This window comes from Lonchura striata, chromosome 2 (genome assembly GCF_050655825.1).
Source record: "Lonchura striata isolate lonStrDom1 chromosome 2, ASM5065582v1, whole genome shotgun sequence".
In the NCBI taxonomy this organism is placed as follows: domain Eukaryota; kingdom Metazoa; phylum Chordata; class Aves; order Passeriformes; family Estrildidae; genus Lonchura; species Lonchura striata.
Window position 1 is genome coordinate 139,502,148 of NC_140704.1, and position 66,379 is coordinate 139,568,526.

The following is a 66,379-nucleotide window of genomic DNA, read 5'->3' on the forward strand; positions in this document are numbered from 1 at the left end:
CCTTCAGCCATTTTAAAAACCTTTGAGTTCTGCCACCTTCTGCTTGGGAGTCCTCTTGCATTGCTTTTCCCTCCTGCTGCATACTGCTTTGCTGTTCTTTGTTCCATCTACCTGCCAAACTTGAGCACAGCTGCTCTAGAGATTCCTCCCGTCTCTGCCCTGTTGACATGGTGCCAGTAGGGAGGACACTGCTCTTGGGGGAAGTCTCTTGAATGGTGATGACCATGCATGAGTATCAGTTTAATCTTTTTCCTATATCTTGATTCTTTATCCTTGATAAATATGAAAACACTTTCGCTAAACTTACTGAGGCTGCTGCTCTGATACTATCTTTTTCATTGGTTTGAGTTTCTTGAAGATCCTGTACACCCCTGTGTGTATTTCTTGTCTTTCCTTTCTGCTGCCATATGCTCCTCTTTTTCTCATTCATATTTTAGCTGTTGGCCATGTGATTTATTTTTTTTTTCTTTCTTGGCTGAAAGCTGGATTTGTTTGCTTTCACTGATATTCTTGATCTGTGGAGGATTGACCTACCAGGATGACTGAAAAATCCTTTCCTTGATTGTGCTGTAGTTGTTAATGCTTGCCAGGTCCTGTATTGATCAGTCTGAGGGGATTTGGAGCAAAATACTCACTTCTTATATAGGGCATATATAAAACAGTGCTAAATGTGTTTCAGGAGTTTGGGATTAAGAGGGAGTTGATTTGCAGGGAAAGGAACAAGAAATGAGTAATTACAAGTTGGGAACAACCTTGTGAAAAGGACATAAGGAAGGGTGAAAAGAGTCAACAGGCAGAAACTGATGCACAGCAAGTTCTACCTCAACATGATGAAGAACTTCTTACTGGAACAGATTGCCCAGAAAGGCTGTAGTGTCCCCCACTAAATATACTCAAGAAGTGCCTGGATGCTATCCTGTGCCATGTGCTCCCTGCTTGAGAAGGGAGGTTGGACCAGATGATCAGCTTCCAACCTGACACATTCTGTGAAGGATAGAGATGGATCTCTGGTGGGAAGGGGTCAAATGTCTGAGTCTCAGCATTTTCAGCAGGAGAGCATGTTGGGTACCTCAAAGTTGAATATGAAAGAAAGTCTTTTTTTGTCCCTGGATTAGAAATAAAATGTATAGTGGAATATGAACATGCATCCCTTCAGCCCAGGAAGAAGCTGATTTTGTTCTTGTGTGTTTAGGGTTTTACCCATGGTGTGTGAGCTGCATGTCTTCCTCACCTGCATGTTGGAGATGTGACTTTCCAGTGGGGTACAGGTGTGGGTATGAGCATTTTCTAAACTCACAAAAAAAGGATGGGAGTTTCTTTTGAACTGTTTGGAGGCTGTGAGATTCAGGTGAGACATAACTAAGACTTAAGTGTAATATTAGAAGGAAAAAAGCGGAGTTGATACGTTTGGAGCAACAACTGGCTTATTCTCTGCAGATCATGGAACAAAGACCAAAGTCTGGGACTTGTGCATTATAGTAATTCAGGTGTGTTCTAACAAAGAGCACCTTGAGCTGTCTTATGTCCTTGCAGTGCAGAGGAGGAAAGGTGGAGGCTTAGAAGTGAACTGAATTTTAGATAGAGATCAGAGCCAAGGCTTTATCAGGAATGTGATCAGGATGCTGTCACCTCTCTCTGAGCATAGGAGTTAAATGTCATGAAAGCTGAACTGGTGAAGAATCTTAAGGGCAGCAAGAAACTTTGACATTGTTCTGGTTATGAAATCGGCCTATGGCATCTTAAAACTTAAGTATAGTTTTTTGGGCTTTGTTGCCTCTTGCTGCAAAAACCCCCCACAAAGTCAACAGTGAATACATCTAGAACTGAAAATAATTTTTCTTCTAAATTATTGTGCAATTCACTGTCACTCAAAGATCACTTCGATAATGGCTGTGAAAGAAAAGTGCAACATGGTAATGAAGTTGGTAACATCAGTACTGCTGTTCTGGCCCTGCATGGATGTATTTTGATGTAGGAATAAATTTTTCTATAATGCATTTCAGTCCCAAGAAGAGATATTCAGCAATTATAAAAATCTAGGTTGTGTAAAATTTATATTAATATCTCCAACTGGTAATTTTGGCCCTAGTTTCCCTATGATGTAAAAGCTTTTGAAAGTGACATTTGAGTAATACACAGTGCAGCAGTGTCACAAGGCAAGCCAGATGGCTGCAGGCACCCAAGAAGGTGAAGAGCATGGAAGAAAAAGTTATGGCAATGTAAGCAAGATGCTCTCATGTCCATCTCTGTTAGATCAGGATTTTATTACTTCAACTGATCTGTTAAGAGTTCTCTTCCATAATGTAATGCTTAATGAAACCTCTAAAATCTCTATGGCAAACACAAAATAATTCATCACTCAGGCACCACAGGGACATGAAAGGTGTGCAAGTTACCTCTGTAAGCATCAGTATCAGCCTGTTGAGTGTTGCAAATGCTCCCCACACGTGGCCAGTTATACTCCTTTGTGGATTACTCATAACTTCCCAAAAGCTGCAGAGTAATACATGGTGCTGTCAGGCTTCCCTGGATCCCTTCTTCTCTGGGTCACACAAGGAAATACTACACTTGTTTTGCTGATGGGGAAAACAGGAGATTTGAATGGCCAGAGGTGGGGTTGAAAGCTTGGGTGGAGCCAAACCCCACTGTTTTGCCTGTTGGGTAGCATTGCTGTCCTCTGTGATCTATCCACAGATCTTAGGTTTTGGACATGGAGAATTAATGTTTTGATGGTCACAGTGTGCACACACTGACCCCACATGACGGTCAGATGGGTTAAATGCCAGAAAGACTGGTACTATTCTGGGATTGCAGCGCTGAGGAGTTACAGGCTTCTAGATTATTTCATTGGGTTAAAGACTAGGTCACTTGCATCTGTGAAGGCTGTGTGAGGCAGCAGAGTGGGTTGTGTGTGCAACTGCAGCCCAGCTGGAGCCTTTAATCAGCCTGGTGAGTGCTTACACTTGGAACTGTGTTCAGGTTTTCTCAGTCTGATTTCCTGGAACAGTACCTGATACAGTACCTCCCCTAGCTCAGCCTGTATCTGACAGCTCAGCTAGAATGGGGTATTTTTTTATACCTTTCTATAATAAAACACTCACACGTTTGATATATCTATCATGCTTTACTGAACTTGTGATTATAAAGCTAATTTACAATAAAGCAATTAAATAAACAATAAGTTAAAACACAATACATTTATACATAGTATTTCAAAGGGCTCAAAAGACTCTCAGGTTCCAATACATAAAGACTTTAAAACAACATTAAGAGTCAAAGTGTATCCACGCCTATACTTATCATTGTAACAAGTGTTAAGACTCCCAACGATGTAAATTTTTGGTTACAGTCCCTGTATACGCACAAGACCAGTGAAATGCTCAAGCAATTGCACAATTGAGAAGAGCACTACATGAGACAGGCACAAACGATGTGCTGGAAGCTGCCTGGGGAATACGGGGTTTACCTCTAAATTGAATTGACACTTGGGACAACAAACGGAAAGCGCTAGCATGCCTCTGGAGCACAGGTGTGATACCCTAAGGGAAGGTCAGTGCTGTCCAGAGAAATACCCCACCTTTCTCCAGCCACTTGTTCCCTCGTGCATCTCGCACTACCCTTGAGCCAGTGCAAAGTGCTTGTACATTTGCTCAGTGAACCATCAAGGGCAGTGACTGAGCTTAATCCTAGCTCAGCAATAGAACAGGAAAGAGCACTAGGCTCAAATTCCTGTTGTCCTTGTTGTGTTCACTGAGAAGATGTGCTGGCACCAGAAAGTCACCAGCACAGGGGAGGGACATGGTGCCTGGGAGCAGGAGGACTATTTTTGTAAGGAGCAGTACTGTTAAAAACCTCTTGTGGAAGTATGAGGTTCAGCTTATTTTTTTTTTTTTTTTTTTTTTTGAAACAAGGAACATGTTTCTGAACTGATTTATAGTGCAAATCAAATAGTCAAAAGCAAATGATAGACTCTGCCAGAATATACAGTAACCTTTTATGATCTATCTCATCCTTCTTTCTCTCTGCCTCAGCCAGCTGGTGCCCAGGGACAGAGTAGACTTTAGGTTTTGATATTGAAAGGTGTTCGGCGTAAAGAGTGCAGGGCCACCAGGCAGCAACCACGAAGCAATGCTCCAATATTGTAAATAGGATCTGTTCCCCCTCTCTGAGTACTCAAAGCCCACACAATAGTTGGTACAACAGGGGCTGCTACAGCCAGAAGATCCCCGAGGAGACTGCTGCTCCAGTATCTCCTCTTTATTCCTGTATTAACATACTCAAAGGCTTCATCATCATGAGTTTCTGTAAAATCGAGTTCTTTCATGAAACGGTTTTCATTAACTCTGTGCTCCACCCTCCTGCATGGAGACTCCATAGGAGACAAAAGGATGGCAGAATTGGGATCACTTGGAGTTAAGTCCACTATGATACCAGAATCACTGAAGCTTCCAAGAGAAAATTCACCCAATTCCTTCAGTGAAGAAGGTGGGCTTAGAGGACAGGTGTCTTGAGCTCTGAAGATATTTTGAATAAGCTGCTCCACATCTAAGCTATATGGCACCACATCAGTCTGGATGGCCTGTTCCACTGTCATATTTCTTTTTTCTTCCTCCTGGCAATAAGTTAGTTTTCCATCCAGAATGATTTCAAGCATCTCTTTATTTACAGCAGCACTGAAGGGAGCTGGATCACTCAACTCAGAGGTTGTGGTGGTCAAACTCTCTCCAGATGAGTCAGTCCCGTTAGCTCTGTCCTCACTAAGAAGCAGATCACTGTCTGCCACCTCCTCCAGACCTTGGTCCTCTGTGATGGGGCTGTCTGGCAGGGTGGCACACAATGATAGCAGCTTCCCCTCTGAGTCACTCGTGTACTCCAGGCACTGCTCATCCCTCACAGAGTGGTTCTGAGCCATCTCCATGCTCTGCAGCAAAGATTCCAGTTTCTTGTTTTGAATGTTTATGTCTGTGAAGTATTTCTGAATTTTTTTGTCTTTCTCAGCCAAGCTATTTCTCATGCTTTCAATAACCTGCTTGAGTTGTTTAATTTCACTTCTTGCTTCCTTTAAGGCCAGCTCTGCCTCCACACGATTGCACTCTTCTTCAATCCAGTCTTCCCTCATCCGTCCCAGCTGAGCTTTAAGCTCTTCTATTTCTGTTTCCCTGTAGCAAAATAAAAATGATGTAACACTTCTGCTGACTGCTCAGTTAAAGTCAACGTGAGGCCCCACCACACAGTGATGGCTCTGCTGCTGAGATGCTCCAAGAAGGAAGCAAATTTTTCCAGGTGCCATTTGTGGCCACCTCTGAGAGAGCCAAGATATGCCAGCTGATTGCTAATGGGAGTCACTGAGCTCTCCACAAAACCAGCAGCCTTGTGGGCTGTCATGATCCTGGACAATTTGAGGCAAGTGGTGACTTGAGGTCAGGTCTAACCATTGTAGTGCTTAAGATCTCTCCTACTGCCTCACCCTGGACCAAGGGGAAGCAGCTGCCTGGATGCATGCCCAGTGCCTGCCAGCAGCTTGTCACACGTGCCAGAGCCAGCGCTGGCCTCACCAGGGAGCTCAGCTCTGCGGGCACCAGGCTGGCCTCCCCAGCAGGGAGCCAGAGGCTGCTGCAAGCACATGGGAGCACGCAGGGGAGAGGGACTCCTGTGTCAGTTCCAGGCCTTGCTGATGCAGAGGAAGAGCACAGGGTCCCTGGAACTCTGTCTTGGGCTCCACTCAAGCAGCTCTTTGTGCCCCCCTGGGTTGTCTGTGCTGGAGAGCCAGCTCCCAGAGTGCAGTTTTAGTAAAAGAGACATCTGTTGCTGCATAATGCACGTTGTCACTTTGCTCAGCATCCATACAAAGGGCTATTGTGAAAAATTCAGTATATAAGCGACAAAACCACAAATAGGCACAGTGGTTTGGGTACAAGCTTTTCTTTCACTGGGGAAAAGGGGGACATTTGCAGTTCTACTGCACTAAGGTAGAACAGGGCCCTTAGGTAAGACATGCTGGCAGGGAAAAACTGTTCTATGTATAAAAGGTCTCAATCTAAATCAGACTTGTAAAAAGTTGTGTTTTTAAAGTATTTTATTGTGAATATTTCAAAAAGGAAAAAGAGGCAGCTATATTTATAAATAAACTCATTGTTTTGCATCCCCTTAGTACACTCTGAAATCTGGAATACTGAAAACAACCTAATCAGACTGATCAGTGTTGAAATTTTTTAATGGAAACTTGATCAAGAAATGAGTAAAACCACTCAGGATTCCCACCCTAAATGTTCCCAAATAAATCTTTCTGACTGATTTCTGAAGTGGGGTTTACCTTTCTTTAAGTTTGCTTTCAGATTCCTTCAGCTTGGTTTTCAAATGTCGTACTGCCACTTCTTTCTGCTGCAGAGGAGTCAAATACTGCTCTGGATTTTGTGGCTTAATGCTGTGATTGTCACCACAAGAATTGTATCTCCCTGATCGCCTGAAAAAAAAAAAAAAACAACAAAACAAACCATCACATAACATCACAAAAAACATGCCATTGACTGATAAATGCAAAGCTTGACTCATCAGGGGCTCTTCAGTGTCCACAGAAGTTACTTCACCTTGCAAATCAAAGTACATGAGGAAACAGCTGATTTGTAGCTACAGTGCAAGATTTTCTATTTATTACACTTGGTTTCAGTGTCATTACACCAAATGAGGCTTTTAACTTCATTTTAACTTTAAAATACCTGGCCATCCCCTCACCCCAAATGGGTGGTGTGCCCAAGAGCAGGCAGGGTAAGGGCACCCATCTACAGCCAAGCAGGCGAGGCAGCCCAAGGACTGAGTTCAGCTCCACAGAGGATTTATAAAGCTGAGCACACTGAAACCTACACTCATCCTGTCTAGCTTTGGGTGTGTATCTTACATGCTTGGCTGCTCAGCTGTCTGGGAGAGAGGGCAACAGCAGCAGCATGGTGGCTATTTCTCTGCAACATGTGTCACATGTTCTGGCAGGTATCTGTGTTCTTTCCTGTACAGGAAACTGCACTCCTTAGGGAGGTGCCTAAGGCTAGGCGGGATGAATTTTCACCCAAGTGTATCATGTTTCCTACACTACCCCACCCAATTCTCTTTGAAGTGAAAAGAACCCTACAACAAAGGAACCAGCAAATCCTCATGAGAACTGATAGCATGAAATAGCCTGCCTTGGAGTGAAAACCAACTGCAAAGGGCTTTGACTTGAAGTAAACTTGGCTTTTACAGTGCTGAAACAATAAAGCCTTTACATGGCATGGAGAACCTTGGTGACTGTTAAGTCACCTATATGAGACATCACCAGTATGGTAAAGGAGCAAGATGACCTGCATGGCAACTCCTACAGCTGATCCCATGCTACAGTGCAGAGAGTGTCAATGAACCCAACACCAGGAGGCTGAAACACTCAGAGGAGACTTGCCTCATCACTGGACTGCTGTCACTTCCTTTGTATGAGCCTGAGTTGCTGCTGCTGGCTGAAGAAGCCCTATAACTCTGATGGATGTTAGCAGGACTCAGATGGTTTTTGCACAGTGTTGATGAAGCGTCCTTTCCGTGTGAAGCAGGTGGACTGCCTCCAGACTTGTAGGATAAGGATCCATTATTTCGACCATAAGGACCACGACTGGAGAAGAACCAAAACAGTGAAAGCATTATTCTTATCACACAACCCATTATATGTCTTATTTTACACAGAAAGTTCTCTAAAGAATAAACCAGAGAGATAACTGTGAGTGGCTGCAAAGAAATAAAGTTCTGACATGATTAGCCACTGCATGTTCTCTCACTGGCAGGGTACTCTCAGTTTGAATTAAGTGTTCTAAGGAAATCTCAGCCATTTTACATCTCTCTGTGGACAGTGCAGTTCCCAGTGACTCTTTCAGATCATCCACATTCCCTGAATCTTTGACTCTGTTAAGTCATGAGAGGCCTGTGGTCTGGACTAATGCCAAAAGAACCACACTGCAGCTTTCCCTGGCCAGGCCTGCAGAGTGGTGCCTGTGCTTGGAGGGTTGCTGTAAGACAGCTTTCATGCTCCTCAGCAAGCAGCCTGAGGGATCACAGTGTGCAATGAAAACAGATTTTGTTTGGGCCACTGTTCTTTTCTGCCTTTGGCATACTAGGTGCTTCATCTGTCATGGTCAGCTATTCATTCACTTTGATATAGTCTGAACCCCATGGAGAGTGGGCTGAAACAGTATTAAAAGAGACAAAGAAAAGCACAGAATTTTCTTTTTTTTCTTCCAGTTTTTCTCATATATATTTACCTTTCTCTTCCCATTCTTTATTAAAGAATCTGTCAACTGTGTGTGTTTGAAAGCAATTGGTATCCCCGCTGCCTGACAGCTGCCCAAGGGCTGGAATGCTCTGAGACCAACTTCAGAGGGAAAGGGATGTGTCCCTTTCCTGCTCACTTGGTTTGTCACCCTACACTACTACACTGCTACCTTCACTCTCCCACTGAAGTTGTTCTTCAAAATGGTAAGGAAAGGGCAGGTTTAAAAAAAATAAACTTAAAAATCCAAACAAAAAATACCAGAAAAAGGCAAACTCAGCCAGCAAAAGAGAAGACTTGAATATAAAAAAATCAAATACCACAGAACTATGAAGCAACATCTCTTATTTAAATTGTTTCACTTGGTTTTTTCCCTTCTCAGCAAATGGAACAGTTTATAAGGAACAGATGGTTGAGTGGCTGCTGTGAACCTTCATCACACTGCTGCGGTTTGGGTGATTTTGTAATTATTTTACAATGAAGTACAGGACTGTGGTTTGTGACAACGCTGGAGTGTTTCATAGCAAGAACAGTTAAAAAAGAACATACTGCAAAGGAGATATCTCTTTCTACTTTATACAGTGCATCATCAAATCTCGTGTGTGGCAGAACTTGCAGAGACTGTGCTTAACATAGCAACACATCTGAAGGAGCCTTATTACAGAGGACTTCTGTCCAATGCAGGATGTCAGTATGCTCTACTTTAAAGTTATATTAAAATGCCCAGTATATGAAATGATACAGAATCTTATATTAAGGTGATTTTAGGGCTTCATATTATACTTAGTACCATTTTTTTCCCACAGCCAGTAACTTTACTTGTTGAATGTAATCTAGAGGGAACTTAAGTAATGTTTATTTTTCTAAGAGTCTCATGATACAGATAGGAAAGTGCTCTCAGAGCCTCACACTGCGACCTTCAGGACTGTGACTCAGGCACACGGGTATCCTGCTGCTGTCCCAGCCTGCCTGCCAGCTCTTCCACAACGGGCAGGAAACCAGCCCTGCCCTGTGAACTCCTTCCTCCTGCTCCACAGAAAGCAACCAGCAGGGATTGTGTGGGCAGGACTGCTCCATCCCAATGCCCCTGTGCTCTCAAGCTGTCTGAATTTGCAATTCAGATATGACAGGGAGAAATCTTACAGAATCTTCATGAAAGGTTCACTTAGACAGATGACTATGATACAATTTTTCTTAAAAAAACTGCCTATAGGCTTGTCAAGGGTATTTCAGGCAAACTATCTATTTCTTACAACAAAAAATAAGATCACCATCTGGAAAGGTGTAAGCTTAGCTGAAAATGAATGACATAGATAAAACAAATTGTTAAGACCAAAAGGTTTAGGTTAACTGGTTAGAAAAACTGCTGTTAACTAACACCCAGCTCTCTCCACTCCAGCCAATGCCTTTTCTGCCTTACCTGATTCTATTTTCCGTACTTGCCATGAATAAACAAAAAAAAACCCAACAAGATGGCTGATCTGGCAGACTGACAATTTTTGTGCACTGAACACAGCATTTTTTTTCTTTCTTATATTGCAGTTCTCACCAGTGTGCTACCAAAGAGACTTGTGTTAACCCCATCATTTTAAAATGCAAGACCTTACCCAGTAGTCTATCTCTGCACTAGCAATATTCAGGAAAAATTGCTTTGCTTACTTGCGAGAAAAAGAAGATCTCTTGCTTCCAGCAGCTGACATATGGACTTCAGGTGCTGAAATACTGCCCGTGCTGCTTGAAGAGCTAAAATCAGCTTCACTGCCTAGAAAGGAAAAGGAAAGAGTGAAGACATGATGGAAATTATAACTCAAAGATTGTTTTCAAAATAACAGTGAATCACAAGCATCCTTCCTTTGTCTGTTCTGGGTGAATTTCAGAAGTTGCATGGATTTTCAAACATCCCTGGGGACAAGAACTGGATCTGTTCCAGATTTTCAACATTTCTTCAGAACTGGCACTTCAACAAGAGCAGAAAAAAACATTTGGACACAAAACCTTCACACTACAGAAGCCATTTTAGGTCTCAGACAGGAACACTTGTTGTGACAACCTGTTTGCTCTCTCACAGACATCGACAGACGAATGCGGCTGCTCACGTGGCTCCTTCAGAAGCACAGTGATTAGAACACACCACTGTAACTGGGTATTTCTCATGCTTACAACCAGGCAGAAACACTGCTCACTGCTTCTGTTTTGTTTCCTCAGATAACATAAATGTACATATATATAGGTATAAACATCTACAGGCTAATATCTATGTATTCATCTACACGCATATGCAGGTTTTCACGTGTTACAGAAGCACAGTGAAGCAGTTCTAATAACCTTCAAATAATCCAGTAATCACATGTAGGTCTCAAGTGCTTCTCAGGTACCAAGTCATCTGATTACTGATTTTCTATGGATCACACCTTTTATTTTACAAGCTCTGGCATATCCAAAGAAAACTGCTCTCATTTTGCTAAGGCAGCTGGATATATTAAGAAAGTTTTGTCCTCTGGAACAAAAACACACCAAAGCTATATTTTTTTTCAATCTGTCAGTCTAACAGCAAATGTTCCATGCTATACCCAGGTGGTCTCATGCTGTTGAGCCACAATAATGAATGGTGTCTTTAGCTGAGGGGATGGAAATAACTCTCCACCATCCTTTAAGCAGCTGACCAAGGAGAGCATTTCCCACCTGGGACTTTCTGGGTGTCATCCCATCGATAGACATCCCCAAGCCAGCAGCTGCAAACTTGCAGTTTTTGCTATCTTTTCCACACAGGGGAGATGCAAGTGCAGCCACCAGCATCCCACAATTGCAGCTAGACCTTCTAGTCCTCAATCTCTCTTCAGTTCTACACAGAGCTGATGGTGAAGGGTGCATCATTCACCCTGAATGCCTGAGACTGAGAAAAGGCTTTGTCAGAGCCTGGCCTCACAGCCTTAAAGAGGCTGATTCAGCCAGCAACCATTCTTACCATCGGGCAACACTTAGCAACTGGCCTTAGGATAAGGTGAGATTAGATTTAACCCAATACTTTCCCTACTTCATGACATCTGAGACCAGCCTCCCTTTCTCTGTGCCTCTGCATCAGCATACCCCAGGATATTCCTCAGTCCAATTTCAAAGTGCTCAGATACAAAGCCTAGGTATTCAAAAGGAGATCCCAGGGACCCAGCTCTAGCACCTCTAACCAGCTCCATACCCAGTACAACGCCCCTGATAATCAGACCCAAGCCACCACACCCATACCCAGATCAGAGCTGTGTGCAAATTTGCAAGGGAAGGGAAGGAAAGCAGCAAAACCACTTGTCTTCACAGAGTATTTGTATCATGATTACAGATGTAAATAAGAGTGACCTTCTCCTTGGGGAAGCAAAATTATCATGGGACATGACGTTCCAAGATGCAACAGAGTTTTCCTGATAAACAAAACATCCCATCTACAAGACTAACATACACTCCAAATAATTTCTTGAAGTACCATAATACATACCAAAATACTTTTCTAACCAAGACCCAAACAGGTAAAAATGTCACACAGATGTCATACCTCTGGTGTTTGGGTCCCCAAAACATTCTTGCTCTTGCAAGACACCAGCAGCTTTCCCAAGGCAAGTCCTGGCTGCGGCACAGAGAGCAGGAGCCCCAGCCAAGGTTCATCTCTGGGTAAGTAGATCACATCATAATCAGATCTCACTATTGAAAGCATGGCCGAGTAGCAAGGCTTAACAATCGCCTCTCCCTGACCTGCCTGGCTTGGAGCACCAAGAGCTGCAGGACTGGGCATGGCTGGTAAGAGCCAGCGGAGCCTGAAAACACAACCACACCATCAGCAGAGCTTTCTGAAAGACTGAACTGCATCTGAGACAGGAACAGTGTCTGCAAAGCATGAAATAACCTTCCTGGCCCTGATTCCAATAACAGCTACACACAAGCTTAACACTTAGCACAGGAGACTACTTATGTTTAAAATTAGCCATGTGGCTATTTATAGGATCTTTGAGAACATTTTATAAGTTAAAGGGGTCACTGCTAGTAATTGTTCCAAGTGTACAAATTATGTTCAAGCCAGTATTGTGTGTAGCAGAGCTTGACAGCAGTGTTATTAGGAGACTTTAAAAAACATCTTTTCCCATTTGGTAGACATCTCTGAGCAAAATAACATGGCATCTATCCATAAAATATCTATTGCAACATATTCTCATGACTTCTATCTTACAAATAACAAAACATGAAACTCTGTTTAGCAGCAGTGCAGGCAGGAGTTGAACATGGCTTCTCGTTCTCCTAATGCCATTCTCCAGGCTGACAGCTTCCTAAGGATGACTGTTGATTGTTGTCACTGTGACTTTGTCATTGCAAAATCTCACACATGTAAGCTCCAGAACAGCCCATTAATTTAGTGCTAACTATGAAAGAGACTGACATTTTTCAACCCCGCATTCCTTTGTCTTAACTGGCCGTAACACTCGTTTAGCACCGATGAGAGACTTTCCTCTTGAAAGGACTGTCTTACCCCTTCCTGCACCAGATGCTGCGCCAGCTTCAGCAGTCTGTCATTTGGAGCTGAGTGATTCTTGCAGGCTGCAGCACCAGTGCGGCAGCCCGTGGGGCCAGGCTGGTGTCCGTGCAGGGCAGCCCGTCCTCGCCCCGGCAGCGGGCTGCGAGCAGCACGCCCACGCCGTGGAGCAGAGCTCTGCCCGGCTCCGTGCATCGGGACGAACAGCGCACGGACGGCCAGCGAAGCACCGGCACATTTTCCAGCCTTGCTCTTCGCCGGGAACGGGGATGTGAGAACACGAGCGCAATGCTGCAGAGCCCAGTGCTCTTCACCGCTCGGCGGGCTGCGGCACCGAGCCCAGAGCGCTCTGCAGGCAGCACCGCGCTCTGCGCTGCCATTTCGCCTCCTCGCTGCCCTGACAGCATCGCGACAGCCGCTGGGCTGGGCTGAGCCCGAGGGAGGAGAAGGGAGCCCGTGCCAGCTGCGGCGCTGCCCGAGCCGTGCCGAGCCGAGCCGTGCGGGCAGCGCCGCCCGGGCGGAGCTGAGACCGCCCGGCACGGGGCGAACCCCGCCCGGCGCGGGGCGAACCCCGCCCGGCGCGGGGCGAACCCCGCCCGGCGCGGGGCGAACCCCGCCCGGCACGGGGCGAACCCCGCCCGGCCGGCGCCCGTGCCTCTGCTCGGGCTGCTCACTCTCCCGCCGCAGCCCGGGGATCAACCGGGACACTCTTAGGAACATCTCAAGGGCAGGCTTCCCGTCCTGCAGCTGACGCAGTTACAGCCCCGGGGCCGGGATGGAGGCGGGAGAAGGAGCCGCCGGCCGGCACCGCCGCGGCCCCGCTCCGGGCGCGGGCACACCTCACCCCCAGCGGCAGCCACGCCCGGGCCCGCACAGCGCAGGACAGCGGCCGCACAGCTCCTCTTGCAAGGACTCTTACCGCTTCCTGCAAAAGGGGCTACACGCTGGGCCACCAGCTTCAGCCGTATGATACTGGAGTTCACTAACATACATATACATATACATATACATATACATATACATATACATATACATATACATATACATATACATATACATATACATATACATATACATATACATATACATATACATACACATACACATATACATATACACACACATATACATATACATACACACACATATACACACACATATACACACACATATACACACACATATACATATACATATACATATACATATACACATACACATACACACACACACACACATACACATATACACATACGTCATGTTTATGGAATCAAACAATAGATTTTTGTACACCAGAAACGACCTAGGAAAACCAAACTGCTAAATTGCCCACATGCACAGAAAAATGTAAGAAAAAAAAAGTGCCGCAAAGAAGCAATGAAATGTTGCTTTAACATTTCAGGCTTTTCTTCAGATAACACTCTTAAAAATGACATATCCTTATATGTATATCGATCTTGAAGTAGGTTTTGCATATAGCCAGTAAAACAGAGCTGTAAATAAAACAGTGCTGACAGAAACAGCTTGTCCTCAAAATGTAAAGCATTTAAATTTACTGAGCTTTCTTGCCTTCAAAAGCACTCCGTGATACAGCAAAGTGACCAAAATATGCATACATATTAACCTCTTTGGTGTAGCTACTTGATGAGAAAGTGGCATGCTGTCTCTCTAGATAGCCTGATTTAGAGACTCCCAGAGCTTGGGCCTGACTGTGTGAAAAAATATCCAGCAAAGTCATTAGAAGCAGCTGGAAAAGTAGAGAGAATTCAGTTGTAATGAATTCAGAATTCCACTAATGAAAGGACCTGCATTTTGAAGAGATTTACTTTAATTCATCATGAGAGCTTTAAGTCACAGCTACATCTCTAGCTCCAATACTTAACAGCATAAGCAGTATATTTCCAGGAAGCACTAATACCCCTTTCATTTTTCTATTTAATATAGGGTTGCTCCTGCAAGATAGATTTTGTACACTAAAAATGACCTAGGAAAGAAAACCACACTGCTCACATGCATGGACAGATGTAAAAAAAAAAAAAAAAAAAAAAAAAAAAGCTGCAAAGAAGCAATGAAATCTTGCGTTAACACGTTAACACTTCAGGCTTTTCTCTAGATAACACCCTTAAAAATGACCCATTTTGAAGTCTCCTAGTGGGAGATGTGCTGATGTGATGAATTCAAAGTGTCAAGACCTTAGATGACAGTGAGTTTTGGTTTCAGTCCCTGGCCTTTGGCTTTTTACTTACTTGACTTAGGATTATTGTATGGGAGACTCCTATTTTGGACTTAACTATTAAATTTCTCATTGAACAGTACCTGGGTAATGGCAGATAGAACCCTGAGAGCAAGGAACAGGTCACAGCTCTCCTCCATATGGACTGCTGTAACCTTTGGATGACAAAAGCTGCTCCCATATGCTCTGCCTGTGTCACTCTCTCCACTATAATGAGGTCTAACATCAGGGAGGAAGCTGAAGACAGGTTGCACTGGTTCAGGAACTCTTAGGAGAAGTGTAGATTTGGGCTCCTTTGGTCTAAAAAGGAGAATGGACTCAGACTCTTTCCTCAAGGTCTAACTGCTCAGGTGTGACACAGCACTAGGACTGCCCATATTTCAGAGGAATTAAACCTGCTGAATTTCTGCACTCACAGAGATGGTCTGGCCCTGGTATGGAGGTTCACAGTGAATCCAAGGCATGCACGTGGGCACACCCAAGACTACAGGCAGGTGACTAAGTCTGCGAGATGGGCACTTCTCCCTGGCATCTCCTGTGGACATGTCTGGTGTGGTCTCTGCTGTGAATCTTGGATTTTAGTACCTAATCACCCCTCTGGTTTTATACAGGGTTTAGTCATCAAACTCACATTTGTGAGCTGTGCTCCACATATAACACCAAGAAACTGGGTACAGCAATGTCTGGAGTCCTCAATCCAGGGTACAACAGGCATCTCTTCCCTATCCCACTGCACTGGCCAATGAATGAAGCCACACTCCCCACTCCTGGGTGGACATCCACCCAACTGCTCGGCAGTGCTCCCTCAGCAGACAGGGCTGTGGTCACATTTCAGCTGAGTGCTTGGCCCAGCAGCAGCTGGGAACTTGGGCAGCTGGCAGAGACACAGTCAGAGAGGGTGTGGAGAAAAACTTTGGGTGTGGGTCTCCATAAATTGTTCAAACGTGTTGGGCAAGAAGACTTCCAGCTCAAAACCAGACAGATTTTTGGGAAGGACTGCCACACAGATCCTGCTCCCCTGTGTTTGGATCGAAATGCAATTTTACAAATGATTATTTATCTTGATTTTTTCTCACTTTTCTTGCTAATTCTTTTTACTTTGAAAGAAGGATTGTTATCAAATAATTAATCTAATTAAGCAGTTTTCTGATCTAAGTACTATAGTTTCAGTAGTAATCTGAACCACACTAATGCAAATTATAAGCATTGCAGATCTCAACATGAATACATAATATGACTTATGTATTCTGTGAAACCACAATCAATCAAGCTCTTCTCTCAAAACACTACAAAATAATTACTGACATTGGCTGAGAGCCATCATGCATATTCTGCATATAACTATGATCTGGGCTTGTGTTTTTCTTAATTGTTTCTAATTCACTGATTTGTAGAGAAGCCAAAAGCAGATGCTGGAACAGACAAAGAGCATTGCAAGTTGGAGTTTTTTGCTGCTTTATGTATTTTTAAGGATATTTTTCATACAGAAGTCAGCATGACCTAGTTATTTTTTGTGCTTCTTTATGGAGCTTGAGCCATTCTAACAACACCTTAAAAATGACTCCCATAATTACACTCTTCTCAGCCTGAAGTGACCTTTGTCAGGGGGAACATATGCTCATGGAGCAGAAGGGAACAGTCTAGGGAACTTATCTTCTTGTTCAAACAAAAAGGCTTTTTGTTATCAGAGACAGAAGGATGCTGCTTTCCTATACCAACCTCAATACAAACATTGAAATTGGAGGTTCAAAAAATACACTGGGAGTTGTACAACACAATGCTAACTTGCATTTGACAGTTTAGAAATTATATCTTTAATCCACCTATGGACAAGTATATTTAATAAGCAACCATGCAGTATCACCTCAGAGGATTTTTTTAATGTACTGGGCAGTACTATTTGGTCTGTTTGAAGGGAAATGCATAGGCTGGTCAGAAGTATTTTTAGGAACTGGAAAATGTCATCTTTGGCAGGGATAACTTAGCAGTACACAGAGAGGCAGCAAACTTCATCACAGACTGGGAAAAGATCCCAGCCCTCCTGTCACGTTGGTGGCAGAAGTTTAACAAAGGGTTTTCAGAGGCCCCTTCAACACATCTCCCAAATTTGGTTCCCGTGTGCAAGGAGGAGGGCACAGTGTATCTGCAAGTGCACAAAACTGCATGCAAAACCTGATTCAAGTGAAAGCTTATGCATAGTCACCCTTAATACAAGACATATGGTTTTCATTTCAATGTGCATAAAACATTTTAAATCAGTTTGACATGTTTTCAACAGGCAAGGGAAAAACATTGGAAAGAGAAATATATCTGGGGGGTAACTGGTGAAACAACCCTGCAATTCAGGATGAGAAGCAAAATTTGTCGTAAGCTAATCAAATATTTACTGTAACACACATGTTGAAATTATTACAAAAAACTAATGAAGTTCAAGTGCCATCTGTTGAAAAGAACAGCAAAACCTTATGCCATTGGTTGCATAAACAGTATTTTTTACAGGAAGAAGTCCAAGGTGGGTCTGAGGCCAATGCATTTCAAGTTATGACTGCCATCATTTGCTGCTTTTTTTCATTCTTACTGTTAAGAAGCAAAAATGACAGACAAGAAGCCTGTGCTTTTTCAGCTTATTAATCCTTGCAGGTTTGTGGTCAAGCTGTACTCCACCAGCTCTAGCAAACAGACACAGCCTGCCCAGATTTCAAAAGCCAACAGCTTCCTATTATTTACAGAATCTAAGAAAGGTGGAACACAGACCTGTAATTAAGTGCCTCAGCATGGAAGCAAGACAATGTAATACTAATAAAATATTAAACAAACCTCACAGAATTTTAATTTCTTTTAAATATATTTAATGTAATGGTGTATATAAAATACATTATTATAAAGCAGACTTGCTATTTTTTATGCCACATTAAAGGCAGTACATTTCAGAGTCCTTGGGGAAGCCATGTTCATTTTGCAGTGTCTGGAGGCTGAATGCACAAGAAGAGGCCAGGTCTCCAGCTCCTGGGGGAGTTATGGCAGCTTTGGAGCTGGTGCTCTCCCTGACTGCCATCTCTACTGGGAACCACCTCCCACCAGTCCCACTCAGCAAAGCTTCTCAGCTCTGTCAAACTTGTTTCTGTGCATGCCTAGAAGCAGGTCAGCTTAAAAAGTGGTGAACAGTTTGGTGCCTCTTTCGAAAAACCTGGGTGGGTGTTTCACACTAGACCACATAAATCAGGATCCACACAAAGCAAACCCAATGACATCTCTTTTATGCTGTCTGCTTTACTGGGGAAAGAAAGGTACCACCTGGGATTTTTAGGGCCAAGCTTAGCTTTGAACTGGGAGGATGCTGCACATGATCTCCCCATCACACCCCCAGGAACACAGCATCCAGCAATAAGAACTTGACAAAGAGATGAGGCCCCATCCTTGCAGCTTGTCATGCCCTTCTCCAGCTCCTCCAAAAAAACACCTAGTAGTTTGGAATGCCTGTCTTCATTAAGCCCTGCTACATGAGTGAAATCCATACAGGCCAGAATTTCCCACCATCCCACCTCCATCAGGAGATTCCACCCTGCACGTAACACAGCTGAGAAAACTGTTCTCTGCAACCTAAAATTTTAGCAAAGTTGGGCAACTTCTATCTAGTTGTTCTGGCTGCTGGGTTTTGTTTTATGAGTATTGTGGTTTATTTACTGCAACAAGGACTGGGCATGCATTTTTCCCTTCTGCTAGGCTATTTCCAAGCTCAGAATTCTTAACTTCAAGGGAGAACCAAAACAGAGTAAAGACATCTAAAGCATCAGGATTTAGATATCTATGTACATAAAAGCAAGTAAAATACCACTGCTTAAATAGGCCAGATGTTTAAAATGATACCACTGTCTGCAAAGATCCAATAAGTTGTTTATGCTTGACCTTCCCCTTCTGAGGCCAGTCACCACCCAGTCACCAATGCCTTTATATGACAGTGAAATCAAGTGAGATTTCCATTACTAAAATAAAGACATTCCCATGGATTTCTATTTCTATGCATAAATACAGATATATAAACACATATTGACTTATCCACTCAATACGGTGCAGAAGTACTTGAGGACTCTGAGGGAAACAAAAAAAAAAAATAGATCAGAGAGCACTGAAAATATTTATGATTTGAAGTCAAATATGGCCAGAAAAAGGTAAAATCAGATTCTTCTACTTTCTGTTCTAAATGATGCTTTAATTATGAAAACTAATAAATGCCTTTCTTCTTTTAACAATGGGATAAAACATAAAAATAAATCCCCCAAAATTCAAAATATTTTAGATTGAATATGGCCTTTGTTCAGTTTGAAACAAAGATTTTGTTTAATGTTTTGATTTGGCAGCAACCCCCAAATCAATTGTTTGCATAGCTCTGCTTTGAACATAGTAAGATGTCAGACAAAAAAGCAATAGAGGATGAAAAGAAAAATACAAAAGGAAATAATCTATCAATTCCTGAGTAAACACTGCTCAGAAAACACTTTAAATCCCATGATTCTCATTTAAAAAAGCATTAATAACCTGGAGAAATTCCAAAAAAGGTCAACAATAATAATAACAGCATGACAGGACACTGTTTATGAGAGGAGATTAAGGGAATGCAATTTGTTTACTCTAAGATAAAAATGCATACTGACAATACAGTTTATCATGGGAGGGGGAATACAGCTGGAAAACTGTAAAGAAAACTATGTAAAACAGCAACAGGGTTCTGGCTGTGATGCATGTTATTTCATGAAAAATTACTTGAAATAAAAACTAATGGTGAGTGGGAGTTGTGCATAGTAAAATGTGTCTGGAGTAGGTTCAGAATACTTTAACCAGGGAAAGTTAGGAAGCTATTTTAAACATTGGCATAAATAATACAGATTGTAATTTAAAAGCAGAGGACAAAAAAAATTTCCTAAGGGAAGATTCATAATGGACTCTTTCTCATGCACAGCATTTCATTCTTTCAAGTGGGCTGAAATCCACAGGAAGCAAACTCAAGGCACAGAAAACTCACTGCAGTAAATAAACAAATTTCAAGGCATGTTCTATGTTGACCTCACACATATTTTAAACCAAATACTTAAGAGTGTGCAGTGTGTTTAGCATTGGTTTCTCCTTTCTGGCTCAAATTCCACTCTGGATTAACAGAGGAGAAAAAACCCAAACAAACCTCCTTAAATATACAAAAAGAATCGTATTGTTTTTACTAAAGATCACAGCTATTGCCATCTTCGATACCTACCTCTAAACCCCAGGGCCCTTCTTGTGCCAGGCCCTCGGCTGCCTTTTCCCGATGCAGGAGTACATCCCTGCAAACCCTAGGAGACCGGAATTTCTATCAAAAGGCACTCGGGTCTAACAGATGTGGTGTGTGGCAGGGATGCCATGCTGTGCAGCATCCCAGGCAGTCCCTGCAGAAGCCCCAGCCAGGTCCCTGCTCCCTGCAGTACAGCAGCGGCTCTCTCGCGCACCAAGAGCAAGGTTGAGCTGGAGGCCATCCACGGGCATCCTCGGCCACCATCTCCCTGTGACAGTGGCTGTCCCATTTCTGTGTGTCTGCAGCAGCAGTACAATTAATGGGTCAGGGAGAGAGGGACGGAGGAGTTTCCGTGTGCCTGCTGGGAGCTCAGCTCCGAACCCCCGTACAGGAGTAGCGGAGTTAAAGTGGAGCAGCTGCCCTGGGAGCAGACACCCGCATCCCCTCGGCCTGCCTGGGCTCTGTATCAGGGCACTCCTCTGTTTGTGCTGAACTCCTTCCCCCAAAAGGCACACAAAGACATCTAAATCTAAGTTTCTTTTCCATTTCCTGAACTAAGCAACAAGGATATCCTTTTATTTATTCATTTATTGTAAGGAAGGAGGTATGTAATTGTAGAGTTTTGCCCAAGGCCCTGAACTGCAGGTGCTCTGTGCCACCAGCCCAGAGCAGGTCCCTATGCAGGACAGTGGGACTCAGGCTTTCAGCTTTTACTTGCCGATTTCTCCTTCACAATTTGCTGGCTTCTTTTTTGGATCCTCCATTTTTGCGGTGACATCTGGGCACTTGCTGCAGCCTAAGAGTCTTCTGAACAAAGAAATATATTTTGAGAGGCCACAGCCTACCCGCTAATTGCCTATGTCTCTACTAAGCAACATCCAAAATCGTGTTTTAGAAAAGGCTGGATTATAAAATTTGTGACACAGATTTAAAAGATGGTTTTTCTAAGACACTTTAACAGGAATTTGTAGATCTGTGTTAAATACTATGAAACACTTTGAAGCTGAAGAACTATTTGTAGCTTCTATTTTGCTTATTCATGTTTATAAGAAATTTTTGGGTATTTGAAAATGTCTTGCCCAGCAATTCAAGCAAATTTGTTTAAATTAAAAGTTTAATACAAAATACATATAAATCTGAACTAAAAACCTACTGCTATGCTAATAATTTTTACCTATCATTCTAAGCATCTTTTGCTTAAAATATTTAGATTCTGGTTATATTCCAGTATTATTTTTCAGAAGCTACAGAGCACTTATTTCACTTCAGTGTATTTAGTTAGCTTTAGGACTTTACTTAGTCCTAAAAACATTTAATTTCTGTGAATCCATAGCACAAAATGGGATTCAGAATCTCCCTTTGCTAGGCAGCTTGGGCAGCAGTCCTCACAAAATGGAAAACAGAGTGCCTAAGCTTATCAGGTATGAACACAAGAGGAAGAAGCTATAATTAAAACTAGCTGAAGGTCCATGCTTGCTCTTCAAGCACAAACTTTCTTCCACAACTGAATGTCTAAGAGCTTCCCTTTCCATTAAAAAAAGAAAGAGGCCAATAAAGAGAAAGAAAAGTCACAGAGCCTGTGGTTGACTTTAGTAAGAACCAACAGCAGATGAGTCAGAGGCCTGATGAGGACACAGGCAAGGCAGGTAGGATTCATCTGACTAAACATGGAAGTCTTCCATGTCTGAGCCAACCTCGGTCCTATTCTCAATCAACATAACCAGTGAATCCTAAAGTAAATGATTTAATATTTAGTTAGAAAGATCACACACCAGATACAGTGGATTCATTCATTCTACTTCCTTTAAAACGAAATAGAACCTTAGTGCACTCATGCAAAGATCTGCACTACAGGATTGGGAGTTAATAATTAATCCCTACACTACAGATAGGGAATGGAGGTCAGATAAATTAGGGGCTGTATCTGCTCTATTCATGTTGGATGAAGACTATGAATTCACACATCCCTGACCTCCAAAATAGCTCCTTGTAAGTCCTAGAGGGGAAATGGCAGGTTCACCTGTTAAAGTTGTTTTGTTTCCCTTGAGCAATAGAACCAGCCACTAGGACCAGCAACAGTCAGACCCCATCTGCTACTGAAGGTTGTCTAAGGAGTTAATTAGATTCCAATTTCACTTCCTCTAAATCACAAAGGATAAGGGATTTATGCCAGGCAGAGGAGCTCCAACCAATGAGATTTACTGGCTGTGCTGGGTCTAGAACTAGAAGGAAATATTCAAAGGGGCCATAAGAACCTGGATATCCTGGAATATGTGGGGGAGGCTGGGCTTTGCAAATGCTGGACCCTCAGCAGTATCGCCCCCTCCACCATCCCCCAGACCTCACAGGCTGGCCACCTTCCAGCCCTCACTGACTGCTACAACCACCAAACTGCTGCAGGGTGATGTCCTCTGGGCTCTGAGGATGGCATGGGCAGGAACCCAGACACGGTGTCCTCACTCCTGGAGGATGAGATGTGCATGTGCATCTCCCCAGAGCACACCCTGCTCCTCCAGGACCCCTGGAACCGAGGCCTTAATAACTCCCTGTGCTGGCAGGTGAGGCAAGCAAATCTGCACAGCTCCATAGCAACAGACATGAAATTAAAGCAGTAAAATAGGCAGGAGGACTAAGCACATACAGAAATATTATCCAGAAACATTTTTTTATTTAGAAAATCGGCAGTAGCTATTTTGTGTGGGTGCAGAATGAAAGGTGAAGGAAAAGAAGAAAAGCAAAAGCAACTGAGGAAAAAAAACTGCCACAACTGTATTTGTGAGATTCTGTACTAGAAGTCTCAGACACTTTAGTGTCACAAATGAAATTATGAAATACAAATAGCAGAAAGGGAGAAGAGTGTGACTGAAACTGTACAGGAAACAGATGTTGCATATGGTTGGATTTGAATGTCAGGATGCTTAAAATGGCTGCTATCAGGTATGGGATAGAAGTGAAGCATTCAAAGCATGTGCTTACAGCTGAGAAAGATGCTTTCTCCCTCTTTATTGCCAAGGTGATGTTTTAAAAAACAGATCAAAAGCCTTCCAGAAGCACAAGTACTTGACCACTGTGTATCTGCTCTTTGCCAAATATCAAGTAGCTTAAAGATATAATGCTCAAGTTAAAGCTCTCCTCATCTGGTTTAAGTTACTGATTGAACCTGGGTTTTTGCTCTTCCTCTTTTCACTTGCAACCTCCTCGGTACCTATCAAAGAATCTATGCTCTACACTTATCAATAAACATTGTCAGATCAAGAGATTACTTGTTGTTAATTCAAGTAATTTAAGGAAAGAACTAATGGTCAGTCAGAGGCAAGACATTCCATAATTTGGTATCAACTCAATTCACTTGGTCAATCTTCAGAACCTTTTTTTTGTTCTAGGACCAATTATATGAACCTAGAGTAGCTAATTTCCTAATTTCAGCATTTTTATGCATGTGACACCAGCCACATATCTAAGTAATTGAATATTCCTAGGAATGGAAGCATGAATTTCCCAATTTCACCACTCAAGTATGATTATCACTGGTTGCAGGATGGGAACATGGTGTTCACTGATTATATACTACATTTGTAACCAGGTTAAATGTTCTTTGCCATGCCCTTGTTCTAAATTATCCCTCCTGCAACAAAAGGGGCAGTCTTTGAATGTGGGTTATGAGGTGCTGTTAAGTAAGTTACAGCAAAAAGACAGATACCAGTCTTCCTATTGCTCTTACATATGTGGGATGGAATGAAGAATGACAGTTTGTTTTAAGGATCAGTCAAGGCACTTTGCTATCTCCAAATAGAGGTTTTCCATTGGCTTTGGTGTGTTTTTTTTTTTCAAACAACTAAACAATGTGACTTTGTGTTAGAATACACAGTACACCATCAGCATCTTAAGAAGTGTTTCAACACAATAGGTAAACGTCCTAGCAAGCAGTTAAAAAGATTCAAGAATTTCTTTGTGTGCCATAGGAATTATTCACGTTAGCACATTCTGTAACTCGGTTTTTGTATTCCGTACTGCTGCCCCTGAATAACAGGGACAACAGATCTATTATTTTCCAACTGCTTGCAGAAATTTCATACAGAGAATAAAGAGAAGTCATGCAAATACCAGATACAATGTTCTTGGATAAATGTACGGGTAAAGCATGTCTTTCTAATGTTTTATCAAACTTTCCAAGATAAAACAAAGTCCTATCCTTGCAAAATGATGCACTCATAAGGAAGTTCTTGACAGTGAAATAAATTTCCAGAATTACCTGTAAGACAATCCTCTCACAGAACTTACACACCAACTCATCTTTTTCAAGAGAAGCACATACACACACACACACACACATCTGAGTCAGCCACTGCTATTCCCCACAGTCAGACTCTAATGAGGGAATGAGTTGACAAAAGACCTGTAAAATAATACAGCCAGATGTCAGGAATAGAACCTAAATCAAAATTATGTTTTATTTTTTAAAATAACCAAAGTGACTGCCTTTAGAATACAGACAGATACAGAAGTAAAGTAGCAATATGGATTAATTTATTTGCTTGTTTTATACTAATGGATTAACTAGTCACTACTCCTTGCTTTCACAGGGGACCCTCAGAAATAAGTCCTTGGACATTTAGTGTCCTGGGAATCTAATCCTTATACACCAGATAATTAAAAAAAATAATAGAAAACCCCCAAACTTCAGGAAAAGCATTATGTTTTAATAGCTATACTAGATATTGTTAACAGATAAAACGTATTAAATGCTTGAATTTCTTCTCTGATCTGTTTTGCTTATTTAAGTTCTAGTCTTAATATTTCCAGTTGTCTAGGGTAATTTTCGTTGCCTCCTTTTTGATCACTGTCAGCTCCAACACTGACTAAAAAAGCACTTGCACCTATTGAGTCCTCACAACTAAGTAAGGGCAATACATTCTGTTCCACCTGTCTCTCCTAAAGCTCCTAATTGTCCTAAAGCCTTCAAAGATTAATCTGTTCAGACTGGGACACCCTATCACAAGGCTCATTTATGGTGCATTAAATAAATTCAGTGGGAAAAAGCAGGAAACACATGTTGAATACAAGATTATGTACTTTGCCTTGTACTTACTATTTGTTAAATAACATTTTTACTTGCGTAGTGATTGTTAAAATATGATTTTTTTTCAATACACCTTCATTTTTATGAATTTATGTGGCCAAGCAAGGGCAGGAAAACCACAAACTGTGCCTTGCAACTACTTAACTATAGATCTGGCTGATGCACTATTTAAAGGACAAAAAAGAGTCCAGCAACACAGGATTAGAGAATCTCTGGGAGTAAAAGGGACTTCTTGAACCCACCCAGCCCAATTCCCCACTCAAGCAAGTCTAGCTGGAACAGGCTGTCCAGGACCATATCCAGTTGAGTTTTGACTATATCTATGGATGGAGACTCCACAGCTTCTCCAGGCAATGTGTGCCAGTGTCTGACAAAAAAAAAAAAAAAAGTGTTCTCTTGTGTCCAGATGGAATTTCACGTTTTTCAGTTTGTGCTCATTGCCTATTGTCCAACAAATGTAGGTTCTGTGTGTGGTGGAAGCCTCTGAGATTTTCCCATTAATCTGAACAAAAAAAGTTTTAATGTCCAAACTTCCAGTGATGACCCTTCTTGAAATATAATCCATAGCAGTTCAATGACACTGAAATCCAAAATATTGGTATTTTAGCCAGATTCAGTAATAAATGGCCAGATGTTTTATTAGCAATGAAAAAAAACCCACAAAAACCCTTTTCGCATAGTCCTCTGCTACCTGGAATGTTTATTATTGTACCAAGATGTGAGTGACAGACAGGCAGTCCTTACAAGGTTTGGGAGCTTACCCTAATTGGGGCTCACCTAGGGCTCCTTTTGTGCCATGGTGTTTACACATCTATTATGTAGGATCCTGAAGGTGCTAAAAGGTCTGGGACAGCCTTGATTAATAATCTCATGTGAAACAATTCCATGGGCTCTAAGAAACAGTTCCAAGAGCAAACATTCAGTAAACTGCCCCAAGTGTGCCTGCAACACCAAAAGCAAGAAGACCTGAACTTTACAGAAATGCTGAACACAGCTGATCAGATGCCCTTCTCAGAGATTTAAATATGTCTGTGTTAGTTAAAACATGCAAGACTTTTAAAAGTTATGGACACAACTACTGCTAAAGATTCTTTTCTTTATCCATGTCTTTGAAAGAGGCAGATTTTGAATCCTCTCACTAAGTGTTCTAATGTAAGTCAAAAAAGCAGATGGGAAAGACTGTCAAAGGAAGCAAAACAATTCCCACAGCTCTCAACAGGATGTGGACATCAACTACAAGAATTCAGGAGGGATCTTTCTAGGAGGACTACACAAGAATGTGAGCATGTAGAAGTGCTTACAGTCCTGTTTATTCAATTACAAAAAGTGTAGGATCCAGTACAGCATCTTGATACAAAACTAAGACCAACATTAATTCAGTCTTTTTCTGCCGTTTTTTGAAGACATTTTCTGCAACACATTTTGTACTGCTTTTAATATTATGTAAATTAATCACATCTAAAAGAAGGACCAATTTCTAAAATTCAGAAATTCAAAGACTTGTAGCTATCTCTGAGAGTGGATGTTCTATTATTTTCCTTAATGTTCTAGTTCTCTCCATGCTTCCCTGGGAAAGCAGGTACAGGTTTTAAGCCAAATTCACTTCTACACTGCTGTGATTCGGATTTAATGCACAATATAAACCATTTCCATCTCTCTCAAATGAATAATTTCTCCATTGTTATAAATATTTTAGAGGTTTAGCAAGAGCACTCCAGGATTATGTATGGTTCTCTATGCAAACTACATAAAATATGAATGATAGCCTTATCTATTCTGTTAATACTTCAAGAGGTGAAGATGGCTTAGATTCATATAACGAGGCCTTAGGCTGTTTGAGAGGAAAAAAAGGCTGTGTGTATTTTGCATTTTGAAGTACAGAAAAGAAAGATGAAGTGATGTTACCAGAGAAGCAGAAAAGTATCAGAGCTTGGGAACAGCCCAAAAACATCCCAGGGCTCATTCTCAGACCTATCCCTTTCTGACATTTTCTGAATTATCTAAATATTTGTTTAAGTGTTTCTTTTGAGATTCAGCATGTCCCAAGAAAACAATACTGGAAACAGACAGATTTCAGCAAAATGACAGGAATTTTGAAGGCCCACAGTGATGGATGTACTTGTGTAAAAAATGTAGTGCAGGACATGGTAAAAAACAGTGGTAGGCTAGATTTTTGTCTCTTATATATGACTCCTGCTATGTGATCATTGTCACAAGCCATTTCAGATTAATATGAAGTAGATGTAATCTCTATAAATCAAGAAAGGCTTTTGGTAAGGAGAAAATTGCACACAATTTCTTTTATACATGACAAGGACATGTTGCTGTTATTCTCCTCCATATCCCACTTCCCTTCTACTGATCCCTTGTTATTCTCTGCATGTTTTGCTACATGGTGATGCCTCCTCCTTGCACAATAGCTATATCTTCTTAACTGAATCACCAGAAATTCATGTGCAAGTAGGTCATGAGGAAGAGACTGGGTCCACCTGAAGCTATGGAATGAGATAGCAATGGGAGAAAATCACATTAACCCCCCCCTGTGGCCAACACTGAAGAAAATGAACCCCAGCTGTCCCCTGGCATCCATGTCTGACATGTCCCTCACTTGTGTCAGCTCTCACACTACGACATGATTTTTAACAGCTTTTCACAAAAAAAAACAAACTGTGAGATATTTGTCAGGAGGAACTTAGAAGTACTCTGTAAAACAGACCTGGTTGCTGAATATTTCAAAAGGCTAATAACTTCATATTATAAGTCAATTAAAGTGTAAAACTGAAAACAAGTGAATTAATTTCTTGAAAAAGGTGCATAACTCTTCTCCATGAGTATAGGACTCTTCATTAGAAAAAAACTTTTGCATTAATTATTCACATTTTGCTAAGCGACATTCATATTCACAAACAAAATTGTTGTGGTAGCCACAGCTGTGGATTTGACTGTCATGTACCACATTCACTGCAAACCTTGTAAAGATTATTACCTATCACCCATTATGCACAGCAGTGGGAGACTGGGAACACTCAGGTAACGTGATACTATGAAATCAGCCAAAGAACTTGCAGGGATAATGGTAGAACAGATTTAATCAACCCTTCCAATGACCAAGCCAGTGAAGAGATTTTGTAACAGATTTTCATTGTTTCTGGATTAAAAATGGTGCTGGCAAATCTGAGCTGGTTTTTCAGGAAAGTATCTAAATTGCTTCCAGAGGTAAAGTGACTCTGGAAACTATATAGGCAGGAAGTACCTGAGCTCATAAACCATGTCAGTTCTGCAGCTGGCTATGTACAGGGCCAACTCTGTCTCCATGATTAATTAAACAGCAGCACAAATATCCTGACCATTTGTAATCAAGAGCTGCCTGTACATGAATCAAACGATATAAAGTATTTTATATCAACTCACTAAAATTACAGGAACCAATGGGACATCTGGGTATTTAGTCTCGGATGTGTGACAAGCAGGTGCTGATTTGGCTGATTGTCTGAGGTGGCCCATTAGCCCAAAGCACAGGGAGATACACTCTTGATTCAGCCAATGCAGTACAGATCCAAATCTGCCCAGCTCCCACACACAGGCTGCCTGCCAGACATCTTGTATCCCCAGAGCTGTCAGAGCCTGAGCACAAAAGTTTAGGCAGGATCCAACAAAAAATTTAAGGACATCACAAGACTTTTTCATATATTAAGAGTCATTTATCTTTGGGCACTGAAATATGTGTGCAATTACTATGAAGCAGAATAAAATCAATTTCAGCTATTTGATATTACCATTGAGCCTCCTAAAAAAAAGTGAAGATATCAGTTGATTATATTTCCATGAAAAGGACAATAACAATAGTGTTTTCATATCTTTCAGGTGGTTCCACAGAAAGAAGCCACCTATTTTATTTACTATCAGCATTAGTGGTACAACAGGTGGCACAACAGAGGTGTTCATATATGTAGACACCTGTAAATATACCAATCAATTAGAAAGTGTGATTAAGGAAATGAAAGGAATTATACTCACCGGGCTTTACAAGACTTGTCTTTGTCTCCTTCTTGTATCGAGCCAGCTGCGTATTCCCTTCACTCATTGACCCTGCACTGAGTTTCTTCCTGGCAAAGTCTCCATCACTACCAGTGCAAAAAGTGATTGGACTGTTTCCAGCATCAGAAGGAGTCTTAACTGGAGATACTGACTGGCTACTAGGACAGCCAGTGTCATCTGAAGAGAAAAGGGAAAGCATCAACATTTCTAACCAGTAAGTATATGAAAGTTAGCAGAATAAAAAAAAGTGTGTTTGAATTACAACTCTTTACAGTAAGTGATATGTACAACCTTGGCTCTGAAGAGGTGAGAAGCTATTTGTTTCACGCATTTTGTGAAGAAATCTTGAGTAGCTTATGGCAAGCTAAAAGGGCAAGTACTTGTTTTACCCAGTCTGACAAAATACAAACTCAAGGGCTACATAATGCAAATTCCTATCGAAGACAAATTCCTTTAGCAAGGTTAAGGAATATTGCAGCAGGAAAATACTCAAGACACAAATGTTGTGTAGTGCACACTGGCTGCAGAGCAAGCACAGGCGACATGCTCTCCTTTAAGAAATGTTCCCATATCTGAACAAGAAGACAACAGCCTACAGCCCACATGCATGAAGTAAGGAATTTCATGTAACTGGAACTAATACAAGTTCCTCAAAATTGTCTTTCCTTTAAAAGCAGCCATGATCATAGAACTCTTCTATACTTGACAAGTGGCTGTGAGGTACCTAGTTTAGAAAAGCGTGGGTTACACACAGATTGCTTTTGTTTAAAGCTGAATTCCTCTGAGGGCACACCAGCACTCCAGGGCATCAACAGCCACCCTGGGAACAGACCCAGGTTCCTGACCTCCAGGGATACAAACACACCAGCCCTTAACAACTGAATGCAAAGTAAGCAGTCTGATTTTGAATGAAATCCACATATCAAACTCCAAATCACGTTCCATGTTATCTGGAGTAATTGTAGTTCCCCTAGAAGTCATGGTGGTTTAACAAAACCAAAAATGCTACTCTGACCCTCCTGGAGAAATCTAATTGTTCTTTCCCAGGTTAAAATGAAAGCTGCCGTCTGAATTAAGCCATTGCACTCTTCTCCCGATGCATTATTGTTAGCTAACATGAAACCCAAAGTACCTGCAACAGAGCCAAATAATTTGCATGACTGTGTTGCACTTACCTCTTCCACCCTGTTCATAATGTAGGTCAAGAGTCATTTTGCACGGGCATATTGATTTAAAAGTCAGTGAATGACTGCAGGTTTATGAGATAGAAGGGACACCCATGTCTAACACCTTTCTACCCACCTCCCCTCAGCAGGGAAGAACAGCTTTTTCTTTTTTTAGCTATTGCTCCCTCAATACAGTAAAAAAACTTTACTCTTTCATGCGATCCAATTTTCCTTCATGCCGGGGCAACTGTTCTACCCTCACTCATCTGTTCCAAGGTTCTGCTTCTCGTTTCTCCATCTCCTGCCTTCAGTCCCGAGCAAGGTACCCCCAGCTGCTGACTGTGCAGAGCAAGCTGCATGCATTAGGCTGCAGGAGCAGCCAGCAGCCTGAAGTGCTGCATCCCAGGCCTCTGCCAAGTGCCAGGAATGAGCCAAGCCAAGGGGCAGCCCAGCCTACTGCCAGAAACACCCCCCAGGGCACGAACGGCAGTAACAGTGCAAAGCACCTAATCCATCTTAATCATATTTAATTCTTTCAAATAATCCCAATTAAGCCAAAAAGCATCTCTATTTGCCGTCTTGCTGCTGCCTTCTGTAACTTAGAATTAGTTCCTAGCAAAATAACAAAAGAGAAAACTGCTAGTAAGCTTTTCAGACTGCCCCTGCATACATCCTGACTAATGACAGATTGTTTCCCACATGACTGTAGTTTACTTTTTTATCCTTTCCCTTCCCACCAACATCACAATATAACTCAAAACAAAGAAGAGAGAAGGTGGCAATTTCCTCCCAGATCAGCATCTGTTTTTCTTTCTCCAACATTTGGAGTTTCATCTGCAGGCTGAGTGAATATTACCTGCAGTACAGTGGATCAGCACCACTGAGTGAGCTCCTGAATTGCATTTAAGTAGCTGCTTCAGCTGTGTCCGAAGCATCCTCTCTTTGGAAGCACACAAACATTTATAATCAAATATATTCAGAAATAAGTGACAGCTTGTGCAGTTTGTTTTTAATTATGACTTTTCCACTTAGATGTTTCTGTATGTGGTATTAGTTTCCAAACTTTCTGTTAGAACAAAAACAACAAAGAATCCCCACACAAACAAAAACCCCCTCAAAACATAAAAACCAAAACCCAAAGTTAAGTCCCCTCTCAAAGCCTTCCACCCAAACTCACAAGAAACTATTTATCTCATTTTTCACCAATACAGTTACTGCAATACCTGCACAGGAGGTTCTGCAGACCTGACAGACCTGTTTTATATGGGAGAATTTATGTATAAATAACTCCAAAAGCTATAGAGAAGCAGCGTGGAAGAACTACAGGAGTTGGTAAAACTTTGCACAATGAAAGAAATCAACTACAGTGCTAAAAATTGGGGCACTAAAGCCCCCAAATGTACAAAACTAAATACAATGGGGAAAAAGGTAGCTGAAGAATACATACTAAAATAGCACCAAAATGTTTTACTTACCACCTCCAACACTGCCTGTGATATCACACTGGTGACACTGTACCATCAGATTATGTCATATCTACATATCCTTGTTTTACTGTTAAGAACTTCAGCTTTCAGTGCAACAGGGCATTTTTTAAAAGAACAAATTAGCCTGGCACAAAGAAGAATAACTCTACTCATACACCTTGTAACCTTTAGATACACCAATAACCAAGTGAGCACTTCCACTCCAGCTACAGAAAATAAATGATTTTATTGTATTCCCTCTCCTCTGATAGTTTATTTTTTATGCAATGTAAAACTTATCATCTTTCTACTACTATTACCAGAAACATGAACAAAATTATAAATTTTCCAGAACTAGGGCAAGCTGTACAGAAAGATTTTTCTGTGCCAGCCTTTTGAGTAATCAAGATGTTTGCTACTACAGAATGGAAGAGCTGCCTATGAAACCCTCATGCTCACTGTCAAAGCTCTGCTGTACATTGGGGGGATCCACCCAATGCACAGCTCACCCTCCTGTCACAAGGAAAAATCCTGGTGAGGAGTGAGATGCTCTCTAGCTGCTTAGTGCCAGCCAGTTGCCTGCCTACCTTCATCTTTCCTGCAATTGAAACGTTAACAGGCACTGTATTTGTATTTAATACTGCAGGTGAACCCCCACAGAGGAGCAGCAGCCCTCCCTGTGGAGCCTGATGTGGAGCTGATTCCCCCTCCATCTCCAGACAGCCTGGCCACCCTCCCTGCTCACTGCAGCAGTGACTGCTCCTCACCCACAACGTGACTGCAGCACGGTGCGTCCAGGATTTCCCCCAGACCTGCGGGCTCCTCCTAAACCCTGCTGGAAGCTCTGCTGGAAGAAAGTGAAGACCTCCACCTGCCCAGAAATGGTAGGATAAAGAATCTCTCTTAAAAAAGTGGGTAAGGAGAAGATGAGCCCACAATGGGATTCACTCTATGATATGATGTGCATATAGTGTCCAGCAAGGTCAGTTAAGGATTCACCCCTGTAACTCAACTGGAATTTTGCCCCAGTAAGGACTTCAGACCTTAGACTCCTCAGGATCAGAGGCAGACCTGATTTACCTTCTCAGGCACATCAGCATCAGGAAGACAAAAAAGAGAAAACTGGTAAATACTGCTATGAAAGCCTGCATTTCTGCTCTTGCCTGAATTTACTTGCACAAGAGGTAAAACCACACGAATTCATAACACACGACTTCCATTGCTTTCTTTCACAGTGTCTTTTTTTTTTTCCACAGGGGCCTCCTAGGAGCATTCTGGGAGTAGACTTTTCCTTTGAACATCAGCTGGATTTCATCACTTGAAATTGTACGTCCAAGCCCTCTCCCAGATCAGACATGCCTGCCAAATTTCAAAGCCAAGCACGGGATAGTGTCTCCTCAAACAAACCATCAGGAAAGTTGCTCAGAGCACTCTGACATTTGCATGCCCTGAGTAACCTTTAAACAATAAAGTCAAAATATAAACAGCAATATTAAAGATAATAATACTCTGAACAATTGACAAAAATATTGTTCTTGTAGACTTTTAGGCTATATGTTAGGATGTGATGATTTTTTCAGTGCAGATATCTTAGAAGGTTCACTAGAATATGCCTTAGAACCTTCTTTAAAAAAATACTGCCTTTCCCAAAAGGCTTCAAGAAGCTTTGAATATACAACCTCCTTATAGAACACATGTAAATAATTAATGATGTTCTCACTGAGGAAGCACTGACTTCTTTTTACTTTTATTCCTAGCTGCCAGATTGAGTTAGGCACTCCTGTGACACTGAATGGTCCAGTTCCTGCCTGATTCCTATTTCACTGTCCAAAATTTGTGTCCTCGTAAGAGTCCCCAGACTCAGGCTGTACATAGTCTGAATTTCCATCAAGAAATGTGCATTCTGGAATTAAACACATGTCTGTTAACAGAATTTTGAATGTTCAGTGTACCAAGACAAAAACAATTTCGTGGCTTTTACCTGATGGTTATGTTTGTATTCATCCCAGGATCTGTTAGTCTGGGTAGCCACAGTTCTGCCAGGAAGGTGCACTGCAAGATGGCTATTGGCAGTGAGGGTATCACAAAGGGTAATTTTTCAGGGTTTGCTTGTTTGCCTCACCTTTTTTGACCATCAGTTTTTGAAACTGTTTTGGTCTTCTCTTCATGGCCAGCCTTATAGCACAGGGGTGTTTATTCAATTATGAAAGTTGCTGACAGACACCAAAGGAAATACAGCACCTATCTTCCACCTGCAAGTCTCTTTCTGTATTAAACAGAGAGAAAGAGGCTTCTCTGGAGGGCGAGTCCCCATTCAGGCTAAGACATCCCAGTACTCTGACTCACTGCCTGCAGGGCTGCAGCTCTCTCCAACTAACACAGCCACTGCTCTGACCTGGGCAGCTGAACCAGGGATGTGAGGGCTCAGTGCCCAGCAGAGAAAACAGCTGATGGCAGAGTCACAATGTCATTCTGGAACAACTGGGAAACACAGTAAAAGCAGCAGATGAAGCATCAGAGTATAAAATTAGTAGTACACATCGAAAAGCAGAGGTAGGAGCATATTCAGCTTCACACCAGGAGGATCTCAACACCTCACACCTACCTCACACCTCTGGAGGCACCCTCCCCTTTCCAGCAACCACTGAGGGTGCACAGCCTAGGGTAAATAGTGGGAATATTCTCCTCAGCTCCTGATTGTACTAAAACCTTTCATTTGTACTGAGGTGTAGTGGCCATTCCAGTATGTGATTGTATGTACTCTGTAAGTTTAATAATTTGCTACTAACAATTTGTCACTTACATAATCACACAGACTTCAGAAAAATATATTTATTAACTTCACTAAAGGTAGAGTCCTAAAAATGCTACTGGTTTTGGTTCTGATCAATTTAAAAGTAATTTCTTAGCTATTCTGAAGACCTGTTTGGCTTGGTATTTAAGAAGATTTCTCAGAATATGACGTACTTGTGAGGCAAGTCTCTTACCAAAAGTCAAACACAGTAAAGCAGAGCTGAAGCACAAGGACAACTACAGCAGTGTCAGGAAAAGAGAGGAGGCCTACTTATGCACAATCCTGCCATGCAAGTAATTCCACATTTAATCTCGGTGTCTCTGCAGGCAAAACCAGAATTAACTATGCTCCATTTTGCTTGTGAACAAAAGCTGGCTAGCAGCTCCACCACTCCCTGAGGTCACCTACAGAGGCTGTGCAAAGTCTTGTCCTTGAAGGGTTTCTAGACTCTTGACAGACAAATACATGGCTGCTGGGATGTGCTGGGAACAGTCCAGCTTTAAATAAGAGGCTGGATGAAATGATCTCTACAGGTCCCTCCAACCTACATGATCTTCTTTTTATCAGATATTCCAGATCTGGAAAACAACCTGCTATTCACGGTACATCTTTCAAGCTAGAACTTTTGACTGTAACGTTCTAGTCATGGAATCTACCATGTAACCCAGTAAAATCACAACTAAACATCTTCAACTGGTTGCTGAGGATCATCAATGTACAGCCAACTTTTATACCTGCTGCGCACCAGCCCCTTTGAGCTGGCTTCTGTCACACCCACTGGCTGCCCACTAAGTGCTGAAAACTTAGCATGAGAGCTGCTCACTGACTTTGGTAAGAGGCCCTCCCTACTCAGTCACAGCATGGCAGGAGTGCTGACAGGCTGAGATAATACAGAATAGGAGAGAGGAAGGTGAAAAAAGATGGACTGACCTGCTCCTAAGCTTGGGCATCTTTTGCAATGCAGGATTTCATATAAATATGTCTTTAAAGCAATCTGCTCTTGATGTTTGACTATGCAACTGCTAAGTCATACTGAAGTAGCTAATTTTAATTGATTTTGACAGCAAATCTACTAATGTTCCTTCTACTTGAACATTTCACTAACAAACAGGACTGAAGCAAGCTCTGTCAAAACATATGAAAAGAAAGAGGGCTATGTAATTGTGGTTTACTGGCTTTGTCATTACATTTATAGCCCTACTAATGGTGTATTACAGATGAGAAGCATAAGGGCTTACTAGTAAAAATATCAATAAAAATAGTACTGTTACTAGGAGAACTGTAGTCAGGAATAGCACAGCTCCCCGAGTTTCATTATCACATCACAGAAAACATCTGGATAAGGAGTTTAAGGTGATAAAGGACTGAACAACATATTTGAAAATTTTATAGAAATTTTAAACTAAATGTAAGGACAGGAAAGAATCTAAAAAAAAAAAAAAAAAAGAAAAGACAAGAGACTTTTCTGTTTGGTATGGGTTTAAGCAATTTAGTAGACCTCATTAATCTTGCGAGGATAACAGCTGGAAGTGGAGCCACTGCTGCTACCTCCGGTGGGAAAGCATTGACTACATTCAGTGTAAGAAATACTATGCATTTAATATTAACATTAAGAGAAATGTATGTGTATATACAGATGGATTTCTGTGGGGTTTTGTATGGTTTATTCCATTATGTAAAGAAAGAAATTAGAAATATTCTTTCCAGTTTTGAAGGCACCATTTTGGGAAATAAAAATCTTCAGTAGACCACAAAGAATTTTGTACCTATTCCTCAAATGGTGCAACATGTTATACTTATTTGGTCTCATATAGCTCTGCCTCCATGGCTGACAGCATTTAACTGTGACCCTCACAGCTTCATCATCACCTCATAATGTTGCTCTGGTTACCTTCTCATGGAAGGAAATAATATATATTCTGTCCATTGTTATTTTATGCATATTTTTCTTTTCTCTTTTCTTTTAACTATCCTCAAGGCTAGAGTGGCACTTAGCAGCACCACAGAATCTAGTCACATACACTTCAAACCACTGTTTGAAAATTTCATGGATATATACTAATCCTATAAATGTAGGGCTAAAATATATAATGCTGAATTTCTCTTAAAACATCACGATTCTCTTTTAACACAAAGTAAATCCAAGACTTCTGATTAAAGTTTCATTCCTATTATGATTTTCTTCAGAGTGCATGACAACATTCAACTCAATAGAAAGTTGCATGAAAAGCACTGTAAAAAAAAGTATTGGATTATGCATTTGTGGTGAAGAAAATACTAGATAGTGTTTAGAATTCAGCCCATAGTAGAGAGCAAGCTATAACAAAAAAGGGCAGTAGAAAGTCTGAGGTGTAGTAGAAAGGGTGACTGTTCTCAGGACGCCATGCAAAATGTTCCAGGGAGAATGGGAACTGTCCTGCTGACCCCAGGAGGCTCTGGATTGGGTTTTAAAGGTTCACAGTACTGACAGACACATAAAAAGGTGATAAAAAACATCCAAAAGGTCAAATATTTTGGCTTCCAGATGTTGTTGTGTGGCAAAAGGAACAAAAGGATTGTTACTTAGTCAGGGGGATTAAATACTGAAGTTGAAAGGGAAGCAGGGAAAGGCCAAAAACTGGCGAACAAGCAGACTTTGCTCTTTAGTACCTAGGTACTGTTCTTATTTCCAGGTTTGGAACAGATCTCTGTGCCACAGTAACAAAACTGGTGGCTCATAATATGAAGCAATAATAAATTATTGCATGTAAGCTGGTCCAGCAGGAAATTCTCTAGGGAAGCAGCAGTGAGAAAAGGAAGCATGTCACCAGTGCCATGCTCATGAAAAAAGGTCATATGTGTATTTTTGAAAGCAGATTTTGTGTCAATGTTTTTGCAAATTAATGTCACTGAGTTGCCTTACAAAATGCTGTGAACAAAAGTGCTAGAAGAGACCTTCAGAAGACCAAAAAAAAAAAAAGGCAAAATGACTGTGGGAATGCTTATAATAAAGGACTGTAGGAAAGACAATCTAACTTTCAGCATCACATACTTGAGAACTTTTAAGCAGAGAAAAAAATCAAACACATAAACCAGTAAGGAACTATTTAAACAAAATATTTTTTCGTATAACCAGAAACAAGAAGAATGAGAGACCTCACTGTTTCCATAGTAGTAGATACATATATATAAACAATAGGAGCAACTACTTTCAGTAATTTAAACTAACTGTCTGGCCTCAGTCTGTTGACTTGTTAAAATACTAAAAATTTAGTTTTCTGTATCTATTTCTGTTTAGGAATATATATTTTAGTATACATACTTATTTAGAGCAGTCTCCAAGGCAAGCTGCTTTATAATGCAACCTGCTCTCACAGAGAAATTATTTACTGGAGAAGGCACAGCTTTTTTTCTTCAGGAATGGTTGTACAACCTCTTCTTCTTGTCTATGGCAAGCAAGATGGGTTGTGCATTCACATGGACTTAATAAGCCTGCCTCAAGCCTACATGCTTTTTTGGACACACAGTGAACTCAGCCCTGGCATCCACCAATAGCTGGGCCAACAGGCAAGTAATTTCTGAGATCAAGGGCACAGGAGCAGGTGAGCAAGGAACGGCAACAGAGAGATTCCTGCTGCAGCACCCACACCCCAGGCTCACAGTGCAGCCCCTGTACACGTGACATTTATTGTGCCACACATGCAAAGGACAAGATTTAAATAAAATCGCTGCCACAGAAAAGAACAAGTTATGAAACAAGGATTGAGTAAGTGTTGAACCAGATCTTGAAGTTTTAAAGAAAAAGCAAAAACAAAGCTTCAACTCCTATTTTTGAAGACTGCGTTGGAGTGAGTCACAGTTATTGATGTGCAGAGATGTTGGTTTTCAATAGCTCGTAGGACTATTCAGTCTAATCAAAAACGTGATTTACAGGTAAGCCCAAGAAAAGAGGAACTGTTTGCTACAGGTATAAACCAAGTCCTCTGGCTCAAAAATTCCTTTGCTGAACTAATTATTAAATGTACAAGTGCTTCCTGCAAAGCTGCATCTTGATTACCAAAGCTTCACTGCATTCCCTACCAAAAATTCTGGCAGCTGGCATCCTAGAAAAGGCTGAAAGAGAATTGGGCATTGTTGTAAAGTCATCTTCATACAGAGAAATTTAAAAGCTGAGCTATTAAAAAATCAAAAGTAGAAAAGAATATATATCCCAGACTAAATTCCTTTTTAAAGGAGAAGCTGAATACACTTGCTGAGCTTAGCACAGGCTGACTTCAAACCAAGGACATGTACACCAAAACCAAGGATAGTGCTTTGCCCAAAGTATCATATTTCTTAAAAAGAAAACACTAAGTGGAATGACCAAAGGCCCAGCAGCTGCTCCTCCATGGATCCCTCAGCAGGAGGCCTGTTTGAGATGCTCTGGATCACATTCTCTGCACAACTGACAAGGTAAGTGCACACAGCCACTTGGAAGCCAAGAGCAACTTAGGAGAGAAACACAAGCAAATGCTCTGTAGCAGGTGAGCCACACAAAGCTGCTGGGAGAGTGTTTTTCTATTATTTGACATCATATGAGTTATGTGGCTAGCATCCAAGCAGAAGAAGAGAAGTGCTCCCATACCAAATGGCAACCAAGACCCCAGATGCTCTAAGGTCTTAAGAAAGGGTTGTGCATGGTGAATGCAAACACAAAAGCTCAGCTTGCCTACATAGCATCTGGACAGCATGCACATTCACTTGGCAGAAACAAAGACTATTAAAACACATATAAAAGCATATTAAAATTTTGTCAGGAGTAACACAGATATTACTAACACTTTCACTGTTTCATATGGACTTACAAAGCAAAACTGACATAAAGTCAACTGCAAATAATTGACCAACATGATCAAGTGAGGCTCTGATTCACTCAAACAAGACAAAGAGGGAGCTGATCATGCAAATTTAAACCTATCACAGCCAGAACTAACAACTTCTTCAAAAGAAACTAAGCATTACAAAGGCCGTCTCTTTTCTGTTGCCAAGAGATATTTTTTGCTGTTACCACCATGCTTGCAGCACTGCCATGGTTCCCAAAACCAACATTATTAATACCTACAAGATTTACCCTCATTTAGAAAGAAGGAACTCCAAGCCTTCACTTAGGCATTGAGATCAGCATAAGCACACAAGGAAAATGGACAACATCAGAAGCTCTAGGGAATGAAGCAAAAAAATGCATATTTAATGGATGAGGGGAAAAGAGTAATTTCTTTTGCGGTAAAAAGAAATCTATAGATCATTATTTGGTGTCAATAATAATGGAAGAAATGTAGACGAGAACAATTAGACAAGAGAAGGGTAAAGAGGAAAGGAACTATTCCAGGGATCAATTCATACTATCTGCTGCTTATCAAAAACATTTTGGGGTTTAGTGCTCAAAAAAAAATTACAAAAGAGACATTTATCCAAATGCTCATGAACTTTCTCATACTGCTACATTAGTGTTCCCATCTGCTGTCATCTTCCAAATGTACTACTTGCTAATTTTAAATACTCTTTTTGCACATGCTACTTCTAAATTAAGAAGCACCAGAACAGGCAAGTTAGGGTTATGGCCCCTCCACTCACCTCTCCACACATCTGTTCACCATCTCCACCCCAGAAACAGGAATTAGCAGCCACCTGCTGCCCCTGGGGGATTTCACTCTAAATCAGACAAATGCTGATAAGGAAGGATCATAAGTGGAAGACAGGAAAGAGATGTCAGAGAATGAGGAAATCAAGACAGTGATTGTTGCCGTACCTGCATCCCAGTGAAAAATCCATCAAACCTAGCAACAACTGAACCAGGGTCTAGGATGGAGGACAGTGCCTTGGCTGATCCATGGCTGTGGAAAGTCTGTAGACTCAGAGCAGCAAACCACGTAGTATGTACCTGTATGGGTGCTGCAGGTAGCTTTAGAAACACAAAGCTCTCACATGGAGAAAAAAAAATCAGATTACATAATTGCAGCATGCATGAAATATTATAAGATTAATAAAATAAATAAAAGAGTTGAGCAGTTGTGCTTAAGATGCAGGTTAAGAGACTAGCAGTGCACGCTGCAATACCTCTGTGAAAGGTGCCTTAAAACTGTCAAGCCATGAGATCAGACACACCCAGAATAAAAACAACGTGCTGCTGGGACTCAAGGCAGCCTTTGCAGTGCAGTGGGACAACAAGGGCATATGACAGTGGCAGCTACTTGTTGAGTAGATCTGAAGATCAGGGTACAAATACAAAAGATGAAAAAATGTCAGTGATCAAGATGAAAGGCTTGTCAACACAGAAGGAAAAAAATCAGGATGAAAAGCAGCCATTTGGACGAGATCATAAAAATACCGTTTTTCTAGAAAGCTTCAAAAGATTTTATTTTTTTGGAACATGCAAACTCAAGCAGGTAAAGTAGAGGGATTAAAAAGCATGGGAAAAAGACTCCAGCATTCTTACAATCCTATGATGTTTGTTTAATGCTCTGCATTGTTCATTAAACAATAATCAAATAGATCATTCCACTGAGCCTGAATTGCAAAATCTGGCAGAGCTAGACTCAAACATGGATATTGTGTTTCTCATCTAAGAAAACTTGCACATTGTGTTCAATACACTATTTTTCATTAAATGAGTTAAAAAAGTAAGAACAGTCATCTAATCCACTGTAGTGAAGACCAAGATAAATAAGAATGTTCCTGACTATTCCCAGGAACACCTCTGGTAACTGAAAACACTTCATGACCTAAAGAAAAGGAAGCCTAAGAAGTTGCTCTGATACTAACTATTGCAAAAATACTTCTTATAATTCAGATTTTTAAATAGAGAATTACAGAATCATAGAAACATTTAGGTTGTAAAGACCTCTAGTCATTGAGTCCAACCTAGCACTTCCAATCCACCACTGAAAATATTATGCTTTCCAAAACACTGACTATTGAAAACAAGTTTCTCCACACCAGAAACACCTTTTGAATTAGCATGGGCATATAGAGTCCAAGGTGTTCATGATGTGACCCTCAATTCTGTTATGCATGTACATTAATGACAAATACAGTGAAGAGTTTCACTGACTTAAAAAATTGCTCACCACTAGTAGGCATCTGAGTATTTCACTGCCAGTTGAGGCATTTAAATTGTGCTAAACTCTACACAAGGCAAATATTCAACATAAAAAAAATCTGTTTTCGAGTTGTCCCTCATGTAATATTTTGAACAGCAAATTACATTTTTTGGTCTATAGTTGGAGAGCAATGATTTACTTCTAATCACATATCCATCGCCCTCTCTGTAGAGAAGCCATCATGCCCAACTCATATCTGGCGATACATTCATCAGTAGAAGCCTGAATTCTGAAATAAACAAAACTTATTTCTGTATGACAGTGAAGACTTCACCTACATATTCTGTTCCAGTTCATGCAGATCGTTGTGAAAAAAACAAAAGACACTGCAATCTGATAGCAACTCCCCTGTTTTGCCGACTTTTGATTTAAGGGCTTTTCAAAACGCCTTAATACCACGCTGCAGTTGTTAAGGCAAATATTTCTCTTTAAAGCAACGCTTCTGCCACAATAAAACCGCCAACTTTTTTAGCAGTGGATAGCAGAACGCGGAATGGAAACATCTGGTGTCGCTTACGGACACATATTAAAAGAACAGATACTAGATTTCCCTGGAAAAATCAATGGTCGCCCTTCTTCATCGGTAAAACGGATCGCTCATGCGGGCTCGATGGGAGCCCGAGACGCGGCCGCTGCGGCTGGGAATACAGCGAAGCGCGGGGCTGCCGTGCGGGGCACACCGTGCTCCAGACACCCCGGGGCTGGGCATCTCTCTGCGGTACCTGAGCAGAAGCTGTTGCTGCTGACAGTCCTGCCGGAGCCCGCGGAGGAACTGGGCGGATTGAATTCCCGGCTTTCCTCTTCCGAAAAGGGCGATTCGGAAGCGGGAGATACCTTCTGCTGCGGCCGCAGGACCAAGCGGGGGATGCGGCTGCGGGATACCTCCTTTTCCAGCTGCGTCCTCTGCTCCTGCTGGGGAAGGGACACCCCGTCAGGAACCTCTCGGATGTGCCCTCCTCCTTCCATCATCGAGGCAGGGGCAGGCAAATCCCGGCCCCTCCGCCCCCCACCCAGGGCGGGGGCAGGACGCGATTTGCGCGCCCCTGCTTCTCCCCGCCGCGCCGCCCGTGCCCGGCTGCTCACCTTGCTGCTCTCCCGCAGAGGCCCCATCGCTCCTCAGTCGCGGCGCAGCCGGGGACGAGCAGCTGGCATGGGCGAGAGGGATGCGCTGAGCGGGGCTGCGCTGCCGCTGCCGCTGCGGCGCTGGGGGCGGCGCTGCCCGGCCCGGCCCGGCCCCGCCGCTCCCCGCCCCGGCACGTGGGGCGGCCGCGGCGCCGCCCGCCCCGCCCGGCAGGTGCGGCGGGCGCGGCCCCTCAGCCCCGGCAGCCCCTCAGCCCCGGCAGCCCCTCAGCCCCGGCAGCCCCTCAGCCCCGGCAGCCCCTCAGCCCCGGCAGCCCCTCAGCCCCGGCAGCCCCTCAGCCCCGGCAGCCCCTCAGCCCCGGCAGCCCGGCAGCCCCTCAGCCCCTCAGCCCCGGCAGCCCCGGTAGCCCCTCAGCCCCTCAGCCCCGGTAGCCCCTCAGCCCCGGTAGCCCCTCAGCCCCGGTAGCCCCTCAGCCCCTCAGCCCCCGCAGCCCCTCAGCCCCTCAGCCCCCTCAGCCCCTCAGCCCCGGCAGCCCCTCAGCCCCGGCAGCCCCGGTAGCCCCTCAGCCCCCGCAGCCCCTCAGCCCCTCAGCCCCCGCAGCCCCTCAGCCCCGGCAGCCCCTCAGCCCCGGCAGCCCCTCAGCCCCCGCAGCCCCTCAGCCCCGGCAGCCCCTCAGCCCCGGCAGCCCCTCAGCCCCCGCAGCCCCTCAGCCCCGGCAGCCCCTCAGCCCCGGCAGCCCCTCAGCCCCGGCAGCCCCGCCGTCCCGCCGGGCTGGCCGCGCCACGGCCGCCAAAGGCGCCAAGGAACGCGGGCATGAGGAGACGGGCAGAGGGCAGGTAATGCCGGTGCAGATACGATGGATGTATAGCCACACAGTTAGCAAAATGCACCGCCAGACTTCTCTGCTTCTCAGTCACAGAATCACAGACTCGTAAGCGTTTGGGAGAGACCTTAAAAATTATCTAGTGCTGACCTCCCCGGCCACGGGCACGGACGCTTCCCACTAGACCTGGTTGCTCAAGCTCTTCCTTATCCAAGCTGGTCTTGGAGATTGACACTGCTGAGGCATCCACAATTTCCCTGAGCAACCTGTTCCAGTGTCTCACCGCCCTCACAGCAAAGAATATCTTCCTAAAGTAAAGAATTTCTTCCTATTATTTTTCAGTAACATGTTTATGGAACACGTAGAGAGACAAAATCTTACTTGATTCTGACATAAAAAAGTACTTGATTCTCAGATGATACATTACAATATATTTAACTGTAGTATATTCTCTCTCTACCATTCATTGTGGTAATTATTGTTGACCCTCCTATTGATTAATGCACATGTGGTAACCTTGTTCATCTACTCTCTAGAGAGCATCTATTTAAAAAACAAGCACTGGCACGACTACATTCTGGGCTATAAGCATTTATTTATTCACCATGTGTGAAAAGGACTGCTTTTCCACAAGAAGGATGATGAAATTCTCAATATGAAACTCATTTGATGTTCAACATATATGTCTACTTATAGGACTTAATGAGCTTGCAGAAGTTGTACTGTCAGCAATCATATTTTTGGGCAAAGATTCCCTTTACATTTGTGCTTCCTGGATTCAGCTGGGATATTGTTAATCTTCCTGTCCTGGTTTCAGCTGGGATATAGTTAATTTTCCCATGACACCTATAAAGGGCCCCAATTTTTCTTGGGAACTTCTGTTTGCTATCAGATCATAAATATTAAATACTGTCTCAAAAATAATTAAGAGCAAATCTGCTTCTAATGTGTAGTGCAGAGAACACAGCGGCAGTAACAGGAAAGGTAATGCATTCATCTAGACCTCGAAGAGGAAAGAGGACACTGGTAAGTACTGACGCACTGATTGTTGTATATCCAAAGAGTCATAATTACTAATTTATTAACCTGGCATCAGAATTAGATCCATTACTTATGTAGAGCTCCAAGCTATGCTTTGCCAAAAAGATGATACCATCCTTCCCTGGCAGCAACAAGACATCTATAATTCAGAGACATGAGGTAGTTACAGCTGAAAAAAAAGCCTAAAATTCCTGTAATAAAAATTCTGTGCTTTTAAAATATCTTCTAAGCACTGGCACCTACCTTCCTGCCACAAAAGATCAGGAAGAATTCTGGGACCTTTCCCTACTGCTCCAAGACTTGTTTCCATGGAATACTGCAAATCACATATTTTAATCACACAAATTTGATCTTCCATTCAGTAGAGATCAGGGCACCTGACACCGTGGACTGCTCCTGACACCGTGGGCACCCGTGGCACATTGGGGTGGAAAACTCCCACATACATTTGCAAAGCAAAGCTGCTGTACCAGTAGTAAGAGTAAGAAGAAGCTGTGCAGCCATTGCCATAGTAACTCGGCTCCAGAGCTGCTGGTGCTGCTGATTCAATTGTCGGAGCCTGTTTTATCTTTTTACATTTCAAGCTCAAATTTTTGTCTTGCTAGGAAACAAGATACAAGAAGTGAAGTCTTCAGGCTGCCTCAGGATTCATAATGGGATGTGATTCCTTTTGATCTTCCCTCCTCTTGGCATAGAGATTTATGGCCTTATCATAAATCATAAAACAATCATTAACCTTCAAGCAAACATTTTTTTCCCGTTACAGTTCATGTGTATCTTATAAATATTGAGGAATTAAGTCACTTTTCAGTAATTGATGAATTAATTAACTTTTAAGTCACTTATTAAAATATTTTTACTTTGGACTAGTTAATCATCAGTACTGGGAGAAACACATATTTGATATGAACATGTGATATCACTCTTATTCCTCTCATGTATTTTACAAACTGGCAAGATCTCTGAGCGACCTATAAAACTAATTTTATAACCAGTGCGTAACCGAAGAAATCTCTGTTTGCTGGGAAAAAAAAATGTTATGCATTCATAAGGGCCTCAGAAAACCTACAGAACAAAGTGTCTTCTTAGCCTTTCCTTGCTTTACTCCCTCCTGAAAAATAACAGCTCTCCAGGAAGCTGCAGAGGGCTGCAGATTCAGCAGAAGCTCCTGGATTCCAGGAGCTGCCAGGGGAAGATGGGAGCTGTGCCAGGCCCTGGGGTTAGACCTTACACATTCCTGAGTGGGGAACAAGGTACATGAAGCAATTTTTATTCCAGGCTTTTCTACCAAGTTCTTCATTCTGGTAGAGTGCCCTTCCAGATGTAAGTTGTGGGGAGGAGAAGATGTGGTGAAATACAGAGGATCACAGAGTACATTTTGCTGCTGCCTCTGAATTTTCTCAGTGGGAGGGGGAATGGGATTCTAATTCAGCAGAGTTTTGCTGGCCAGCAGTTCACTGTGTCCATTAGCACAGTCACAAGGAACTCATTGCATTGATACTTCCATGTCTGAACTGCTGAGAGGAAAGCTTCACCTGATGTTTTTGCAGAGCTTTCTGTGAAATTTGTTTTTCTAAGTTTATTTGTTCCATCTGATGACACATTATTTTGAGACGTCCACAAATCACAAATGCTGTTTTCCAGTTTGCTTTCTTGCAGTGTAGTGATTTTGCTCACGAGCTGCAATAATAACAGCAGGAAAGCAGTACAGTAAAAATCTCAATATCTCTTAATTAAGTCCCCAAATACCTCAGTTCAGAATTGGGCAGTTCAGAAGAATAAGCAGAAACCATAACATCCTCAGGAGAGAATCGCTGAGAGCTCAGCAGTATGTACAAGATTCCCTTTGCACTATTGCACACAAGGGGTTTATTCATGCTGCCAGCAGAGACCAGTCTCAACTGCAACCTTCTCTGTGGTATAGCCTTTAATGTTTCTTTCTTTTTCCATAAATTTTCCTTTTCTGTGTAGTAGCTCAGCTTCAGCAAGAAGGCTTCAACTCCTCACTTTTGTTTTGATCAGTCCTTCAGAATGGAAGCAATTAGGACTTGTAGTAAGTCACAGACTTCAGCAGTCATCCCAGGTGGCAAAAGGAGTGGAACTTTTTTGGTTTTTTGTTTGTTTGTTTGTTTGTTTGTTTCTGTTTTGTTTGGGGTTTTTTGGGGGGGTGGATTGTGTGTATGTGTGTGTGGGTGTGTGTGTGTGCAACATTTAAAATAATTAAAAGGCTGAACAAGTGTTTCTGTCTTATGTGAATTTGTACTCAATAATCACCTCACGCACCTTTGCTATTTTTATGTTGTCACCATTTGGTAGTTACATATACTTGCAAAATTTGACTTTGTGCAGAAGTGAATGCTTCCAGACTTTGATTATCACCCAAAGAATGCTGGTCCAAAACCAGGCTGGCTCATTGCTCAGATCAGGACTGTTTCAAATTTTTATAATGCTGAAAGTACTTGTGGACTTTTGGGATGGAAACCAAAGACACGTTTTGTGATCTTATGTTCATCAGGGTTAAATGGCTCTCTCACAATTTTATTTTGAATTGGAGAGTTTTGGTGCCTAAATCTCTCTAGATTCAATTTCATGGGTCTGAGTTTTTATTTTATGTTTTGGCACTGCGCTTTCACAGGTTGACAAAGTGCAGTCAATACCTGTACTGGCCATAGGCCATGTTTTGGTTTTGAATTACCTCACCCTCTGAGGTCAGTGATAAATGAGGCAGAGGGCAGAGCTGGGCCCTGTAATCCCAAGACTATATGATTTCATTAATGCAGGCACATAGCTGATAATGCTTCTGTTGGTGACTTAGAAAGCATCTGTACTTTGCCAGCTGAGCCAAGTTTGCTTATCAAATGTGTCAATCTTGTTTTTCTATTCAGATGGGTTGTATAATATCAGCAGATCTCACTCAAATGCTTCAGAAATGCTAAAAAGAAAACCAGCTGTAGCTAACTGTTTTCATAGCAATAGTTTACATTGGAGGTCAGCAGAGAATTACCTGGAAAAATAATTTCATCTTCTTTCAGAAATACTAGAAAATGAGAGAAAGATGAGAAGACTATGAATATCATTATAAGACAGAGAAAACAGAAAAGGGGAAAGATTGCTTCATGTTGGTCTTGGGCAAAATAATAGAATAATAGATTTGTGATTCTGAAAACACAAGTAATAGGTTTAAAATATTACATTATTCAATATTCAATATTCAATTAAAGTAAAAGGTATCAGGACATCTTTATAGAAAACATATCTCGTAAGAAAGGCTCATTGGAGTGAATAGTGACATTTTAAAACTTAACAGCCAAATTCAAAGAAAAAACATCTGGGACAAATAATAAAGCTCTGCCAACAGGAGGGGAAACTGTTTTGGAAAGCAAATTTGAAAAAAATATTTTGAGCCCTTAGTAGCCAATATCTCAATATGAGTTCTTAGACTGTGGTTAAGAGAACTTAAGCAGAAGAAGTGGAATATTTAGCTGAAACAGGGGAGGGATCTTGCCTGTGTACACAGTGTAAAATGTCTGCTGGAACAGTGTGTTCAGTGCTATTGGGAAAGAGTTCAAGGGAAATACTACTTACTGCAAGACATTTATTAAATCTGACTTCTGATAAGAGTTGTGTGATCTGTTTGTTCTAGACAGATCTCTGTCAGTACTGTTCAGTGAAATGTAAGCCAGAAAGCAACCTAAAGCACTGTGTACTGTCAGATGTTTATGAAGCAGCCTATATATGTAGAAAGGATGGGCTGACTTTTCTGACTTCAGGCATCTGAAGTGACTGTGTGAAATTATGAGATGCAGAGAGGCAGAAGCATGGCAAGCAGGCACATCTGTGCCTGTGCCCACACTGGAGATGGAGGTGCAAGAAAGGATCTGTGGCCAGCAACTTCCTGGATTTGAGCTTCTCTCCTCAGGGGTCCCAGAGGTCTGCCAAAACTCATGACTCAGCTCTGCATCCGAGCAGTTTGGTAAATATGTGAAATTTGGGTTAAAGTGCAGATTTGATCTGCTTTTGAAATAGTATAAACACATTTTAAAAACCTATCTACAAATTATTACCATTACTTACTGTAACAAGCACTCCCATCAAAGTCTGTTAGTTTGTAGATGTGTGGTATAAATGGCACAGAAATATTCTGTGTTTTGGACTTCAGCTGTGCCTGAGCTGTTACAGAACAAAATATGGTATTGCTATATAGGTCCAATTTTTCTAATTCATAAAATGGTTATACATAGCAGGACACATATTTTGATAATCTCTGAGAAGATTACTGCATGGTCCAGTGTAAAAGATTAGGAGTGGCTTTGTTATGATTCCTAAAATCCAACCATCTAAACTCAATAATGTTATCCTACTGCAACATATGGCTTTTTTATATAATGTAAATTCTGTATAGATTTGCAGTAGAGCTTGGGATGCAGCTGTGGTGAGGTACTGAAAAAGATGCTGGTGTGCAGCTACTTCTGGTAGATGAGTCCTGGTGTAATCTTCAACTTAATTGATTTAGGTTTTGGTATGATATTGCTGAAACTTGAATACTCAGGGGAAACAGATTAGTCAGACAGACACACAATGGCTCTTACCTCATATTGAAAGCTTTTCTGCTTTGGGGCAAGTGTTCATTTTACCTTGGTTCAGTAGTATCAGCCAAGCATTATTTGAACTGATATTTAAGACATGGTGGATCTGAGAGACATTTTTTATATTAAGTCAGAATACGTGAGAAAGTAAGTAGTGGTGGTATTCAGCAGTTAATTGTTTCTGTGTGCTGCATCTCCTAGGGTTATCAAAGGAATGATTTTAGTACCTTGCTTTATTTTCCTCAATACCTTATGTGTGAAATTATGAAATATAGAGAGGCTTATAGTATATAGCACTTGCATCACAGAGTGGACAGAAAAAGCATTTGATTGAGGATCTGAAGTCCAATTTGGATATTTTTAGTTCTGTCTGGAAACAAGTATCTTTTGTGAAAGGATTTTTATGACCCTAAAACAGGTGTCTGAGAAGTGTCTGCTCATTTAGCTTGCAGACCTAACTGGATTTCTGTGTTCCTACAAGTAAAAATTTTATTTCTGATCTACTTTTATTCTGTTCTTAGCATACAGGTAGAGAAGTATTTGCTTTTGAATCCTCTTCACTGCGGGAAAGGCAAAGGATGCAGTGAAATGTGTATATCAGAAAGTTTCCCAGGAACTGAAGCACACTCTTGCAGAGCTCTTAAGGTAAGCTCAAAATTAGTTGAAGACATTTAATATGTTTAAAAATATGAACTCTCACTGATCATGGTTCTTAAGGGCTATCTCCTTTGAATCAAAGTAATGCCTTGCCAATTACCACATGCTTCTGCCAAAATGTAATGATTGGAACCAGTATGAATTTCATGAGTTTATAAAAACACTTGCCAGGAGTGAAAGGCAAAATGAGATGCCATGATGGTGTAGAAGGAGATGGCATCTAGAATGTCCCCAGAGTCTCCCCTGTATGAGCCAGGAGCACTGCACGTGCTATAGCCAGGTGAGATGTGATACTGGAGGTGGCAATTGAGCCACCTAAGGCTCAGTTGTGGGAGGCAAACACAAGGCAATGGGGAAAGGATGTCAGGGGTGCACATGTGATCTGAGGCACTGCTGGTCAAATAATAATATTCCCATGCTCCATAAATGAAGCACGAATCTATTTCAACTGCAACTGAAGTAAGGAAACCAGCATAAACTGTACATAATTGCCGATGTCAATAGCTGTCCAGCTTCAGGGAAGAGCAGAAACTGCACTAGCAGAGCATTGTAATTTGAGCTCTGGATAACTAAATTGAATTTAACCATGTTTCAAAAGTAACAGCAGAAGAATGGTCAAAGCAGCTTTTTACCTTGGTCCTTTTAAATGGCAAAAATATGAATAATACTTCCCCCCTCCCACTACCACCAAGTAGACTAAAAACTAAGAATCTTGCAAAGGCTTTTATCTTCTTATCAAGTACTCTATGAGTCCCTCAGGAGTTGCTTTAAAAACAAGATTTGGGATATGTGTGAATTTTTTAGCACTGAGGTTCATTATTGATCAAGTAGGAATTTATATATGCATATTCATCTTTAAACTAGTTCATGAAAACTTGAATAGCTCAGAAGAAGAGACAGAAAAAATTTTTTAAAATTATTCAACTGATGTTATAGTATTTGTATTTTAATCTTCTTAGAGCCTGGTCTTGCTTCTATCAACTTCACAGTACTGATGCATATAAGCCAAGGAGCATAACACACTTACTGTCCTCCTCCTCTTGTTCCTTTCTGTCTTCACTGACAGCTTGTGTTGGCTAGACACTTACCCAGCAGTGTTGTCCACATAGGCACTCTCTGAGAAGGTTTGGAGGTGGAATTGTGAACAGGGACAAGGTATTTTTGTCTATTTTTTTCAGTATCTGTTTCAATGTCATCTTGAAGAGGGCCCTGAAATGCTACTTCATATAAACAATAGATGTTAATATTAATATGTGTAAGTGGTTAAGCTTAATGACTTCAACATCAGAAAGATTATCTGGATGCCAGTTGGGCTGCAAATTCTTAAATAGTCAAATGGATTCAAAATCACTCGTGTAAGAGTTTTGGAGCAGTGTTTGTAGTTAACAAACAACACTATCCTGTGTATGGTTCCTGACAGGTAGTTTCTGCTTGATAACATCCACCCACATATCATGTGAATAAGTTGTGTTGTTACCATCCTCTCATTCCCTTTCAATAAGATAAGCCTGCCATCTGGGACATTTGAAAAGCAAATGCCACGCCTTTTTTTTTTTTTTTTTTTTTTTTTAATCTAGGCATCTACTTTAGACAATGGCAATATCACATTTTCCACAATTGTCAATAAATAACAGTGAGACTGCTTTGAGTAAAAGCCTTGTGAAGTTTCTGAGAACATTGAATACATGAAGGGCATAAATAAGAATGCCTCACTTTAAAGAAAAAATGTATGTTTGTAGGGCTGTTGAAGATTTTTAATGTTTATAAATGTCAAGAAGAAATGAAAATTTTAATCTTAATTTTGCATCTGTTTTGATGATTTTATTTACACTCTAAGTTTGTCACTTTATTTAATTTTTCTCTAAAAGAAGACAAGATAAACATGAAAATATTTCCTACTGATAAGGAATTGTTGACCGTGTCAAATACACTGTTGATTTATAGTGTGGTTATTGAGCTGAAAGGACTGAATGCAGTTTGAGCCATGAATTATGGGTGATTGTGCAAGACTACATCAGCCCCCCTTACCTATTTATTGAGGCTCAGCTGTGTTTTGCAGGCAGTGCCCTTCTCTTTTGAGAGGCCCTTGGCTGCAGTGGGTGAGATGGCAGAACTCCTGCTGAGATATGTGCTGGCTCTCTCTGTGTTGTTCCAAACTGGCTGGAGGCGCCCAGGCAGTAATCTCCAGCTGCACATGTCTGACACCCAGTCCCTCGGCTCCATTTAATTGCTAATTGCAACAAATGCCTCCCAGAATTGGAGAGCAGGGGCATCTGTGTCAGTGTAGGGACAGGAAGGGATCATCAGAGCCGATTTCATGTCCCATTCCCCCAGGAGCTGCCCTGGGTCTGTGCCACCTGGCACCAGTGGGTTTCAGCGCGCCCTGCTGCTGCACAAAACAGTGTTGGGCAAGACTTAGTTCAGGAAAGAAAACGGATTGGGCTCAAATACTTCTGAAATATGATTCAAACCCACAGTCCTTGTATACTCATAATTTCTAGCACAGCTGAAAGGTTATGTTCTGCCCTGTAGTTCCCACCAAAAGTAAGGCCTAAGCTTTGAAATCACCTATGGAGTAATTGCTGTAGATACTAAGAGGGACTTGAATTAATGCAGTTATTGCACACTTGAATTAATGCAGTTATTGCACACTCATTGCTGATAGGAATTTCAAAAGATTCAAAATCCTTGTTAGTAAAAACATATCTTATTAAAAATTGCCTATTCTACATATTAGTTTTCCTGTTTTCCTTGTACTTTGCTTTCTTAATCTAGATGTCAAGTGGTTAGTGGGCCTTTTAAATTATCTGGGGGTAACCAATGCAAATTCACATTTTCAAAAGTGTTAATTTTTTCCCTTGAAAAGCGTATTTAAGAATGTATTTAAGCATACTAAGTTGTAGTTTCCTTTGTTATTCCATACAGCACACCTCTTATTTTTTCTTGTCATTTTTACTTTAATATAGGTATTTTATAAGTCATTATGAGAGACTATCATGGCAGTTAACTGTGAATTGAGTTTAAGCAGTCAAGAGCACCCACTCAACCTACTCAAAACATTAGTCTTGAGTTTTCATGGAGGGCAGATTTAACCCACATCAGTGCACAATGCCACAAATGCAGGACTTTGATGCAAGGAGGACTGCCATTCTGCTCATGGCAAGTCTGCAGGATCTGCCCTCAGATCAGTATTAAAATTGTATCACTGTTGTAAGATAACTTAAAACTTGACAAACAATATTTAAATAACACCCAGTGTTACTTTTTATGGTATCAGTAGAGTTAAAGAAACATACTTTGAGAGAGAGAACTTGTGACAAAATGAAATACAGCCTGCTGAAACCTACTGTAAACAAATACCACAAGCTGTGCCAAACAATTATGTTAGTTTCACATTAAAAGTAATACCAAATAGAAAGAGAAGGCTTACATATTAATGTCACCACTGTTTTTAAGTGGTACACCCATGAACAAGGCTAGCAATCATCTGACAAAAAAGGCCATGAAACCATAAACTGTTTATACAAATATCCAAGACAGAAATGAGTTTTAAAAACTTGGTTTTTAGTAAGAAAGAAATGGATTCGAGTATCAGAACTGCTTCTAATGCTATTTAGGAATATTAGAAACACTGTTGTTATTTAAGAATTTAGTTTTCATTACAGTTTAAATAGGGGTTGGCTCCTCTGATCCTTTACACATACAGACTGAATTTTTACTTTTCATTGTGAGAAGTTATTGTGTAACATCTGCTCTTCACAACAAAGCAGCAAATAGGGGATTAGTGTTCAGTTCATGCCTGGTACGTGGCAGCACTTTTGAGTTTATAAATGGATTTCAGTGTGACACTACTGAAGAGGTGAGATTGTAGCTACTTAAAACATCAGGTGAGGAACTCATGTCAAACCCAGCAACTTGTGGTGTATTCTTGTCCAAAGATACCAAGATTTGAATGCAGTTGATTGGTGTGGGATCTCGTGCTCCTGCCTCAGGAACACGATACAAATTTCTCATCAGATACTCCAATGCTTTTGCAAACAATCTGTATCTGTGACCTGACCTTGGCCTCCAGAGAAACTCCCTTCTCCACTGCAGCAGATGAAACTGGATGTGGCTGGAGAATACAGGGCTTCATAATGAGGGGGAATTTTCTTTTCAGAAGTTGCCAGGACATGCTAACAATTTTGATTTCAGAGCTGAGTTCAACTTTTTTTTTTTAAAGAATCTCTTGTCTGTGCCAACTAGGAATCTTCACAAATAGGTTTAGCAATGCTTCAACAGAAATACAGATATTTCTAGGTTTTAAACATACATTTTTCAAAAGTTTGTATATTGGTTTATTTGTTGCCCCAAATATGTATTGGAAGGCACCTTTCCCTTGGACCTCATAAAACTTCCTTTTCACAGTCTGTCATGAATCAAAATTATCTACATATCACTAATCCTACACTGTCTAATCTCACCCAAATTACTGTATTTGGCTATATTTTTTGTATAATTTGGCAAATCATTCAGTACATTTTCAGGGTTCCCTAATTCATCTTCTCCCAAGTACAATTTCTTCTTGCATCTTTTGTGTATGTCAATATGTAAGAAATATTAGTTCAGGAGTCTGAAGTTTGTTTTAAAATGTAAAATAAGACATAAGATAAGAACATTTAGGGCTTTCAGAAGTTAGTAGATTTTTTGTGCTTTGTAAGGTGGAAACATTCATTGACAGGCCCTCTTTCAAGGACAGGCAACTAATAACATCAGCAGAGGTGATGTTATTTCTTTCTTCTTCAATTAGAGTCTCATGTTCTGTAGACAGAGGGAGAACAATTACATCTCTTACTGGTTTTGTATGGTGACGTGTCACAAATGTTGTTCATACTCCTGGCTTTTTCACAGTTCTTAGATGATGGGATGCCTTTTCTAATTTTTCTTAATGATCACTTACATCTGCTTTTATTGAAGACACTGTGGGTTTTCTCCAGCTTCTTGTTAGAAGCCACTATTCAATTCCAAATAGGACTAGAAAAAAATATGAACAGTATGAAGTCATACTTGGAATTGTTCCCACTCAGAAGATGCTTTTAGATTAAGAGTGCAACCTCATTCAATATTTAAAATAATGGCAATACTAAATAAACCAGAATTCTGTCCTATGAGGTGAAGAAGTTAAATGGTACCTTACTCCTTAGAGTAATTAGGAAGTTTGCATGCAAGTTGGTTTAGTGTTTCAGATAACAGAATTTTTTTATCATCATCCTGCAGGTTCTGGATCTTGGCAAATATAATTGTCTCTGTAGTCATTATAAATGCATTTGAAATGTTCTAAATGGTAAAATGGCATCTTATTCTGTTGCTTCTTATGGGAGTGTTGGAGCAGCATGAGAGAAGCCTTGATTCTGCAGAGGCAATGGTGTTCTTATGCCTCCCCCAGGCTGTGTAGAGGCTCAGGCATGTGCTTATCTGGTGACACGCAGAATTTTTGTTGCTGGATGTAACAAATCGGGTTCCTACCTATCATCAGTCTCTGTGTGGGTTGGTTTTCTCTTCTGTTGAATATATCAAATAATAAATATATTCTCTAGCTGGTAATAGAAACTATTATAGGAGTAAGAATTTCAACTATACCTATATTGATTCTGGTAGGTGCATGTCTAACTTCCTCCTAGAAGTCTACAGCAATGGTTTCCATAATCTCCCCAGCTACATTAATCTTCCACTCTTAGTTATCTTTACTTGGTGTTTGCACTTTCTGTGCTAAAGTCATTACTTCTTGTCTTGTCCTCTACAGCCATGAAGAACAGAGAGTGATGATTTTAACAAATTGTTATGCACTTGAATATTGCCCCCTGTTTATCTCAATTCCTCCTTATTCTGTTCAGCGCATGATTCCTTAATTTATTTTCATTTATTCTGTTTAAAACAATCATTGTATTATACTCAGATGATATAACTTGTTAGGATTATTATAAATTCTAACCATTCTTCAAAGCTCTGACAGTCCCATTCAGCTTGGAGTTGTCGGCACATTAACAATATAGTTCTTATTTCATTATGCAGGCCACTAATGGAACTGTTTGCCAGATCCAGGATGGATCCCTGAGGACCCTACTGAAATGCATGTTGCCATTTTTACAATGAGCCATTGATAATTGTACTCCTGGTATTATTTTGTAACTGGTTCCACATCTAGTGAAAGATAGTTCCACCTCTATCACGTGTTCCTACTTTGCTTTGAGAATGCGCTGTCAGTACAGTGTCACAAGTACTAAAATCAAAATATATGACTTCAGCTGTTTCTCTCTTACCCACATGCCTGTGACCCTGTCACAAAGGAATTTATATTGGCTTGACATAATTTATTCTTAACTAATCCACACTGACTCTTAGTCATCTCCTTCTCTGCTGGGTGCTTACAGATATTTTGTAGAAAAATGACCATTTTGGTTCAGGGAAGGAGCAGGGAAGAATTGACAGGAGACCATCACCATGGGTGGCTGTCAGCTAAATGTCAGTGGATAACACCAGAATAAAGCCTACCTCTTTAGACTCTTCACCCTAGCTGCCCTCCAGACTGCAGCAAGCATCCTGGCTGCTGGGGAGTCAGTAATAGGCTGTGTCTGTGCCAGCCAGCCCTTGTGCCAGGGACTGGCTCCTGGCACATTCATTCGGCTCCTTGGGATGCAGCTTCATTCTTCTTAACCTCTTGCATCCCTTTTCAAAGCTGAGATCTGTCGCAGTTCTCACCAGTCGTAAGCACTTGATTGGCAAGTGATCTTTTTAGTGAAATGAAAAATCATGCTTGGCATGCATGATTTGTTCATACTCACTGAATAGCGAGTATGACTTAACAGTTCAAGTTTTCCCCTTATGATTGAAGTCCTCCAAATGTCTATTGCATCAGTTTTCTTTTTCCCTTGTATGAGAATAATAACTTTGTCTTGATGTTAAAATCTGTTATCTGATAACCCTTTTAGAGTGAATTTGATTGAACTGTTGGCTCAAGTGCTTATTTTCACTAAAATGTGACAGCTTAATAGTTATATTCATCTCACTACATTTTAAAATGATATCTGGTGGAGTTTTTTTTTCAGAAAGTGAATATGTTGAACATGAGAAAAATAACATAAACCTATATATATAAAATAACATAAAACTATGCACTGTATATAATATAATAAATGTAGGAATGTAGGAATGAACTTCATATGTATGCCTTTTAAAAATAAAATTATCATCAAACTCAATTTAATTAAGTTATTTAATTGTCCAATACCTCTAGCACAGAAAATATGAGACAGTTCCCGGATGTTTCTGGCACATTCCCTGAATGCTCCTACAAGCAACTTGCAGCACTGCCAGACAGGGCATTCTGAGGGAAGGATGTTTGCATGGCCTGTAGACTCAGGTGTGATGGGTAGAAAAGGTGCCTTAGGAAGGTTGTTCTGTTCCCAGAGCTGTACACTAAAGGTGGCCTTGCTGTCTTTTTTCTTCATTTTTGTGACTGAACCAATGATATATATTCATTCCTCCAGTTAGGAGTTTGTTCTTGATGCAGAACAGGTGACCCAAGTTCCTCCATTTGAAAACTCTCACGCATTTAAAAATAAGCAAGGATAATTTCAAAAGCAAAACCAAACCAACAACAAAAAAAAAAAAGTCGGGTGAACTTTGGAAAACAGTTTTCTATAAGTGATAGAGTAAATTATTAATTCCAGAAAAAAAATCATTATGCAGTTAGCATTAACACTATAGCAAAGAATTCTGTTATTTGTTTTCATGGATATCACATAAGGTGTTTCTGGTATTAAGACTGGAGGACACATGTGAAATGTGGGAGCTTCTGAAAATAATTAAAGCATGGGAGAAGGGAGCTCATAGGCTCTCTATGGTTTTCGTTCATAGTTATTAGCCTGGATTTTTTGTCTGCCTGAATGCAATGCTATCTTTCTTGTTTTTATTCTTTAATTACTGCTGCCGTTTGTTGTTTCCTGAAGTTAGGGGATCATAGTAACATTTATAAAAGTAGGAACACCATGTACTAGTGTACATGTATCTAAAAATACCAGAATTTAAAAGGTTATATGGTGCACTATTTTGTCTAGATGCTTCCCGTTGCAGGAGACTTCTGTTTCCTAATTCTGGGCTGCAGGCTAAGAAAATTAATCAATTTGGTTTTTTGCAACTTGGACAAACAATTTGATGGACAAGAAGCTTGCTGGATGGCCACAGTTTTAACCTAAAAGAGAGTAGGTTTAGATTGGACATAAGGAAGAAGTCCTTTACTGTGAGGCACTGGAGCAGGTTGCGCAGTGAAGCTGTGGATGCCTCATCCCTGGATCTGTTCAAGGCCAGGCTGGATGGGGCATCCACAATCCAGAGAGCTGTCTGGTCTAGTGGACAGTGTCCCTGCCCATGGTAGGAGGGATGAATGATCTTTAAAGATCACCTATTCAAATGATAATAGATTTTTCAAACCAAATTATTCTATCATTCTGTGGTGCTATGATTTTATACAAAACCTTTAAACTGGTGCATAGGTGAGACATAAATTCAGATTCAGCATTGGAGGATATTAAACCTTTTTCAAATAACAGGTAAATACAGCTAAACAAAATTGCAGACCTGAAAAGATCTGGGTATAACTTGCCTGCACTGGTAATATGCCACTTGAAAGGGATAGAGTGGATACCAAGAAGCTTCAATTAGCAAGAGAACGAATTAAAGAGATGAGACAGCAGAAAACATGATAACTGTAATGGGCTTTGGTTTGCATTTAGAGGAACGAAACTACCCAGGGAGCTGTTTGCAGACTGTGTTCTCCGGCACCCTCTCCTGGCTGGCCCAATACGGCCTTGGAAAGTGCCAGGTCTCCTGGAGAAGCAGAAGATGACCGACTACACCTACATTTCCAATGGAAAGTTAAACTGGAAACGAAGTGGATGAGAGAAACGAAATTATTTTTCTATTTCCTGTAGGTACCGTAAGCCTATCTGCAGGATTGAAGGGGGGCTGTGTTTGTCATAAAGTATTGTCCATTTGGGAAATGAAATCGTGCATTTGCATTCTCACGTGCTCGGGCACAGACCCAGAGCAGCGCCTGCCGTGTGCTGAAGCCACAGTGCTGCAGAAAGGTCACTCCAGTGGGTGCAAGCACGTCCACCTCCCCTGTGCCTTCCCAAACAGTGCATCCAGGCCTCCACTCACTAAGCACGATGTGTCCCAGGGAACACAGGACAGGGCTTTTAGCTGCAGTTCTGGAAGAAGGAAAGCAGTAAAACAAAATCCATGTTCTGTTAAAATTGGTTTCATGCCTAACGTGAATAATTTCTTCCAAGTATGCAAACAGAGAAACAACACTTTTTAACCAGGTCATCACTTACTTCAGTTGCAGATGTAGTCCTAAAATGCAGTAATTTCATAGGTCTTAAATTTCACTTGATGCATATGAATGTAAGATGTTATGAAATTAAAGGCAGGGCTCTTAGTATCAGGCTGTTTTATGAAAATGTTGGTATTCTCTATTGCAAGAATGTCTCAGATAAATGAAAGGTAAATGTTTTTCATGCTTGTAAGGATTTTGGTAAGGATGTTCATACTTAGAGATGTATGCAATACATAAGAGTAAATTATTCATTTATATATATATATAAATGCATGTAGAAAACATTGCATCTAAAACAAAATATCTTTCTAAATGGCTATGAAGATGTAAGTGATTTTCAAGGCTTTTGATAGCCTTTTTCTCAAAAAAATCAGAATAAGCCAAATGCAAGGTGGTAGTTTATTAGAGATTTGCTATATTTAATCAGCAGGTATGTCATGAAGGTACACCAAAACACTTAATGTTGATAACAAACTCAGCCACCCTTCAATATACAGCCAGAGCCAAAGGCCAAATCTCACACATGAACTAACTCACAACGGGGTAAGCACGGCAACGCCCCAGTGACGATTCACAGGTTACGGGGTTGGTGCCATTTACCAGTCAGGGATATTAGAACCAAAGAATCATGGAATTGCCAAGGTTGGTAAAAGACATCTTAGATCACCAAGTCCAATCACCAGCCCAGCAAAGCCACCATTTTCACCATTAAACCATGTGCTCAAGTGCCATAGCCACATGCTTTTTGAACATTTTCAGGGATGGTGACTCCTCCACTTTCCTAGGCAGCCTGTTAAAACACTTGGCAATAATTTTAATGAAGAAAGTTTTCCTCCTGTTTGATCTAAACCTCCCCTGGTGCAACTTGAGGCCATTACCTCTCATTCTGCCACTTGTTTCTAGGAAGAAGAGACTGACACCCAACTCATTTCAACTTTTTTCAGAATCATTAAATCAGTCTTCTACTCAGAGTAACAATAGTCATGCACCAATGTCTCCCTCAACATGAATTTGACATAAAATCACACTCCTCGTGCTGTATGAACAATGAGAGAGAATAATTTTTTCCCCTAATGCATATATTTTTAATGTTAGAGAAATTATTACTATCTGAATAGGACCAAAAATTAGTTGGAACTCATTTATCAATATTCTTTTCATTTGCCAGCTATTTTTAGGATTTTAGAGAAAGTACATTTTTGGCAATTGTGCAGGGGAAGAGAGTGTCCCTAAAAGATTTTCTTACTCCAGTGTTAGGCAGACAAATGCAACTGCCCAACCTGTGAATCACAGAGGGGTCTCAAGGGACAAAGCCAGTAGCAGTGAACCTCTGCATAAAAAACCTTGGCACCCAACATCTCTGCCTTCGTGGGCTTCATCTGGCCTGTGTGAACTGATGGTTTTTAGTTGGTAAAAGCACTTTTCATTATAATAGACTATGAAATATTCTATGAATAGTGCTAGAAATTTTGTAAAATGTTATGATTATTTTTACATGAAGAACAGTGTATAGATAATGGCAGTCATGTTGATAGTCTAGACTGCTGCAAAAATTCCTGCAATATTTAACATCCAATGCCAAAACATTCAGTTTTGAGATAGAGAATCTACTTTCAACCCAAATGAAATTTAAGTAAAAATTGTGTTGATGTAATTGAATTAATATAAACATAACTATCAGATTCTGAGGGTTTTTTTTTTTAAACATAAGGATCAGATCTTTTATAATTCCCTTCTAAATTTCATTCAAACCAAATGCACTAACAGCTTCTAGAAATACTGCAGAAAACTAGGTCAGGAAAAAAAAATGCAGTGCTGTACTCAATTTTACAGAATTTTATGGTATTACAGAAGTTTCCAGACCTAATTTTTATACTAATTCACTGAAGTGGCACTATTTGAGTGACCCAGTCACTATAGCACCACTGTAGCTGATATAATTTAAATTAGCTATTACTATTTCGGCTTGGAAACAATCCTATGAATAGTACTTTCAATTCTGTTTTTACTGAGATTTAATGATAAGTTATCTTCCAAATCTTAGTATTCTGCAGATCTGTCATAAAATATCAATTTATATTTATTGTATCAGAATGCTGAATTCTTTTATTGTATAAATGATTTTAAGAATTTTAAGCTAGTTTACCATTCTGCTGCTCTTCTTTTAGACAACATGAGTCATACAACCTCTGAAATGCACATAAAAGAATTTATTTATTTTTGAGGAAAGCAAAGAATCAAGGCTATGCTGAATATGTACCAGAAGTGGTGCTCTGCTAACAATTAGTGGTTATATATCAACATCATTTGCAATTGCTAATCAATTATTAGTAGTATTTGTATAAAAATCCAAGTGAGATTGGGACCCAAAATTTTTTAAATTATTTAATTTAGAAAGAGAGACTCTGATAAGAGATATAGTGTTTTACATCCATTTTTCTGATTGAATGCTTCTTCAATATCTAATGTAAGAGACTGGTTGGCCTTTAGACTTGCCTGTATGAATGGGGCAGTGGAAGTATGGACAATGAACTCGTGAATATAAAATTATGATGCCTCCTGATTCTTTGTCTATGCTTCAAATTTAGATTTTCTCACACAGGTGTGTAACTGACACCACTATGGAGAGTCTCTTGGCTAATTGTCTATCTGGAGATTGAAAACATTTTCTTGGATGTGGTAGTACCTCCTTTACCTCAGCTGAGAATTTGAGTCACAGCCAAGAAAAGGACAACACCTGAGGGCTTTGATAATTCTCAGGAGGAGGTCTCCCAACCTATCTGCTATAGTAATTTGATCAGTTGCAAATTATTAATTTATAGTTAATTAGAGCCAGAAAAAGAGTTGCCTGTCTGAACAACTCAGCATTAATTTCCAAAGTTATTTTCCAAGCTATTTATTGTCTAGAAGAAGATTAAAAACTAAGAGTCGAATTCTTTCCATGAGTAGAGAACAGAACAAATTTGTCCCATTATCTGACAACTTTTCACAGGGACACTTAGGGTCACCTAATGGGTTGTTAGTGGAATTTGAGTCAATTTACCTCTTCTATGCTAATGTTTATTGATGCATTTTTTCAGCATTTTTTCTGAGTACTCAAAATCTTTGTACACACAAATGAAAGGAAATAATTTCTTTTGCCATTTTCTGATCTATGGCTTACACAAATGAGACATGATATTTATTAATTGCTCAGCTTTACACATATTCAGCACATCTTAGAGAAAAGCAATTATAATTAATTTTTTCACAAAATTGATAAATTTATTATGGTAATTCGATGAGCACTAGCAAGCTCTGAAGCAAATGACCAACATTTGTAATCTCAAAGCCCATTATCATCAGGTGAATTATCTCTTTAACCACCTTTGGTCCAAGAGGATATATTGTTGCCAGTGATCTTCTTTGTCATTATACAAAGCAATTTAATTAAGTTCATAATAAATTCCACCTCTGTTCCCTTGCACAGTTTATGTGAAAAATGTGATTAATTTATTTTTGCAATATAGAACCTTCAATAAAGACAAACTGTGTCTCTCACAGTTGTTTTGCAACCCTTACAATTAGTTTTTATTACAGGCTAATGTATTTGCTATGGAAAGATCAAAAATTATTGAATTTCTCAAAACTCTATAAGCCTCAAACCTAACACTGTATTTATTTCTAAAAGCAGAAAAAACTGACTCCAATGAAATCACCATATTCAGTTCTAAGCATGCTTTCTAAAGTTACAATGGAAAGTTATAATTTCACAGCCTGATGTGTTGTTCTATTCTACAGTCAGCACAGGCTGAAAATCAGAGAATAGAATCTCCTTACTGTCAAACCTGCGTGTGTGTGCACAGATGTACAAAATTACTGTCATGTTCCTTTTTCACAGGTGATGAAGCAAATAATCCATATACTAAAATTGGTCCTTGAATGATTCTAATAAAAGAAGGGAATCAGGCACAAATCTTCTATAATGTATCAAGCTAAACTTCATTAATTGAGCAATAGTTTCATTAATTGAGCTATAGTGATGAGCTCTATGCTTATTTTTATTATAGATGCAAATTCAAAATTATTTGAATTAAATCACCCTTTTGCCAGACTAGAGAAGTTCAGCCTGTAATTCAGCTGATATGTTTGAACACTTGTTTCAGTTGCCTTTTTATATGGAATATTTTGCTTACATTTTCCTTGAATAAATTAAGATACTTTAGAATCCCTGCATTACATTTAACCTTTCTGAAGAGTGAGGATAATTTATGCTTAAACACTTATGCATGCTGTTTTATTTAGTTCATGTCTCTGGAGACTTAAAATCTAATAATGATCTTGAGTGTCTAGGAATATTTTGATACTTATAAAAGTTGATAAGTATAACCAGTGATTCAGTGTATCCCAGATTATACAATTTATCATAAGCCTTTCCATGCACAAGATGTTGTAAGGTGAACTAGCACATCAGCCAGCTACTGTACATCCATAGCTTTCCAGCAATTGCCTTTGGAATTGGTTGCTTCTCTCAAATGAATGGAGAAGAGCCTTTCAATCTACAAAGGGTAAGCTTTATTAAATTACTTCACACTTTTTAGGAGATAAGAGGGCATGTGGAAAATTACTGTGGAAAAAATGCTGTATGGTTCCTTATTCTGTGCACTCAAACTCCAAGCATGGAATTGATAGTAGAGTTAAACAGTATCACAGCCTTCCATCTGGATGGTTGACTGGGAAAGAGAAAATTACTGTGAATTATTAGGGGAATTTAAAGCAAATAAGCATGGCAGATCAGATGGAGAACCTTTTCTTTCTTTATCCCTAGCCTAGATATTGCTAGAAGCCATTTTTTCTGAACTGATTCTGAGAATCACAAGTTTTATCAAACTGAACTGGAGATGGAATAAGCTAATTTTATATAATTTCAATGTAAGTAAAAATAATCTACAGAGAACCTTTTCTTAGGTCTTCTGAACAGCAAAGTTTATGTGTGGCTTTGTGACAAAATGGAAAACAATAAAGAATTGAGAAAATATCTTATTTCACAGATGTCAGCTATATTGTGGTATCCATTCTTTAAAGCATCCAGAACCAAAAACCAGTTTGTACAGAAACTCCATATGAACACTTTATATGAGTCAGATAATTCCAGTAAATTTCAAGTGAGACAATTCTGGAGTAAAAGCTGGCTTTCAGTGTCATGTACTTTCTTTATGCTGACTTCAGCAGGACTAACTGGAGTGTAGCAGAATGTGAGTATGGCTCTGTGAAGCACATGGCTGTGGGCATCCTTGTAAATGGGAATTTCAGCTTTCATTTTCCTGTGAAGATAGCACAGAAAAGGAAGCCTGGCTATTCCTGTGTGCAAGCTTATGACAGCAAAAACTAGGGCACCTGTCTGTGGTGGTGCTGCCTACATTTTAGTCAAGATCATAGGCTCTTCCCATAAAAATTTATTGCTATAGCACTTTTCCTACTTAACATAAGGAATAAGGTAGCAGTAATGAACTTCAGTGTATGCTCTCAACAGATCAAGTCAGAGAGAACAGCATGTACCTCATGCTGCTCTTCTGAAGTGCACGCTGAGCACCGTGAAGAGCTCGGAATCAAACAGAATGATGAGAATGATGTGCTCTGCTTGTGAGTCCCCACCTCCAAAGGAGAACGTGCTGCCTTGCCAGTTAGGCAAAGTTGGGCCTCGTGAGTTGAGCACAGTTAACGTTCCCACTTTCACTGACCTCCTGAGATAATTTGAATGTAACACCTTGATGTTAAATATCAAGGTTTTATAAAAAGAAAAGGATAAAAAAAATTACATCAAATAAAATAATTACATAGACTAGACCAGACTAGACCAGACTAAACTTGTTCAGTTGAAGGGGATCTGCAACAGTAATTTATCCAATTGCATGACAACTTTAGAGCTGACCAAATGCTAAAGGATATTAAAGACATTGTCCAAATGGCTCTTGAGCATGTACAGGTATCACAACCTTTCTAGGAAGCCTGTTTCAGTGTCTGAATACCCTCTTGGTAAAAAAATATTTTCTTTATATGCTTCAAAACTAAGGAAAATTTGCACCCTTTTTTAAAATATCAGACCTTTCCAATAAAGTTTTCACTTCCAGAAAAATTATAAGGCTAAATAATAGTAATCCTTAGTGTATATATATATATATATATATATATGGGATCTGCAATCAAATGAATAAGTATTGTTTGTCTGTCAGACACTGTATAGTAATGTGGCATTGTACAAGATATCTGGGATGTTTTTCACTCATCTCAAAATGCTGCCTATTTTGATAATGACTACTAAAATCAGCTAGCATGAAATTATCTCTAAAGGCTAAAAAGTATCAAATGTAATATTTTAAGGATTATTGTAACAGAGATTAAGATTTATGTGTTACTTTTTGAGATGAATCATGCTGATTTCTTGATTGCTGTATTATTTTGAACTATGAACCTGAAGAATTTCCAAAATTAGTTCCCTCCCACCAGCATTATTTTCTTAATCATTTTAGTGCTGCTGCCTGGAACAAGTCCTGTTGATTTGATTCAGGAAAGCAAGCAGAGCTTCAACCAGCAGTGTCAGTACAATAGGAACAATAAATCTCCTTCACATTTTAAACAAGAAAATACTTGCCTTTTGAGAAGAGATGAGATAGCACAACAACAGCTGTGTTCTTCTTAGAGAACCCTGTCTTGGATACACTGGCAAAAGATATTTTCCTTTCTGATCTGGATCCAAAAAATGAAGCTGTTTAAATACACTTAACATGCGGCTCTTGCACCCTTTCCAAACAGAAAACAAAGAGACATGCACTAAGTCCTTATTTGCTGAACTGCACCTTTGTTCTAGGCAGAATGCTAATGGAAAA

At 40.7% G+C, this 66,379-nt stretch overlaps 1 protein-coding gene and 1 long non-coding RNA gene across 5 annotated transcripts in view; both read right to left on the reverse strand.

Moving 5' to 3' along the window:
* Window positions 1–3,877: 3,877 nt before the first annotated feature.
* Window positions 3,878–43,187, reverse strand: SYBU (syntabulin). 3 transcript variants are annotated; one of them, XM_021546459.4, is made up of 7 exons: window positions 43,033–43,187; window positions 42,672–42,861; window positions 29,385–29,582; window positions 9,941–10,043; window positions 7,427–7,630; window positions 6,314–6,463; window positions 3,878–5,159 (listed from the first exon to the last, which is right to left on the reverse strand). In XM_021546459.4, exons 1-7 carry the CDS (start codon window positions 43,057–43,059, stop codon window positions 4,061–4,063), a joined length of 1,971 nt encoding a protein of 656 aa, XP_021402134.3. In that variant the 5' UTR covers window positions 43,060–43,187; the 3' UTR covers window positions 3,878–4,060. The 3 variants fall into 3 exon arrangements, with proteins under 3 accessions (XP_021402134.3, XP_021402135.3, XP_085428580.1); XM_021546460.4 differs by having other exon boundaries at window positions 42,672–42,858; window positions 43,033–43,183; XM_085572454.1 differs by lacking the exon at window positions 29,385–29,582.
* Window positions 43,188–64,052: 20,865 nt separating this feature from the next.
* LOC144246802 (uncharacterized) overlaps window positions 64,053–66,379 on the reverse strand; it is a 2,458-nt gene continuing 131 nt past the window's right edge. Inside the window, exons 2-3 of one of the 2 annotated variants that reach the window (XR_013340513.2) lie at window positions 66,145–66,293; window positions 64,053–64,225 (exon numbers count right to left, since the gene is read on the reverse strand). This is a non-coding gene — a long non-coding RNA (uncharacterized LOC144246802). Of the gene's footprint in view, window positions 64,226–66,144 lie in introns of both variants that reach the window. The other variant, XR_013340511.2, reaches the window with a different exon arrangement.

Coding starts and splice junctions, on each gene's coding strand:
- SYBU (XM_021546459.4), bottom strand. CDS start 43,059: ATGGGGCCTCTGCGGGAGAGCAGCAAG. Junction 42,862..43,032: donor CTCTGCGGGAGAGCAGCAAG/GTGAGCAGCCGG, acceptor TCCCTTCCCCAG/CAGGAGCAGAGGACGCAGCT. Junction 7,631..9,940: donor AGATCTTCTTTTTCTCGCAA/GTAAGCAAAGCA, acceptor GTTCTTCTCCAG/TCGTGGTCCTTATGGTCGAA.